This window comes from Acomys russatus, chromosome 5 (genome assembly GCF_903995435.1).
Source record: "Acomys russatus chromosome 5, mAcoRus1.1, whole genome shotgun sequence".
Lineage (NCBI taxonomy): Eukaryota > Metazoa > Chordata > Mammalia > Rodentia > Muridae > Acomys > Acomys russatus.
In genome coordinates, this window is record NC_067141.1 from 49,142,171 (window position 1) to 49,211,778 (window position 69,608).

Genomic DNA, 69,608 nt, shown 5'->3' on the forward strand with positions numbered 1-69,608 from the left:
TAGCTGTTTCAGTACTTGGAAATTTAATAAAAGTTGTAATTAAGGTGTACTAAATGTCTAATTAACATAAATGACTAAGATAATACAAGAGTCACAGATGAAATGCTTGTGAAGTCAGTAAATGGATGACGTCATAGGAAGAAGGGAAGCATTGAATAACCAGCAGTTCCAAGGCCAGTTGAACTAGGTTTTAATATAGCTGTGCGTAAAAGCAGTTGTTTAGACTGGCTTTGGTTTGGCCTCTCTATGCACGTGGGAGAGATTATTGTAGCAGTAAATGTGAGTTAGCAATGAACTCAGGGTACACATCAAGGCAGGGAGCCAGAAGGAAGGGTCTGATAATCAAAGAGGGCCAAGGGCCTGGCTAAAGTACATAGTAGCTAAACCTCCTGTAAGGTCTTTAGGTAGCACAGCCTTGAAGGGTCTTAAACTACACTCGGTGAACCCTGATGTCAGCAAAGCTCACATAACAAAATAATTCTAAACTTAGAACTCTTGATGAACTATTCTGGGCACCAATTACACCCCCGTGTTATGAGCTTGTGTGTGCATGCACACATGTAACAGACTGTTGTTATGTTACTTGGCCTGGCCTCAAACTTAACCTCCTTCCTCAGCCCCCTGTTTAGTTGATATTATGGTAATATTCCACCATGCCTGCATCCATCTCTTTCCTCTATAATTTCTTTTACTTATTTACTTATTTATTAGTTAGCTAGGTGTGTTTTTATTGTTTGAAAATGTCGTATGCCTATACAATAAAAATATGAACATATCAACCCATTCCCGTCCCAATTGACCCCCATATGTCTCTCTCAACTTCGTCATCTCTTCTTTCTCCTCCTCCAAACAATGAACACTGTTGTTCATTGTGCATTGCTGTTCTTTGTGTGGGACTGCACCCAATAACAGATGCCTATGAGACTTGAATATTGAGTAGGAAGTCTATATGACAGAACCTCAAGCAGTAGGACATTGGCGTGAAATTCAGAACAATATAATTTATTGACTTTGCACTTAGATAATTGTAAAACACACATACGCACAAGAAGTTTGAATGTTGTTCAGAACACTGCCATGATTTGGTTGAGTCCTAGGAATTTTATTTTAAAAGAGTTCATCGAATTCATTTTGAATTTTAATATTCTAAAATAAAAATGCATTGTATCAAAATCTTGATCATTTAGAAAACTGTAAACACTGCGATTCAAGTCAGCAATTCTGTGCTTTGAGACGCAACACGTGCTCCGAGGATAAATGTGACTTTATTTGTTTGCAAAGAATCTGCTCTGCTCTCTTCTTGCTTTTTCAAGGCTTTCAAAGGTGATCATTCCTTTTGGCAGCTCCAACTTAGTCTTTTCTGTTTCTAATATGTCTTCAGCTTCACCTTAAATAAAATGCAGAAATGTGTAAGGTGACAAAGGGGGCCCGTCAGCATTTCACAAGAGGACCTGATTGCTGTTCCGGGAACACACTGTGGGTAACACTATGTAGCACAGCCTTAAAACTCGGAGCTAAGCATTTCACTCAGAAGGAATGTATTACGCAGGGGAAACACAATGATGGATTCTGAAAACCCAGCTAGAGCTGGGTGTAGTGGTTCATGCTTATAATTTTAGCAGTCAGGACAAGACAGTCATGAGTTCAAAGCCAGCCTAGGCTGCACAGGGAGCCTGTGTCTCAGCAACAGTACATAAACAGAAATGATAAATGCATGAGGAGATAGATACAACTATCCTGATTTGACTGATAAATAATACATACATATAAGCAATTGCAAATTGACACTAAAAATAAGTAAGTTGTCTGTAAAACAAAGAATACTTTTAGAAATCATTAGGCTTCTTTCCCAAAGGCTTAAACTGTCAACATTTTCTAATCTCTGGTCTAGGAGATCAACAGAATAGAAGGTTGAGCCTTGATTTGGTGTTTGCCAGTTTCCACGATGCACATACTCCCACTTGAGCAATCTCAAGCCACCAATGGGTGCCACTGAGGGTAAAGCTGTGGCTGCTCTTTGCTGCATCTGTATGCTGCTTCTGCATTTACATAATACAGATACAACTGATACAAATAATCTATAATTATATAGAATAGAAAAATAATTAGAAACAGATGAGTTCTGAATATTTAATACCTTTGTTTTAAATGTAATTTATTATTTATCATAATTTAATTAGAAGTCTGCAGACTATTTAATTTAATTTTAATAAGCAACTGTGCCTCATATATACCATGCAAAATTTCTAAACACGTAGCAGCCAGTTCTTATGAGCTAGTAAGAGCTGACTCCATGCCACAGTATTGGAAGAAGTAGAGGTTCTGGTCCTCTGAATATTAGGAAAATGGTCCTAGCAGAATCTTTGTAAGTCAAAGATGTGTGTGTGCGTGTGTGCGTGTCTGCACATGCCACTGTATGTGTGTGTTCATGTGTGTAGACTTGCATGTAGAGGCCTGAGGTTGACCTCCAGTGTCTTCGGGCATCATCTACTCTGTTTTTATTTTTTTGTGTCTGAGACAGGATCTCAGACTGGCCCCGAGCTTGCCCAAGTAGGCTAGTCAGGTGACCCCCGAGAACTGCCTGTCTCTATTTCCCTGTCAATGAGATTACAAACTTGCACCACTATGCCCACCTTTTTCACACAGGTGATGGGGATTGAACTCAGGCCCTCAAACTTGCAGAGTGAGCACTTTACTGCCTGAACCATCTCCCAGCCCCAAGAGGAAATCTTGAGCCATAGATGGATTAGGACACAGAAACTCTGGCTTAGGAAGACTTACTTTTCATCCTCTGTAGGAGCGTTCCATAGCCCAGGTCGTACTGGTAGGTGAGGACGAAGCTTAGCGGAACTACAGGAATGAAAAGGGCTGGATTCTTCCGCTTTATTGCTCTGTTTCAGAAACAGAAAGGAGAATGTCAACAGTAGCCGGTAAATGCATATCTTATCCTTGAGAGAAAAAACAAAAACGAACAAACAAACAAACAAACAAAAAACCCCCACTGCTTGTTGGAAGAACGAATTCCATCTCATAGGTTATTTAATCCATCTGAGTCGTCTATAGAAATTGAATTTCCTTGTCCAGCACACCTTACCAGATTCTTTGGTTCTCAAGGGGAGGGTCTATGACTTGGTAATCTTACTTTGAGTTCAAGGCTTAGAGTCCTCCTTTTAAAGTGGGCAAGTGTTGAGAGCCTGCCATTCAGAACCTTGGGGAATAATAAGCACAGAGGCAGTCCATCTTTGGTCAAGTGAGCCCCCCTTAACTTCTACACTAGAAAAAAACGGCAAAAGGAATATAATGGCAGAATGAACTGTTCCTGCCCTTGTTCTACAGAGGGGTAAACTAGGGGAGGTTTCTTTACGTAAATACTCAAACCTCAAAGCTCTAAGTCCATCAGCCGACATAACTGTGCTATGATCCTGACAAAGACTGCGTTATTTCACCAAGTCTTTACACTGTACACATACCCAGCTGCCAGAGAGACGGTTGCAAGGCCAAAAAAGGTTCCAAAATATTTGAGGAATTCCCGCGACCAGGCGATCTGCATGGCCATCTGTCTCTCCCTCATCTCGTTCTGCATCGTCAGCTGCCTCTCCAGCTATGTGCAAAAGACAAAGGGCAGTTACTCACCTTTCATCTTGGAACAACGTTACAATCTGCTTCTCCTTCTCCATTTGCTCTCCTGCAGTTTTGCTTTGCTTAAGTCACAGTAGACTCTGGCTAAGTTGCTCTGAAAAGTTCTGTGCAACTGTGCCTTTGGGCAGTGACAATTCCTTCAAATAGATACAGGACATCACTCCTGCTCCCTGAGGTCTTGACTGTATTTTTGTGAATCCAAGCCATAGAGAGGTTTCCAGGCTTTTCTGTTTCGTATAAGGAAAGATTTATGGATCACTAAACACACACACACACACACACACACACACACACACACACACACACACTCCTTGCTGGCCCTCCACTTATGTTGTCTTCCAAATACACCCAACTACAAGCTGAAATGCTGGGTCAACCTTCAGGGATGAATGGGAGTTTCATCATATCTCTTTTTTGCTCTGTGCTACTTTAGTCAGTGTCTTTCTCAGCTCTGAACAGCTAAAACACAAGAAACAATATTTGTTTGGACTTAAAAAAAAACACAGAATCAGTAGCAAAATGAAAACTTTAGTTCATGATTTGAAAAGAGTTTGATTCTTCAGAGAGAAACCTGTTGTCTTCCTGACATTTCAGTTCTAAAACACATGATCGGCAAAGCTCAGAAACAGAATGAAAGAAAAGTAACATGACTTGGTTTCTGGTCATGAGAGACCAAAAAAGAATTAAAATCCATATCTCAGGGTCACTGAGGCAAGGTTTTAAGAAACAGGCTTAAAGGCATGGGAACAGCTGCAAAAAGGGCTGACCTTGCCACATTCCCTTCTTGCCCACCAGAGATATGGTCACTAGGAAACCAGACCAAAGGGCCCCCAGCTCGTGACTATAGTCACATAGCCCTGCTGTGCTATCGGCTCTTTCCCTTGGCAACAGCCAGTTGTTGTGGGACAGGACATGACTTCCCCCACTGACAAGAGAGAACTCAGAATTCTCTCTTGGTTTGTTTGTGATTTTGACCTCTCTCATAACCTATCTTTTTAAATACAAGACCCTCTTATGTATCTTAACCAATAGGTGATTGCCCAGCTTGGACCCCCTTGCTTTGGGGGCACCTGGGGAGGGAGGAAGGAGACCTATAAGTTACCCTGAGACCAGAGTGTGGGGTCACCTCTGGATACTACTGAGTTGGTGAAAGTCATGGCCCAACTCAAGCTGTAAATAAAGATCCTTGTGTCTTTGCATCAGTTTCGACTCCTGGTGATCTTTGGGATACCTGAGAGATGGGCACAACAGTCATGTTCTCTTTCTACTGCAGCAGGGACTGAGAGAGGAGGGTGGGTTTTGGTAAAAGAATAAAGCTTGGCTATTCAGCTCTCCTGGGAGTTGTATAGTACAGGAGAATGTCAAGTAAGTGCCAGGTGGGCCTGGGGAATCCTGTGAGCAGAGAGGACTATGGGAGGGGGAACCAAAGTAGAGAAACAATGGTTGCAGGGCAGATCTGGGTTCAGAGCAGGCCTGAGAGAGACAGTTGGGTTAATCTCAGCTACCCAGTAGTCTGCATGGTTCCCACGTCATGAAGAAAAGTTCCCAGGAGATACCTAAAAATTAAAAGCACAGGTAGCATACCAGAAGGCCACTAAATGCTAGGGCCAGAAGAACTCATATGAGATACTTTAGTAGAGAACCTAAGGCAGAGGTGGTTGGCGAGTGTAGCTGAGTCTCTCAAGGGTCCACAGCACTGAGAAGTGTAGAAGTCACAGCTAGACTCGCCTGGAGAAGGATCAATGACCTCAGGACCAATCACCTCACATTTCCTAAGTGGTTATAAACAATAGCAGAGAAGCTCCCCTCACCCAGAGATGCCACCTCTAATGCCTGTGCCACCTGAGGTCTCTTAGGCCAGACCAAGATTGTTCCAAGGAAAAATGAGCAGGGAAGGAGAAAGAGAAAGAAGGAAGGAAGCCACTTTGCCTTACTAAATTTTGCCTTTATCCGTAGAAGCAGAGGCTCATTTTGAGTTTTGTTAAATATAAACAATATGACTTTGTATACCTGAATATTGAGTGTGTAAAACCTAAATAAAAAGTCATCTAGATCAAAACAAGATGCAGAACAGCCTAACACCAGTGTCCAGAGATGTAAACAGCTGTAGAGTTCTTCAAAGTCCCAGTATCCACACCAACCCCCAAAACAGTCATTCCACATGTTAACTGGAGGTTAGGTCAATACAAGTTTAGCTTAAGTTTACTTTTTATTTTTATTTTTGCAGGGATCTAGGTAATTCTAGTGCGCAGCTAGAATTGAGAACTACTGCCTAAATGAGCTATCACAGGATAGATCTTTATTTTACCCCCCAAGTAAACATCAAGTGGATATAGTCTGAAACTGATGGCTGGGAGCTATCAAAGGTAGTAAGCAGAGAGTTTTATAAAGACGATTTGATATGCTGTTTTGAACACAGAAATACTCCGTTCTTGTCATATGAATAAACTTTACAGAAAAGAGTGAAGTCAATGTATCAACATCTTATGAATCAGCCAAGAACTCAGCGGGTGCCCAAGATGGGATGAGACTGTGATAAGATCCTATGAGTGCCTGACAAGCACATGGCATACGAGAGGGAAGCGCACCATCTCACTATGCAGAAATGGTCGTCAAAGTGAAGATCAAAAGGACTGTACTCAAACACTGGGCTCTAGCTGTAAAGCTCTGTCTCACAGGGTTCAGGTTGACAGCTCCGCTCCAGGCTTGGTAGTGCATGCCTATAGTTCTAGAACTCAAGAAGGGGCATGGGAAGAAGAATTGTAAATTGGAGGCCAACTTGGGCTACACTGTTGTCCTGTCTCAAGGGATAACAACAACAACAACAACACACGTGTTGATGTACAGCAGTGTGGGGCACATGGTAAGTAACACATAAGTATTAAGTATCTCCTGTGGTACTGTCAATGTTCTCTGGCTAAAGACATCAGGGATAGACCTATGGTTGAACATCTGGGCTTAGTGGCTTGTTGCAACAAAGGAGACAGTGCAGTGAGTGTCTTAGTAAGAAGGCATCAGAGAGGCCTCAGGTGGAAGGGAGGGAGGGAGGGAGGGAGGGAGGGAGGGAGGGAGATAATGACATAATCTTTCATTTTACTGAGACTTTGAAGTCTTCATGTTAAAAAAATTTTTAAGACAAATAAAACTTGAAGTTAATGTTTTTCTTTTGGGAAAATATAAGTGAAAATGATTATGTCTTAATAGTATTTGACATCTAAACAATGTATAATGATTGAACAACTAAAATACACCCAATAAAATAAAATTCAGGTCTCCAGTGGCATAACTATTATAATAAATAACCACCTTACCCAATAGCTAGATTCATTAAATATCCTAAACAAAACTTAACCCTGAACCTAAAACTAACATCAATTTTCCTACTGGATTCAAACGTGTGCTTATTAAGCATGATCCTAATATTTTTCCTCTATGAAAAGTCTGACATAAAATGTTTGAACCATGTCAGAACAGACAGAGAGAAAAGCTCTCAGCCTCGCCTTTTCACATGGGTCTGCACATGGGCCAGCACTAAGTAGGTACTGGCTAAAGGTGTGACCTTTAGAGAAGCTTCTGGCCTTCTGTCTTAACAGGCATGTTAATATATATCACTCTCAGTTCTTAATACAGCACTGAACGCATTGGCTGCCATTGTTACCCCATTCAAGAATGTGTGCTCCCTGGAGAGATGGCATCGCACTGACCACCAAGGTGTTTTAGCACCTAATGCATATGCACATGAAGGGCACACCACAGGAGTTTACACAGACCGTGGACTGTGGAAGTGTCTGAGAAAAGTCCCTCGCTGTGTCCGGAGGTTGCTTCTTTTTATTACCACATTTGGAACTGCTTTTGTTTGATTCTGTGACTGTGATAAAACACCGTGACCAAAATCAACACTGGAAGGACAGGGCTTATTTCATTTTCCAGGTCACAATCCTTCATTGAGGGAAGTCAGATCTGGAACTCAAGGCTGGAACTGGAAGTAGGAACCATGGAGGGACACTATTTTCTAGTCAGGGGCTTCTGTTCAGCTAGCCTTCTTACCTACCTACCTGCCCAGGACTGAGACTGCCCACAGTGGGCGGGGCCCTCCCATTAATGTCTCATGACATGGCTACTGGCAGATCTAGTTAAAGCAGTTCAACTGAAGAGTCCCTCTTTGTCAGGGGACTCCAGGATCACATCAACAATACAGATTAACCAGGGTAAAAACATCACATCTTCCATTGGCAAGATCCAATTTCACTAAAAAAACTAAGAAAAATCTACACTGTCCTATGTTTTCAGCACATAGACAGGTCAAGGTCTGGCTTTCATGTTTGGTTGGCTTTTGTTTTCTCTCATGTTGTTCCCTGAGCACAAATAAACATTTACTGCTCACAAGTCTTTGCATGATCACAGTGTGTCGCCTACAGCCCCTCTGCATAGCACAGGCCGGCAGCACAGTAGGTTCCTCATTTCTGTCCTACATAATAACATCAAGATGCTTCACAGACACTTGGGTGCTATAAGGTTGCTTATGTGTGCCATCTAGTGGCATGTTCATTTTTGACTGTAACAGAAGTGAGACTAGGCGGTAAAACTGAAGAGTGATGATGACATTCTCCCTCCCCCTCCCCCTCCCCCTCTCTCTCCCTCTCCCCTTCCCCCTCCCCCCTCCCCTTCCCCTGCTCCCCCCCCCCCCTTTCTGGTACAGCAGTACTGGGAACTGAGCCTAAGACCCTGTGCATGCTAGGCAAATGCTCTACCACTGAGCCATAGCCCCTAATGCATTGTCTGAAGTTCTCAAAAACTAATTTTTGAAAAGAAAAAACAGAAACAAAAACAACCCCAAAAACCCTTTCGTTTTTTTGTGGTTCCTGAGGAGGAAAACAAAGACCTGGTATATATTAGTCACTGGACATCTGCAAAACTTTATGATCTCTTGAAACTAGTGTAGGGACTCCACAGGACTTACTCTTTGAATAAGTACAGAGTAGGAGACTGAGATCAGATCATGCACGCAGTCAAGCTGATGCGGCTCCATCCAGACAGTCTGGCTCACCTCTCCCTTGGACTGCCCAAGACTAGCACTTCCTGCTTTTAGAGCCACAGTGGACCACAGGGACCTCATCAACATTCTCTAAAATCTTAACAAAATAATTTGGGTCAAACTTTTATAACATTCAGCTGTGCCTTATAATGTCTTAAAATGCTTTGACAACTTGTATTAGACAATTCAGAATCTCTTTGTTGTTGTTGGTTTTTTTTTTTTTTTTCCTAAACAACTACTGTATAATCCAAGGTCAAGTGTCACAGTCTATAACAGCTTCCTAATGTTGCTTTAAGAAATTATTATCTGAGGTTAAAGGGCCAACATGGGTTGGCATAGCTCTGTCTCTCTGGAGGCAGCAGGGGAAATGCTGTTTCTTTGGCTTTCCCAACTGGCTGTCTGCACTTTTTGGCCCACGGCTGTGACTCACTCCATCTTCAAAACCAGTAGAGCACTGCTCAGCTTGTGCTTAAAATTTCTATGTGTAGCGGGATAACATTTTAAATTTCTCTCTCTCTCATATATACACACACACACACCTTGTTGTACATATCAACAATAATGAATACAATGCTACTAATTACATAACAGGAATTTTATAGGAACTTATAAAGGCCCTGGGAAGTACAATGGCTCCACATGGATAACCCAGGAAAACACCTCCTTAGATGAACATACTGTAAAGTCCCTTTCCATGTAAGGTATCGTATTTCTAATACATTCACCGGTTCTAGGGGTCCAGGATACCTTGAGGGAGGGGCATATTCTGTTCATAGCTATAAGCAGCTACCTGGTAGCATGGAAATTTTGACTCAAGTATCTGGATTGGAGACACGGGCCATTGGCCAGCTAGTCGTCCATCCACTGAGTCTTGTCTTTGAGGATGGAGCCCATGAACATTTTAATAAGGGGTCAAGAGGAGTCCGAGAGAACCTACCTCTAGATGATTAGGAACATAACATCTTAACCAACACATACCTGAAGTTGAGCATGCATAACCATGAACTCCTGTTGGCTTTTCATGTTTTCACTCATAGATTTTGAGAACAGAAAGCCCATCTTGACCTAAAGGGTGAAAGTGCAAGACAACTTTAAATAACATGCTCTGGGCTTTTCTCAACAGTGACGATGTAAAAAGAGAGAGAACACATTTGACCTGGGGAGTAGTACAAATCGTAACTAGCTGTCTAACCTCAGGCATGCTTACCCAACCTGGGCACCGTCCAGACCAGCTGACTGAAATGACTTCCCATCTCTCCCTGCTCTGTAAGCTCACAGTGCCATGCCTCCTCATGTTTTCTCCCCACTACAAATCTAACGCTAGCCACCTTTTTCCCATCTGTTCAGGGAGACAGTAAGACCTTGCATCTGAGGATGTGTGTTCAGGAGGACTTTTGTTTATCCTTCACGAACTTGTGTCGTAAGATCTAGGAGCCTCGGGGTCACTATGCCAGTATTCTTCCTGAAGTCTCACGCTCCCAGGCCTCTGTGGCACACGCCTCACTTCCACCCCCTAGCCTCACTTCCATTCTCTCCGTGTTACCAAGGTTCTCAAAAGGAAGGGAGGATAACAATGTTGACAAGACTTTGCAAATACACTTTAAAAAAAAAAAAAAAACTCCACATGTGGTAAGTATGTGTGCGAGTATGTGTATCCATTCATGTGTGTGAGTGCAGGTGGGTATGTGTGCCACAGCACATGTGTCCAGCGCAGAGGATAACTCCAGGTTTTCACTTTCCACAGTGTTTGAGCCAGTCCCTTCCCGCATGCTGCTCTCAGCTGTGTACTCCAGGCTAGCTGGCCGGAAGGCTTCCAGACAGGACTGTCCTGTCTCTGCCTCTCATCTCACCACTGGGACTGCAGACATGTGCTACCACGCCCAGCTTCTCGTTGATAATTCAGAAATTCCTTTTATAAATGCCACTGAGAAAATGCATTTACTACACCTAATACACCAAACATTATGGTTTGCCTTAGCTTACTTTAAATGTACTCAGAACACTTACATTAGCCTACAGTAAAGTATAGACCTCTTTTTTTATAATAAGGTGTTCAATGTAACTTATTGAATATTACAGAAAAGTTAAAAACAGAATGGTTCTTTAATTCCAGTACTTGGGAGGCAAAGGCAGGTGGATCTCTGAGTTCAAAGCTCTGATCTACAGAGCTAGTTCCAGGACAGCCAAAACTACACAGAGAAACCCTCTGTCTTGAAAAACCAAACCAAACCAAACCACACACACACACACACACACACACACACACACACACACACACACACACACACACACACCAGAATGGTTATTTTCTTTACTAGCCTGAGAAGTGAATTGAAAATCTGAAGTTTGTTTTCTTAGGTATCATCGCTACCTTAAAAATTGTGACTTGAGCCACCCTCCACATGAGGCACCATCATTTTTTAATCTTATTATCTTAACTTCTCTAACAGCTACCTAAGAGTGCTATAAACTATAGGTGGCTTAGAACTCCTAATTTTTTTCTAAATTCAACAGAGTATGTGCTGAACACATTTTAGTTACTGGTTTTTCTTGCAGAAGACTATAAGGCCCAGGGTAACGTCACAACGTCTCTACTCTCGGCAATGTTGTTGTAGTAACAGGCTGCTGAATACCTTCACACCACAGTAGCCAGACTCAGTGCTTTGCTGCCAGGACCCCAGGCAGCAGCTATTTTCACATTAAGGAAATCCTGGGTTTAGAGTAATTCAAGAAATAAGCAGGGACGACAGAGGTATTTCACGTCAACTGAAACAGTGACCCTGTTAGTAGGGCTCCAAGTGAGTGTGACCCGACAGTCAGGCGTCAATGACTTACCTGTATTCCATCAAAAAGCACAGTCTGGGATCACACAGCACTCGAGCAAGCACTCGAGCAAAGTTGAGTGGAGGCTGAACTGCTCGCTAGGAAGAAATAGCAAAGGCCCTAGTCGGGCCTGGGAAGTCATGAGGAGCCCTCCCTGTCTGTCAAGGTTCCACTCAGCACCCAATGAGCAGAGTCAGGGGACACTTATGAGGAAAGGGGGGGGGGGCGGGGGCGTCCAGCAGTCTACTCTGTTAGCTAAGTATTGACAGACCCTGTGAGTCATTTCCAACTGAGCTTGCAGGAGAAGTGTTATCATCCATCTTGATAGTCTCCCTGGCTTCTACTTGTCGCAAACACTTGCGCAGAAGAAAAACTCCAGCTCTGGCTGCTCACCCTTCCTTATTTTTCTTCTGCGTGTAGGAGTGTGGGAGTAGAAGGCTGAAGTTTTCTTTCTGCTGCAAGCACCTTCAAAGAACTTGACTGTTTTCTAGTCTACACACACACACACACACACACACACACACACACACACACACACACGTGCCCCTGAGTTTCTTGGCGCACTTCTATTTATAAGGGGGTGAGCTCTCCCTTGAAGTGGTAAGACAATCCTCATGTCAATCATCGGGAGAGAGAGGGGGGGGGGAGGGAGGGACGGAGGGGGAGGGAGGGAGAGGGAGAGGGAGAAGGAGGGAGGGAGGGAGAAGAGAGACACTGTGGGAAGCTAGGATTTATGCTTACCTCTCTCTGGACCTTGCAGCCTTGGAGTTGGACTTTGGTTATGTCGGGGGGTGGGTGGGTGGGGGATCTCAGATGCGCAGGTAAAAGTAAAAGGCAAACAGGAAGCGTCCCTTTGGGAAATTACACCTGCAAATGGGTATACAGCACACACCTTGTAACTTGACCTTTGAACAGTGTTTTCAGCCTCTCCTCTCCTGTACCTAACAAAGCCATCTGCACCCTTTCCTGGGATGTTCCAAATACCTTCGATTTTCTCTCTCCCAGAGACAAAATACTATCAGCAAACAAGAGTGTCCTCAGATGGCCCTGGTTCCAGGTAACACAGGGAACCAGGGCGTCTTAGAGGGCTTAGAATATTAACGTGGGTCCAGGCTGCTCCTGGTTTTTGAGTTTTGGGGTGGGGAAGGCAGGGCGCGCTAATGCTTCCGCTCTGAACACCTAGCATTCAAATTGTTTTGGAAAGAGGTGTTTCTGGGTGAATGTTGATTGTGCAAATCCCAGACAGACTTTCTCTGGTCACCCTGGGAACCAAAATTTGATTTAGAAGGAGAAAGATTTCCGCGATTTCTGCTGTCCATATGTCTGCCTTGATGTAGTACCAGAGTCTGGGACTGGTCACATCGTCGCCATCAGTCTCAATACATCTTCCCAACTCGTATTCCCCTAGCAGGAAGCACATAACCTCTGGACGTGTTTTCTGTCATTGTTTCCACTCTCGCTCTGTGGAGCCAGTTTACTGTTATTTGGGTATTTCCCCTAAAGGCATCCCACTTCCCTATCCATTGCACTCTGCAGGCTCGTCCCAACTTGGGGACGATGCTACCGAGAGATCACGCTCACTGAACAGGGCTGGCAATACCTGCCAGCCTCGGGATATCAGCAGAACCCAGAGCCCAGGCCTCCCTTGCGTAGCCGTAGCCGGAGCTGCAGCTGCGTGGGGCCATGCAACCGAGCCGACCCTCTCTCCTGGCTGCCTGTAGCCCCGTGCACTCACGCGGCGCGGAGCGGGGGCGGGGGTACAGGTGACCACAGCAGAGACTTCTAGCCAGAGCTCCAGATCGAGCCCGGCACGGACAGTACCTTGCTCGGCAGAGCCTCAGGATTGGCTCTGACGGTGGATTACGCGCTTCAACCAATCAGCGTGGCCTTTGGCTCCTGTAAAGGCTCTCGTTCCTGCTGAGGTCTGAGATGTCCTTCCGGTGCAGGGAGGTGGGTGGGGCGGGTCAGAGCGGCAAGTTCCAATTTGCAGGGACTAGTATAGTGGATGGTTTTGAGGGAAGGCCGAGGAAGCAGCATGGAAACATCATTTCAAGCCCTCGGAATCCCTAGCCTGTAAAAGTGCCACTGTCAATGGCGTAAAGGGAAATAGGAAACAAAAGCAGTGGCCAGAATTTCCATATTACCGTATGTGCTTTCCATATTACCTACTCCTACCAGCAATGTCTGTCTACAGTAAGGCTCCCTAACCTCACTGAGGAAACACCCGAGGTAGCACATTTACACTTCCTACTCAAAGGGTGGGGAAATAGTATGTGTTTCACAAGCTCTAGCCTTTAGGAAGGGCCCTGCCTTAGCCTTGGCGGACATCACTCCGTAGAGAAAGCATCTAGCCTCCCAGGCTTGCTTAGATGGTCTCAGCTTCACTCCTCCGTATTCTGGCCTTTAGATTCCCCCATTTCCAAACATTATTTGTTCAGTAGCTCGATGGGAAAACGGCAGTGATATCTTTATTTCTGTTTTTGGGAGCAGGTGTTTTGCCAGGAGCAAACGCTTTTAAAGGGAGATGAGCGGCAGATCCCTGAGGTGAGATGTGGTGTCTATCCCTGTAGACCAAACATACCTCAATTCAGTTCCCAGCTTTGTCACCGACCCCTCTCACTTTGTCACTTTGGTCTCCTTATTATTAATAAAGCCGTCTAATTATTGTGCTGTGAGGGCTAAGTGAGATGATATACCTAGATGCGGACACTGTGAACTGCCCGCATATAGTTTCGATAGATCATAGCTGGTAACAGTGGCAGGCTGCTGCTACCTGTACACTGGGAGGGACCAGGGAGAGAAAGAGCTGTTACTAAAGCCAGGTGAATGCTGGCCTGGAGAAGAGGAATCATGTTCCTCAGAGGATGCTGCGCCCGCTTTTAGCAGAGAAGATGGGAAGGGCAACCTGTAGGGGGGACAGAGATCCTTGTGCCTGCAAATAAGCAGTAGGGGTACGAAGAATGCTAAACACGCAGGGTTGTAGCGAAGAGAGAGCTATATAACCCGTTTCCTGCCTGGAAGGTGGTGATGGGCGGAGCTGGATGACTTCTGCGTTGTCTGTGTGGGGGAGACCACATCAGATCCTCGCCCCCACTCCATACTCACCGTAAGCTTGTTTTCCTCAGCCAATCTCCAGAACCCATCTTTACGGAGAATGTCACATACAGTCAATCTGTAGACCCCATCCTGGTCTATTTTCGACTTTTTCAAAGACTTGCTTAATCTAGACAGTTTCATATAAACAAAATGGACTTTTATTGGCTTCTTTACTTTCACACGATATTCCGTGTTCATCTAAGTTATAGTACAGGGGGCTGGTGAGTTGGCTCATGGCTAAGTGAGACCCACTTCTACCCCTGGGATCCACATGGTTGAAGGAAAGATTATTTCAAGTCGTCCTCTGACATGGTTTACTATTACTGACACTTTTAATCCTTATTGTGACTTCATCGTATTAATTTGATGTTGTTTTTGGTTTTTCTTTTTTTTTTATTTTAATGATGCTGTAGCTTGCCAAGGTTTGTCCCTGAAATGCAGTGAGGCAAGAGGGTAGGAAAATCAAGGAGAGCTGCTCTGAGTAAGGGCAGTTATACTTCAGAGTGTAACCTGAATCAAAGGAGGCTTCACGTGGCTCAGCCGAAGCATTTCATAGCTTCCCAAGAATCATCAGCTTGACTGGGGAAGCACTGGGGGGAAATGTTGAGGGTGTGGACTTTAATCTTTCTCAGCTGTGTGTAAATGTGCTGCTCAGCAGATGAGCAGGAAAGCTGGGGCTGATTCTCTTTTTGATGCTTTTCAGCTGGGATGCCACAGCGCTTGACTGAGCCGCTGCGAACTTCCTTCTTCTGTAACCCATGCAACTCACATGACCCTATTCTCAACCTGTGAATCTCAGCCTTCTGTCCCAAGAACTTCAGCCTGCTCTCCTCCCCTGAGAGATCTCCTCCTCTTCTTCCTCCTCCTCCTCCTGAAAATGGCTTCCGAATTCTGAGAACTGTGGCTGGAGAGAGAGCGCTCATCCAGTTAAGGGCACCTGTAGTTCTTCCAAAGGACCAGGGTTTGATTCCTAGCTCCCACAGGGAAGCTTACCATTGTTTGTAACTACAGTCCCAGGAGGCCTGACACCCTCTTCTGGCACAGATATACAGGCACACAAAACACCCATACATATGCTGTATCGAATACCTTTAATCCCAGCCCTCAGGAAGCAGAGGCAGGTGGATCTGTGGGAGTTTGAGGCCAGCCTGGTCTACATAGTGAGTCCAGGACAGCCAGGGTTTATTACACAGAGAAACCCTGTCTCGAAAAACCAAATAGATAAATTATATATATACATATATATATATATTTATAGATAGATAAAATGTGCTTTATTACATGTGATATCCTGAGACATTATATATAATATATATATATTATATGCTTTTGGTTTCCCTCCCATTTTCTGGCATATAATTCCTAGAAACTGTTGTAATTATCTGATTAAGGGTGCTTGGTAATCTTTTGCTCTGAAATATGACCCACCTAGCTACTAATTCTTTGGAATTTCCTGAGAGATGGAAGAATCTTTTGTTCTAGGGAAGTGACTCAACTTCCTGGACTTAAGCTAGTCAGCTGAAAGGCCAAACTATGATCAGAACTGTGGCCATTTTCTCCCCAAACTCCTGTCCTCCACAAAGGGGAGAAGGGCTGAAAGCTGAACTGGTTGCCGATGAGATCTCTAGAAAGTTCCCTGAGCCAGAGGGCTCAAAGAGCTGGATTGCACAACATCGGGAGGTTCCTGGAGGGTAGTGAACCAAAGAAGAGCTTGGAAGCTGTCTCCTGCCCCCATCTGACCATGCTTTTGCCCAATGTCCATCTTCATCTGTATCTGTATCTTTACAATAAACTGGTACCCATAGGTGAATTGTTTCTCCCAGTATGTCAGTTACTCTAATTAAACAAACCAGAGGGAGTCATGGGAATCCCAGTTCATAGCTAGTCCATCAGAAGTTACTTAGGAGTTGGGTATGGTGGCGCACACCTTTATTCCCAGCACTTGGGAGGCAGAGGCAGGCGCATCTCTGTGAGTTCAAGGCCAACCTGGTCTACAAAAAGTAATTCCAGGACAGCCAGGGCTATACAGAGAACCCCTGTCTCCAAAGACAAAAACAAAAAAGAAGTTACTTAGGATTGGCATCTGGCATGGGTCCATCCTGTGATGCTTTACCCTTGACTTGTGGGATGTGACTTTACTTCCCCATAGGTAGGACTGGAATTGAATTGAGCTATAACTGCATCTCCTTAACGCTCTCAGCTTCTGTGGACAGAGTCTCCTCCACCTGCCCTCCTCTACCTTAAACTATCCAATGACTTTTCATTACAACCAGAAACCAACCTTTCTCCTTAACCCTCAAAGCTTTCAGTGGCATGATGAGCACCTACCTTTCAGTCTAGACTCCAGCCACAATAATACGCTCTGCAAGGACTTGCCACGCTTCCTCACCATCAGTCTTTGCACTAGTGCCTCTTGTGGTTGAACATGTCTGTTGTCCTGCAGATTGCTCCTGGTTAGCTCCAGAACTCACGTTGTATATTGCCTGATCCTTGCGATGGTTGGTCCTCATCATGAACTAAGCTGTGCATGAACAGTAAGGAGAGCTTCTCTGCCCAGAATGACTAGGGAAGGTGGGGTATGCACAGGAAACAGTGAGCTTAGCTTAGCAGTAACATTAGACATGTTCTGCTCTTCAGCCCTGGCCTCCACTGTTTTCCTCTTGTCTGACTCTTTCTCCATTCATTTTGTCCAAATCACAAAACTCAAGTCATTTTCAGGGCTCCTTCTCTCCTTACTTAGGCTATTTTGGCTTCCATGTCTTTTGTTTATTTGTTTGTTGTTTTTAATCTGTTTTGTTTTTGAGATGATAAACTATTTTTTTTTCTTTTTTTAAAAAGTCATGTCCCGCTTTTCTATTTCTGGAGGATACAAAAACTTCATTAAGGGGCATGATCAACTTGGTGGGAAGACAGAAGTGTGAGGAGTAGAAACAGGTGGAGAGGTGAGGGGGTTACTTTAAAGATCACTCATATGCAAATCAACGAAAGCAGGAGGCTAGGGCTGAGAGCTGGTTCCCATGGACTGATTCAGAGAGACCAGAGACCAGCCACCACTTGCCTTCTCTGTAGACGGTTCACATAGCCTCTAAGCAATGCTTTTGTAAAACAAACAAAAACAGAACACCTCACCCCTGCTAGCTTTAAGAATAAGTCATGTCATAGAAACTGCAAAGCAGGTACAATGTAATCCTCACCACTCAAATCATTATTTAACCAGGAGAACTCAGCTAATTAGTAAGCCTCTGAAGTGAATTTTTATAGACCTGAGTAGTCACAACCACACTAACATGTCATAAAGCTTAAGTCCTGGGTCTTGGCTATACTTTTAGAGAAAAGACCTACTAACTAGTAATATGTTTGTCTGTGCGTGTGTACATACACACATATATACTTAAATTGGATTCCCACATATAAAGTCTACATTTTATTTTGTGTCAGCCAACTAAAATTAAGGAAACTGCTTTATTCTACTAATTGGGGTTCAAAAGACATTTGGAAAGGGGGGTCTATCTCAGCTGAGGCTCTGAAGTCTATTCCAGTTTTACTGATGGACATTGAGAGCCCCACATTCCCTTTAGATCCTTAAGGCAGTGTCATTCCTCATTGTCTTCCAAGTTAAGAAAGGAGATGCTTTGAGAATCTTATTAGAACCAAGCCAGTGGCCACCCCAATACTTACTCAATGCACTACATTAGGATAGTAATTTTGGTGACTACGTGGGAAAAGCAACAGATGAAGGAGACCCCTGAAGCCCAACAGTGAGGTATCTATGCGATGACACAGCTCTGCGGAGTGCCCATGGTTTCATCTCGGAAAAAGCCCACATTTCCAGTTCCCAGAAAGGCTTTCTCAACTTCACCTAGAGTAGACTTCCCCACCTGGATCCCGAGCGCGAGCATGGCCGTACAGTAGATTGACAGCTTTCACAAAGGGCATGGCCAGAGATGGGAAGTTCTTGACTGGCAAGGCCACTCAAGTTTCATTATGTCGAGGAACTTTGAGGAAGTCACCAAATCCACGAGTTAAAAATATATTTCCTATTATACAGACACACCTACTTTCTAGAATTAAAGCCCGAGTCGTTTGTTTGTTGTTACACATGCTGTGTAACTCTGTAATGTAAAGAAAGAACGTCAAACTGGCATGCATCCAGAAAGGGCTTGACGGAAGTGGAGACTGGGATGGTAATACATTAAGGTGGTCGGATTCTGAAGATAAAATTGAAGACCGAGAGCTTATGACGTTAGATATTTTGTTTCCAAAGCGCTTACTGCTCAAGCACGAGGATTTCAACTTGGGTCCTCAGCACCCGCAATAAAAGCAGCGGTAGCTCATAACCTGAGAACCCAGTGCTGGCAACGGAGTGGGGGAGGGGAGGGACCCAGCCAGCCTAGGCAGCTGCTTCGGTTAAGAGAGACCCTCTCTCAAAAACCAAGGTAGCGGAGCTGTAGAGCAAGACAACCTATGTGGACCTCTGGCCTGCACAGTCACCCTTCCTCACCCCACCCACCAGACCCCACATCAAAAACAGCTCTGCGTTGTTTATTCTGGACTTTCTTTTAGGAGAACTGATTTACAAGAAAAGTAGCTCGGAGCTTCACTTTCACTTTTAGTTTTGCTTCTTAATAGTTTTTGTTTGTTTGTTTGTTTGTATTCTTTCTAACGACCTAGTCTCTAGTAGACCAGTTGTCCCTGAATTCGCACTGTAGACCTGGATGACGTCCATAGAACTGCACCCACCTAGCCTCCCGAGTACTAGAATTAATTAAAAGCCTGTCACACCGGACGCTATCCTTTTTTCTATAAACCGTGAATATCTATTCCAAAGCTGCTGACTCTAAAGTCATCTGCACGAAATCCCAGACTGGCTCCTCGGAGCTGCTGGCTTTCGGTTTCGGGTCAGAGGAGACCCAGAGTGGGCGGGACTTAGCTAGACATAAGAATCGCGAGTCGCGGGCTCAGCTACAAGCCTAGCAGCGCTCGCCGTCGCCGACAGTCTCTGGGTCTACAGGTAGGGAGCGTCTTCTCGCGGAGTCCGGGAACGAGGCTTGCAGGGGACTTTAAAGCCAGAATCCCTAGACCTTTTGAGGACGGTGTAGGGAAGAGACTACAGGGAAACACGATGGGTTAGCAGGCAAGAAAGTCTGGTTTCCTGGCACAGTTAAGACCCCGGAATCGGCAAGGTGTCTAGTGACAGGGCACTCACTGTTAGCTTTAATGTCAGTTTTGTATGTGACTGACTGTGTGTTTATCTATAGGATCTTGGGGTGAGTAGCTGGGGCAGAAGAGTGAATAATTGGTCCTAGCAGGACTTTGTTCACTAGCAGTGACTGAATAAGTCATCCCACTTGAAGCATCTCCTGAGGTCCTTTCTCTGTCGAGGTCCAGGATCCTGGAGTCTAAGATTTTTTACTCTATCAGCCCAGAGGACCTAAAGGAGTTCTAGAAGAAAATGCCAAAACATTTCTTAGACACACTGACCTTGGCTATGCCAAAGTTTGGGTTGGGATTGTCATAAGAAATAAAAGTACGGTGTTCTGTCTTATTTTTTTTTTTATCTGAATAAATTATTGCAAGTGTTTTCCTATGGATACAGAGACAGTTTTTTTTTATATTGCTATATTCTATTGTTCTGGATAATTAAAGGGTATCAGTCTCCATTGATAGATGCTCAGGTTACTTATAGTCCTCCACAGATCATCACTATATAAATAACTGCCTGAAACATGCCTGCACACTACACACACACACACACACACACACACACACACACACACACACACACATCACAGTATTTAAGGAGACCCTTATACTCTGACAATATTATCCTTTTCCAGCCGAGGAAGCCGGGGCAGCAGTTACAGTCTTTAAGGTGGAATGGAGAGGGAAGGAATTTGAGCACAGGGCTAAGCATCATTTGATAGGATTTGAAAAAAAGAAGCTTGCGTCTGCTTCCCTCCTGCCCTGGGAAGATAGAGAAGCGGTGTTCGCGATGTTCTAGTGGACTTCCCCCGGGGAGAAGCCGATTTCCCCATCTCGAATGAGCCATCTCTTTCTTCCCCAGTTCATACTTTGTCACTCTTCGGACGCCTCTGCTCTCGTGTGGGAATTTGTGAAAGGTTAGCTCTTGCCTGAGGAAGATGACCCTGTGCTCTTCCGCCAGCTGAGAGGTGCAGGTTTAGAGGTCAAGACCATGCTGATTTACATGGCTCTTGGACTTCCTCTTTTTTAATCTCCTCCTGCTCACAGCTGCGGTCTGCGAGGCAGGGAGGAGAGGGTGTGACATTGAATAAGGTGACTATCAGGCCTAACCCAGCACCCTTCAGTAGGCTTTTTATACTAAGCTTTTAAAGGAGACTCACAATAAATAAGTGTTCCAACCGAGTCTGCCATCAACACTGGCAAAACTAGGTGTAGGCCTGAAGTCCTCCCCAGCCTGTCAGGTACCTCGATGTGACTCTCCAGTGCTTGCCTTGCCCATTTCTCCCACAGCCTCATTGCAACACCACTGTGTCCTCACAGACCTGGATGTCATCCCGTCTTATATCCTTGGGCAGAGGAACTAGAGAGAAAAAAATTTTAATGTGTGCCTAATATTAGCAAGAGCGTAATGAGTCATTTTGTTTTGCTCTTTTCGTAAATGTCCTTGTTTTGTTTATTTTGTTTTTGTTTTTGTTGTTGTTGTTGGTGGTGGTGGCGGTGGCGGCGGTTTTGTGTTTTTTTGAGACCTAGTTTCACTATGTAACCCAGGCTGGCCTCTAACTCAAGATTCTCTTGCCTCGGTCTCTCAGATGCTGTTCCATCTGCCCTTTTCTAATATAAGGATTCAAAATAGTTAATAAGAAGCTTATGCCCTTAACAGACAAAATAAGTGATCGCATCCTTTACTAAAAAAAAAAAAAAAAAAAAAAAAATTCAAGTTGCAGTTTTAAAGAATTGAATTAGGGGGGAAAAGTTAAAAAAAAAAAGAAAATGTTAGCACCAGGGAGAAGATGCAATGATATCAGTTTTCAGAGTGTGCCACGGATTGGGAAAATAGTCTTTCTCCATTGATCAGCAATTCTCCTTAGGGAGAGTTATCATACAGACATAACCTTGGACACACTAGGCACTCACCAAACACTGGCTGAAGACACAAATACTTATGATATTGAAAAAAGGGGCAAGAAGACCCAACACCTAAGAATAAAGGAGCTAAATCTGAAGGGCCCACTAAAGAGAGAACTTACAGAAATTATGCCATAATCTTAAATCTTAAAAATTGCTATTAACTGTGTAGAACTGGGGCTGGGGAGATGGCTCAGAGGTTTAAAGCACTTACTTCTCTTCCAGGGGACCCACAACCATCTGTAACTCCCTCTCCAGGGAATTTGACGTACTCTTTTGGGCCTCTGTGGACACCGGGCACACATGTGGTAGGCACACAGACATACAATCAGGGAAAACTGTCTTAAACATAAAAGAAATAAATCTTAAGAATGTGAAGGAAAATCACATCTTCTTTGGGAAAAGACTGAAAAGAAATTACTGACAGATGTGCTCAGAGTGGCCACAGTTTCTCCATGTTCACACTAGTGGCCCTGTAGGCCACCTCTGTCTCTGTTTCCAGGTGCTGGCCTATGCCACGTCTTGGTAGCACCTTGGGCCTCTATTTCATCACACCAGTAGTTGCTCTCCTCCTTCCCAAACAAACTTTGGCAACCAAATATGAAGGAGAGTGTGTGTAAAGCGCTTACATATTTTTTTATAACAACAACAACAACAAACCATAACAATAAACAAATACAGTCATTCTACCTCAGCGAAGGTGCTCGAATTCCATTTCTGGGGTCCTTACCCAAAAATTTTGGAGGGGAAATGATTTTTTTTTCCTAATAGTAAAAGTAAAATGTTTATCCACTCATTTCTAAATTGGACACACACACAAGAAATGAAGAAACAGTTCTCTCTTTTCCTATCTTCCTTTTTTTCCTTTTAAAAACAGTGCAATTGGGATGAGACCTTACCTGTCCCCCTGTAAAAATCACATTTACTTCTGTAGACAATCACTGTCAGACAGGATCTTCAGATAGGGGCGGGGCTGTTGTCTTAAAGCGCCCGTGCGTTTCTGCTTCATATGCTGCCCTCCAAGTTCCTTCCTGCATCTTTGCAAACTCATTCCTTATGCATATGTTCAATTCTGTCCCTCACAGTACTTTGAGTATATAAATACTCATTAGGCTAAATGGGGCATTTCAAATCTGAGATTGTTATTAACTGTGTCATCCCGTGTGTGTGTGTGTGTGTGTGTGTGTGTGTGTGTGTGTGTGTGTGCATATATATATGTTTTTTTTCCCCTAGGGTGAATTTCTATGCTAAGGATAGAGAGATCATATGACATACACAGCTAAAGTTCTAACAGATTACCAAGTTGACCTTTTAAAAAAAACTATACAATTTCACATCCTTACCAACGAAGGTCAAGAAATCTGGTCTGCCTGTATCTTCACTAACACTAAATATGAGGCATCTATAGTTCTGGTAGAGCCGAAGGTCAAAAATGTTATCATAAATCTTCAATATGCTTCTTACAGAAAGAGCCTTTCCTATGTTCGCTATTTTTATTTATTATTCTCTGAATTATGTGAGACTCTTGTCAGTTTCCTGTTGACCTGTGGATAGTTTTCTTACTGTATTTTAGAGACTAGATTCCAGAAGCCTTCTGGTTTGTACACATGTTGGATAGATTGTGTATAGTCACAGAGTCCGAGGAAAACTAAGAAGGAAGTCTGACTTTCCTATGAAAGTTGTAAACATGTGAATAATACAGAAAAGAAAAGGGGGCTTATTTTGAATGTACATTATCAATCAGAGGGTGCTTATAACTCAATTTAAAGGTGCTCATCTCACCATGCTAATTTCTTTTCACTCGGTTCTATATGGTGTTGAGTTACAAAATGAAGGCGGTCAACTTTGCAGCTGTGTTTTCACATGCCTAACAAATCAATCATTGGCCAGCTATTAAAACTGCTGGCTCACCTGTGCTTTCCGTATTGGCCTTTAGGGTTTATTTATCTATTAGCAGGAGAGATCTATTGTGTCACATTGTTCAGCTATTGAGTTAAACAGTCCTCTTTCTGTGTTTCCTATCACTAGATAATTCCAGAAACATGAGGACATTTTTCATCACTATATTCACAGCCTGCTGTCACTTGCTAAGGGGTAAGTCATCAGATGTTTTCAGTGGGGTCTGTATTTTCAATGTTTTAACCGTGAGTTAAAAACTGAAGTAATCATGTGTGTGTGCATACAAAGTGTATGTGTGGGGTGGGGGTGGGGGTGGGAGAGGTATGTGTGTTCATGCATTTGCTAAGCACCTGTGTGGAGGTCAAAGGGTAGCCCTGAGCATTGGTCCTCGCCTTCAACCTTGTTTGAGACAAGGTCTCTTATTTGTTACTCATTGCTGAGTACTGCAGGCAGGCTGGCTCAAAACCTGGGCATTCTCCTGTCTCCACTTCCCACGCCACTCCAGGAGCACTGAGGGTGTAGGCATGTGCTATTGCACCTGCCTTTTACAGGGGCTCCGGGGATGTGAACTTGGGTCCTTATGTTGCACAGCAAGTAGTTCTGTTACTGAGCAACCATCCCAGGCCCTAAAATAATTTAAGGGAACATACTTTGCTCATAAAAAGCACATTCTAGTTAGTTTTCCTTCTTCCTAAATAAGTTACTTGTATCATTGTAAAGGATGAAGGAAAATATATGAGCTGTGGGTATAGTTTAGTACTACAGTGCTTGGCTGTCATTTATTTACAAAGCCCTGGATTCAATTCCAGCACTGGAAACAAATGAATGAACAAAAACAAACAAACAAACAAACAAACACCAAACAACAGCAACAACAAAAAACGGGGTTGGGATGAATATAATACAGGTTATACAAAACTAACAGATTATCAATTTCCTGTGAATAACTACTAAAAATTCCCGAGGAACTAGCCCACTGGTATGGTTTCTTCCAAACAAGCCTTGGACCATACTATCTAGGTTGCTCGTGTTTTCCCCAGGGAAGATATTTTAGAGAAGAATTTTAGCGTTCGCCTGCTTCACTAGCTAAAGCGGTTGTGACCTTTTACGCCTTTAATGGGATTAGAGACGTGTCCTGTCTTCTGAAGGCTGGTCCTCTTTCTTCTCAGCATTTACCATCACGGCTCCCAAGGACCTGTATGTGGTAGAGTATGGCGACAACGTCACGATTGAGTGCAGATTCCCAGTGGGACACGAACTGAACTTGCACGCATTAATTGTGTACTGGGAGAAGGAAGATAAGCAAGTCATTCAGTTTGTGGATGGAGAGGCAGACCTAAAGCCTCAGCACAGTAGCTTCGCGGGGAGAGCCTGGTTGCCAAAGGAGCAGCTCTTAAAGGGAAACGCTGCCCTTCAGATCACAGGTGTGAAACTGCAGGATGCAGGCGTGTACTGCTGCATGATCAGCTACGGTGGTGCTGACTACAAGCGAATCACACTGAAAGTCAACGGTAAGGGGCACTCTGGGCAAGGAAGGCTTCATCTTCACTTAGAACATCTTCCTAGTCTTGAGAGCTTTTCATCCTTGGAAGTTCACACCCACTTCTCACAGAACAACAGCAGCCTGTTCGTTTGTTCATTCATTCTTTCATTTGTTCATCCAATCGTTTGTTCATCCACTCCCCCCGTGAGTACTCCTAGCACCTTGTGTTTGACAGTAACTTGAGATCCAGTTCCAGATAATACATAGCCATGCTCTGCAGTACCACGAGCTTGCAAAGAAATGCCATGTGTTTGCGGCTTATTATAAGTGCAATACACACACACACACACACACATATTTACAAGTAATCAGATATCATGGAAAGGAATAGAATTATAAAAATGTCCCTCCTCCCTTCAGCACCATCTTCCATGGAATACATATACATTAACTACTATTTGTGTACCCTTCCAGAACCTTTTAATTTGATATATTTTTTATTCCATTAGTCTTAGCACATCTTCCTTTGAGTATTTCCATACAAAATCCTCTGTGTGTATGTGTGTGTGTGTGTGTGTGTGTGTGTGTGTACATATATCTCCTACTGTAAGGTTTACGTTCAAAAAGACTAACGGTTAATTTATAAAAGATGAAAACTGTTCATGTTAAGAAGCCATTCTTCCACAAAGATGGTGCAAGTTATACTCACTGGGTATCCATTCATTTCCAGGGTTTGTATCAGTGTTCTCTCGTGTTGAGGAGGAACCAGGAGTGTAAGTTCCTGGATAATTACCCACAAAAAATGTCATCAGGTCACTTGAGTTCAAGGTTTTGGGTTGGACCTAGCTAAGGAAAGGAAAATACCTTAATAACCACTCCTGCTTTCACTGTTGGGTTTCATAGAACTGAGAGCTGCACCCGTCCCAGGAGTGCACACAGCCAATCCCAATGCCCACCAGGACCAGAAATCCCCCGTCTCTTTTCTTCGTATACGTCCCACAGTGGTGTCCCTCCAGTGTGGAACCCCCATCTGTGGTCTGCTGAAACTTCTCCCTGACTGACAGTGAGCTGAACTGTCTTCTGCAGGCATACATTTGGCTTTTTGTTTTGTTTTGTTTTCATAATAACTCTTAAAATATTTGACTAAAGAAATTTAGATAATCTCCTTTGATCTTCTTATTCCTGAACTAGTGTAAAGGTCAATATTACAAATAGAGAATATTCATATTTCTCACAAGGAATCATGACAATTATTAACTCAAAAGTATGTAGACATTAGGAGCAATGTGTCCATTTGGTGGGATATGCATGGGTCTCTGAAGCTGGGTCGCTTAAAGCCACCATGGTTAGGAAAGTGTCACTTGCCCTATTTTATCACATGGCTTCACCTTCATTGTCTTATAATTCTTCATTTGTGACAATCATGAGAGAAGACTCAGGATGTGGTTGTCCACATCTTGAACACGTGTTAGTACACCAGCGAATAGGAGGCAGCATCTCTTTTATTCCAAGAAATTATGAAGTCTGAAGGCCACGAATAGACAAGATTGCTTAGCCTAGGGCTGAGCCATGCACACCGTCCTGGCAGACAGGAGGAAACAATCAGAGTCGAAATCTGTGTCCAGAGCTCTCTCGTGCCTTGTTGGGAGTAGCTGATTTTGTGACGAGGAGGAAGAATTTACTCCAGTTATCTTACTCCGCGATATCCTTGATGCCCGAGGCATCTTTCTGGAGCTGATGGCGTCCCCGTGGAGGGGACTTTGATGGGGCAAAGGTGATAAGCAAGCAGACTGGAAGCTCTGCTTGTTTTGACTATTTTCTTTTCTTTTAGAATTTATTACATTGGGGGTTTTACTCTGAGTTCATCTAGCCATTTGCATGCAGTCAAAAGTTTGGGGGCTCAGCTGATCTAGAGCAAGAATCTGAACGTTGGTTCTGGTGGGTGTTGTGGTTCAAATCTGTAATCCCAGCTATGTGGGAGGCGGAGGCAGGAGAATCGCACAATTAGACCTTGTCTGCACTGCATGTTATATGACATGCTCAAGTTCAAGAGCAGCCTGAGCAACTTGGAAAGAGCCTTTCTCAAAATTAAATTAAAAAAAAAAAATGGGAACAGGACTGAAGACATAACTCAGTGGCAGAACACTTGCCTAGCATGGGTAGGACCCTGGGTTCAATTCCTAGCACCTTAGTGCCTGGCATGTAAGAAAGCCAAGGAAGTAGAACTCCTGAGTCATGTCCTATGCAAATGATTTCACAGCAACACCGCCCCCCTTCTTCCCCCATGGTAATGAAGCTTCCCCATAGGGGGTTCACTCACCATGGAATTTTAAAGGTGAAGCATTTCAAAACTGAAACCTGAAAGAGTGTAGTTGAGGATTAACTCAATTTTTTATTGTCTCTTTGGGTGCTATCATACTTTGAGAAGGTTGCAAAAGTTAGCTTTTGAAAAGTTAGTTTTTGTCACTAAAATTAATATCAGAAAAACAAATGGAATGTCCATTTAATATTTCCTGGGCCTTAGATGGTACTAAGCAGCTGTAAGAAACACGTTAACCAGATCAATGATTAGAGGTTGCCATGGCTCACCAGATCCCCGGCCCTGTTTAAACCTTTTCTATATTCCTACTCTAGAGTCGGGGTGGCGGGGGGGGGGGGGCTTGGTCTGTTTTATTGGTGTGTCCCTTGGCCTTGGCCTTGGTCTTGGCGTATAATGAGGTTCCAGTATAGTGAGAGAAGAAAGTATTTGTTGACCGTGTGTCTCAAAAACAATTAGCTTAAAATGTTTGCTACCCCAATAGGCTTGAATATTGACATTTTTATTTCCAAGACTGTTCCTCGTGAGGTGTGGGAACTTTCTTAAGACCCACAGATGTAGTGATGATGAAAAAAAAACAGAGAAACAGCTGTGCTCATGGTTGTCCTAATCTGACTAGTAATGGTGGGAGTAGTTGCTACAATTAACGCTCATGCAACAGCTGGTAGGTCATGCACTGGGCTTCTCACTCATATGAATTCATTTAATCTTTAGTATGCTACTTGCTCATGGCCATGGTATTTTTCTTCCTGTTTACTATCTTTCAAATCTGAATGTGCCTTTCAATAGGTGGCATCTTAGATTCAATGATATGTAGCATTACTCTTCCCATTTCAAGGCTTGAGAGAGAGAGAGGGAGAGAGAGAGCCAAAGAAATAATGCAATTTACCTAAATTCTGCCCAGGTAAAATTATAAAGCCAGATTCTAACCCTAAGTAGCCCATCTCTAAAATGTGTGCCATCCATGTTTTGTTGCCTATCTCCGAACCTCTGAGCGTGTATCAAGGTATCAAGTTATACAATGGCTTTAAAAGTAACTTGAAGGTTTTGTGCTTTGGATTACTATAGTAGCGCAGTGTTCCAGAATTAAACCAGAGGTTTGAAAGCACAACAAACAAAACATGTCTACTCTGACTTTAGAGTGCTATAAACTTGTATGTGGTTATAATGAATGTATATTAGTACCAGTACATAGCTTGTATCATAGGAAATTGTCATTGTGAAGATCAATAGAAACTCACTGAGACGCTCTAGAAACGTCCAAAAACAAATATCCAAAAGAAGAAATAAATGGAACAAACAATGCTTGCGATGCCAGTGCTGACAAGTCAGCATCACTGTATGTTAGGGTGAGATTCGTCATTGACGAATGGAGACTGTCTCAGGAATCTTGAAGCTTATTTCAGCCAATGCTTTATCATAGCCAACTCCACATCTGCTTCTAACTTCAGAGCGTGGTCAGTAAAGTCACTTCTGACATCCTGTTTTGCTTTGTGTTGCGTTGTTAGCCTTATCTTCGATTCTCACTATCTTTAAGGAGACTTTTTGAGGAAAGTGAGTTCAGCTAAATAAGTAGACAAGAGGCCAGGCCCAGTGGTGCACACCTGTAATCCTGGCACCTGGGGCGGGGGGGGGGGGGGGCGGAGCAGAGGCAAGTGGATCTTTGTGAGTTCAAGGCCAGCCTGGTCTACAAGATGAGTACAAGACAGTCAAGGCTACAAAGAGAGACCCTGTCTTGAAAAAGCAGAGGTGGGAAAATGTAGACAAGAGGAAATAGCCCTGTAGAGCAGTTGGTAGAGTTCTAGCCTGTCATTCATGACGTTCTGGTTTGGTCCCCAGCACAGCATAGAACGACATGTGATGCCACACGGTTGCCTGTGATTTCCAACACTCAGGACGTAGAGGCATGTTACCTTTGGCTACATAGAAAGTTCGAGGCTAGCCTGGTCTACATGAGACTCTTCCTCGAAAATAAAACAAAACAACATAGACAGGAGTATTTGAAAAGTCCATAGTAATCCAAATAGGAATCAACACCCTCCTCCCTTATTCCTGTGCCAAGACCCAGTGACAGCCATCCGAGTGTATGAGACATAAATAACTTAACAAGTGCCATAGCAAACATGCAAGCAGAGATCCTAGCGTTTTCCTCCTGTGTCTTCATGCCTGTGCTCATCTCAGAGGCGAGTGCTGCCGAGGGTTGGTCCGCTGCGGACCAGTCCGCTCATCAACTGTTCACCATATTCTTCCAAATGAAGCACCGTTCCCCTTCAGTCAGCTCCCGTGAGAAATGTAACGGAAGGCAGAGATTTCACTCCAAATGTTTTATCATTGACAGTGGTTTTAAATTTAAACCTTTAACTTCCTAGGAAAAAAATTAAGTCATGTGCCATGTGGTAGGGTAGACCCTATTATGGTGACATTATTTCATGAAGTACCTGTTTAATAATGTGTAATCAGTGGCTTCATCTTTAGTTGTTCCGCAACGTGATAAATACAAGACCAGTACCTCAAGAGCTCATAAAAGCCATTCTTGTGTGTTTCGAAATCATAATTATACCTATTTTATCAGTGGTCATTTTCTTGATTCAAGGGCAACAAAACATTGTGCTAGTTCAGCTTTGCTTTGTCCTAGCTGTTCTGTGTTAAGTTTCTGTGAAAAAAAAAAAAAAACTTATTACAAAGCTCTTATTACGTCTTTGGCAATGGAGTAGGGAACTAAAACTCTATTCTGGGCTCTAAGTGGCTCACGAAAGCACAAATGGTTCCTAAATACGTAGATATATTTCATATTTAGGTAGAAAGAGCTGTGGTTTCCAGGTGACAGTTTATTTCCTTTAGTTGACACATTTAGTTTGAGCCCAGTAAACACCCCGGTGTGGTTTTTATGGTAGTGCGGTTGTTCCTGAAGCCCAAATTTAGGCCCGATTTGAACAGACGACCTGAGGCAGATTAGCACACATTCTTTGCTGCCAAAATAGCTGAGTTGGAAACACATCTTTCTAGTAGCTGAGTTTACACTCTTTGTAAGCAGACAACACCGAGCCGCATGTCTAGCCCTGTGACGGGTGAGAGCCCTGACCTCTTTCTGCTCATGACCCAGCCCCATACAGAAAAATCAACCAAAGAATTTCCATGGACACAGCCACGTCTGAGCATGAGCTAATGTGTCAAGCTGAGGGTTACCCAGAAGCTGAAGTCATTTGGACAAACAGTGACCATCAACCCTTGAGTGGCAAGAGTACCATCACTGCGTCCCAGACTGAGGAGAAGCTTCTCAATGTGACTAGCACTTTGCGGGTCAATGCATCAGCCAATGATGTTTTCTACTGTATTTTCCGGAGGTTACAGTCGGGCGAGAACCACACAGCTGAGTTGATCATCCCAGGTAAGGTGCCTACCTCTGTCCCCTGTCCCCTAGCATGAGGGCTGTCCATCATAGTCATTTAGTGGTAGTTGGCTGAGTGGATGAATATTTAACACTGACATTTGCTAAGTGTATGTTATTTCCTCACTTCCTGCCATGCGAGCCGTACTGCTGCTACTTCATAAACACCCAGCGAGCATTTATTGAATATTCACTCACGACAAACAGCATGTCCGTCACTGAGTACTCATAGGTGAGTCGGACATAAGTCACCGTGCTCCAGGAAACAGGTGGTAGCTGCACATAGGAATTGCTCTTGGAGCTGGGGCACCATGAGGAACATGAGAGCAAGAGGCAGCTTACGCTCCAGGAATCTGAAGCGGATCACGTCAGCGCTGCCCTCTTCTATGCGGGCCTTCTGAAGTCGGAAACAAATGCACCGCCTTTCTGTATCTTATTCTCGATAGGACAGAACCTTTCCCCCTGTGTCCCTCTTCAAGGCATTCTCTGATGTGTAGACTTCAGGAAGTCTCCCTTGTGCATAGGACATGAGGCTAATGTCTCTTGGTAACCTACGAGCTGGGTTATAACTCACCAGGCAGAGCCTTATAGGCATAGAATGAGGGGCAGGGTATGAAACCTGAGAGTTCAGCTGCTTCTTAAACTCATTACCTTACAGAAATAGGTGAGCTTGGAGACAGTCTGGTGAGAGGCTTCGAGCATTATGAGACTATAAATCCAGACGTACTCTGAGGAGAATGGGGTCTGCCTCCACCCATCCCCTAATGTACACTGACAGTAATGCTCTAGGAAGTTTAGGGAAGATAAATAAATAAAGCTATGTAGAAGTCAACCGATAGGAAAATACATGCCAGGATGTGCTTGAAACCAAAAGGAGCTCCCACAGTTAGAAAGCAAGAAAGGCCCTCTGACTGGAGGTAGAACTGCTTCATGAAAGCTGCACTGCTGTTTCCTGCTGTTAAATGCTGTTTTACCAGGCTGGAGCTTGTAGCTCAGGTGGGACAGTACTTGAATAGCATACACAAAGATCTGATCCCCAGCGCCGTATAAGTCTGGTGATGTAGAGTTCACCTGTGATCCAGACACTTGGGTGGTGAAGACTGGAGGATCAGAGGTTCAAGGTCATCTTCAGCTTCATAGCAAGTTCAAGGCCAGTATGGGCTACTGGAGACTCCGAGTCAAAGACGAGACAAATACACACCATCAAAATAAAACAACAAAGAGCTGTTGTCTGGTCATTTATTTGTGAGGTAACCAGACCTCTCTGAGTCTCTTCTCATCTGCAACTTGGGTTTTTTGGTTTTTGAAGAAATACTTGGAAGGTCAAACTTACAACGTCATTTTGAAATGCAAATCAAATACATGCGAACAAGATTTATAAACCATGCGTAGTTAAATGTCATGGGTCTCGGTTGATTCATAGCAGGGCCAAATAGGAGCTGACTTATCACAAGAGATGGGAGGTGACAATTACAGAGCGTCCTTGTGCCATGGGACCTGGTTTCCTTTTTCATGAAACTCCAGACCGAGAAACTGGAGAGAGAAGCCAATGACTAGGATGTCCAGAGAGTCCAAACACAGAAGAATAGCAAGCACTGGTCCCTGATCATGACCCCAGGCATGGGAGGCAGCAGTGCCCAGTGGGGCCCTTCCATGCCATGTTGGCTGACAGCGTCTGGATTAAAGAGTACACAAGGAAATTATTTCACTGATGTTAGCATTGAATATTGCAGCCACGTTTTGTCGCACTATGCCAACCGGGCCACAGGCCTGGAGTTCCACTTCTCAGTGCTGCTCCCAGTTTCCTAGGAGCCCTGGCTCCTCCTTCCAGCCCTCAACTGACTATTAACTTTTAGAAATTAAGATGACCCTAAAACCAAACTAGATTTCAAGAATGATCATCTCCCGACTATTTCCCCAGCAAAGCTTTATCTTTAGTTGGCTTATTTTTATCCTCTTTTCCAGAACCACCTGCAGTCTTTCAGCCATGTAAGAGGACTCACTGGCTACTTCTGGGCTCCATTCTACTGTTCTTTGTTGTAGCCTCCACAGTCCTCCTCTGCTTGAGAAAACAAGGTATTTTCTCCCTTGACTTGGTCTCCACACTGCCCTTGGGGAAGTGCATGAAGGTCCTCTTACTGTGGCATTGAGCAGGCAGGGCCAGAGATAGGGCCTACCCTGACCTGAGCAGAGCTGCCCCACCTCACAGGGAGCTGTCCGACCCAGCACCCTAACAGAATGTCACTGGGAAACAGACTGGCACTAGTTATACAAAGTTAAGTTTTAGCCATGAGACTCCGGTGTACCTCGTCTTCCTTAAGTCCTGCTCATGTGGCTATTTTGCAGCCCCTCCTACCTTGGAGTGTGGTGTTGAACCCCGTTGTAATTTGGAGGGTATGAGTCAGACAAGGGCATTGGGAAGCTGAAAGACTTAGCTAGCTAGCTTTCGAGGTGGCCCTGTGAGATCCACGGGTCAGTAGATCACAGTAAAGCTGGGCAGCGCTGCTGTGTGGCGTGTGGAGGTAAAGGGTAGGAGGTTGCGGAGCAGCTGAAATAGAAAGCCATTAGGTTTTTTTTTCACATGCAAATACCCACAGACTTTGACGAGAGAGCACCACACCCCGGGGAGGGGTGGGGGAACTTGTGGGGCTCAGCTGAATTCAAGTCTTTTGTTCCTTGCAACATCCTGTTGAGCTGGGTTCTGGGTACCCTAAGTAGGAAAACATTTCTGTCTAAGATAAGCTGTGGCTTCTTTACCACAAAGCATTGTTTCCCCAAGATTTCTGAAGACAGTATGACATAGTTTTTGAAAAAACAAACAAACAAACTTCCATATATTACTTCAGTGCTTGCCCGTTAGAGTGATTAAAATCTAGGAAAATGAATAAATTCAGATACGCCTTCTCAGTTGTAAAATGGCTTAGAGTAAACTTCCCCCCCAATACTTGGACATGTGTACCAAGTGATCCAATGACATATGGATTTGTCTGAAACCAAATGGGGAAATAAAATACGGGCGGTGATGCCAATCTTCAGAGAGGAATTCCCCCCACCCCTTCGGAGGGTGAGTGTATGGGGAAAATGATGCCAAGGAGGAGGTAGCCAGCAGCTGCTCCTGAAGAATAGGCCTTGGACAGAAAGGAGAGTGGTTCCAGGCTGTGGGGGATCAAGTGTCAGCGACTCAGCAGGATTGGGACTAGACCTGGACTTGCACAAAGAAGTAATTGTTGCCAGGTTGGGAGTGAGAATGGCAGAGAATTGGTAGGTGGGAAAGTAGCTCAGGACACGACAGCTCTGAGGGAAGGCAGGCAAACAAAGCAGACACTCCTTAAAGACCATCGGAGAATGAGAACATGTGCCCTAAGGTGTTGAATAATGAACTTTGGGGTCTGGAGCCTGGAATAAGGAAGTTCGTGGACTAAAAGCCTGATGATTAGGGAGTGATCAGTGTCTCTCATACAAACCTTCACTTGAAACTCGAGTCGCTGTGGGGTGTCGCATTGTGCTGTAAGGAATTAAGATTGCTTTCTTCTTATGTAGTGAGAACACTAGATGTGGAGAAATGTGGCATCGAAGATACGAACTCAAAGAAACAAAATGGTAAGCGAGAACAACAGAAGGAATGGGCAAATGGAAGGAAAACAAAGGACAAAGCAACCAAGCATGGTCCTCCAGGGCAGCAATTCCAGTAGGCCGAGGCAGGAGAGTAGTCAGTTGCAGGCCAGCTTGAACCACATAGCAAAAAAACAAAACAAAACAAAACAAAAAAACCCCAAATCAAAAACAAAAGAAAAAAAGCTATTGTGACTACAAGAGAAATCTGCTTGTCATGACCTCTGCTGCTTTCAAAGGAGGCTGTTTTTGTGGGCACTGCTGGCTCCTCTGCCTCAGAGCTCCCACATCTGAGGAACTTTTGGGATGGCCCTTTAGAGTAAAGAGTGGCCAGCAGCTTTATACAAAGAGCTAGGGAGTGAGAAGGGGGGGAGGGGCGCTACAGCTGCTGCTGCTGCTGCTCTGCATCCAGGTACAGCGCTGGCTTATATGAATGGGTAATTAAGCAAGTGATTCTACTGTGAAGTTAGCTGTTAGTGTGGGATATGACATTTCATTTCATCACCGTGCTCCCAAAAAAATCAGATAAACATGAGAGTCATCTCCATATTATAATAGAGAAAACAGGACTGAGAAGCTAACATGAAGTGCGTAAGATCGCAGCCTTCCTTCCCGTGGACTTTTGTTTTTAACATATGTGCTTCAACTTATTCTTCTACTAATGTCTATATTTATAAGATAAGAAAACTCTCAGCCAGCCAACTGAACTAAACTTGTAAATAAGTTGATTTTGTGAGCCCAGGCTTAAAGTGGTCTAATCACTTGGGCAGACCCAGGCAGGGTCCCTCATGGGCATTACGGTATATACTGTTGAATCACCCCAGGAGGCAGCCTTGCTTGCTCAGGACTAAGGGTTTCTCAGCCCTACAAACTTTCCATTTTAAAGCCAGGGCAGCCCCAGACAAACCAGGATGGTTAGTCATCCTTCATCATGCAAGTGGAGTCAGACAGAACCTGTCGCTCTCTGTCACATTAGTATATGGTCTAGCAAGCATCGACTGTATCAACATATCACGGTTTCCCCACACACAATCCCTGCCCTTATGAGATTGCTGTACTGTGATCACTCCCCAGATACACACTTCGAGGAGACGTAGGCAGCGCGGAGTCCTCTGATTGTCAAGGCGGGAATGGCAGCTTGTCGTCTGTGAGTGAAGGGGGCCATGGAATGTGTGTCCACGGACTCAAGATAGAACCCGGGAAGAGAAGAGAACAAAGAGAAAAGGTGTTGGAAAGGGAGCCTGAGACAAAGGACATTTCTCCAGCAAGTTTCCATCATCGGTCATCTTCGGAGAGCGGCTTGAGAATTCCCGATTTAACAGCTGGCCCTTGCAGAAGTCCCGTTTGCCTCCACTTAGGGCCTGGATGAGATGGAGAGTCACCAGTGTTGAAGTATGAGTGTCTTCTATTTATTTTGAGTCTGTGTGTTCTCGTGAGAGCGTGGTGGTGACATGAGAGATGTCAAAACGTAGTTACCAAACTCAGCCGCTGCTTAGCATCTTGTCTACAGGTGGAAAAGCGCACTAATCTAATGTCCTTTGTAACTACTGGCACAAACAGGATGCATGGAGGACACAGGATTGGGTTAATAGGCTCTTGCTGTTTGACTTGAATATTCTTTAATAGTAGTTGTTCCGTTTAAGTATCAACTTTACAAATGTCTAATACTATATTCATTTCAGCTCCATAGCAACCCCCTTGGTAATTTCTATTATACTCATTTCATAGCCCAAGAAGCTGAATGACTAAGTACCTTGCCCACAGAATAATGGTTATTAAATTTCTGTTCTTAAACCATTGTCCTTTCAGGATACAATTTGTAGCAAAAAAATTAATTTTAAAAACTGCTTATTAAGTAGCATTGCCCATCACTACATGCGCATGCACCATGTCGGTCTTTGAGCATGGAGATGTAAGCCGATTGGATATGCTTATGAATGTTCAATACTCAAAGGAGTCTATATTTAAAAGACTGGAAAGTAACTCTTGAGTTCCTTGTCTAGCATTACATTTATCCCTGATTTGTTCATACAACCTCAGAACTGTCTAGTATTGCTCAGTAGTTCTTTTTTTATTTTTCTATTGAAATGATATCAAGGGTTGGAGAAGTAGCTCAGTTGGTAAAATACTTTCCTCACAAGTATGAAACCCCGAGTTTTATCCGTAGAACCCACATTTAAAAAAAAAAAAAAGCAAAAAAACAAAACAAAACAAAACAAAAACAGTTGGGTTTGTCTGCACATGCTTTGGATCCCAGCACTGAGGAGGGAGAGACAGGCAGATTCCCTAGCTCTCATTGGCTAGAGAGCATGGTAAGCTCCAGGTCTACCAAAGCTGATATCTCCAAAATGATGTTGACAGTGCCTGAGAAATGATGCCTTCACACACACACACACACACACACACACACACACACACACACACACATACACACACACACGCATGCCTGCGTGCATGCGCATACACTTCACACTCACTCACCTAAGTGCACCCTCATGCACATGAATATACACACAGTCCAAATACATATCAACAGGGAACAGACTCAGATGGCACCAAAGACAAAAATTCAAACCAACCCAGCCGGACTCTACTCTATCACCTTAGCCATGCTATTCCCTTCCCAGAAGCAATGTGTTTTGCACATGTATTTCCCCAGAGACAGTTAGTATGTAGTGATATATTAAAGTATCTGTCTGTCTATCATCTGTCTATCTATCTACCTACCTACCTGCCCATCTAATCTTTTTTTTTATATTCCTAAATGGGAGCTCACTGTGTGTTTCTGTGCACTTTGCCTTTTATGTTTAATGTATTGATCCTTGTGCAGCTGCTGGAAACTGATTGGAAGATCCACAAAGAGAACTAACTGCCTCATTTCTAGGTTTTCTTTCCCATTCCTCTAGGTGCCTCTCACAGCGTCTAGGCCGGGCACCATGTCTGCTGTCTGTATCTGTAGATACCACGTATAAGGCACCACTTACTACCTGAGTTTGTGTTTGGCTTATTTCACGTCTGCTCAAAGGGAGACCCTGAGTCCCCAGGTAGACTGAGTTAACCTAGCCCCCAGGGGAAGCCTTGCTTGTGACTCTGTGACAGAAGCAGATCTGGAGCGGTGTCAGTGTTGTTTCTCCCTCTACCTCTTCTCAAACACAGATGCTCCACCTGCTTACCACAGGCTCTCTCTGGAAACCCCAGCGCTGTTGGACTGCTGCCTGCTCTGGACCTTCGCTTGTACCAGGAAAAGCCCGTTAGCTCTGTGTGAACCCTTGAAGGCCGTTTCGCCACCACCACCACCACCCGGGGCCTCTAAGATATTATTTCCCAGAGGCTTTGAGGATCCGTGCTCTCTTGGATGAGGCGGGGAGGAAGAGCCCAGAGGTTTCTTTCAGTCTTGTTTTGTCACATGTTAAGACTGCAGAGACAGGATGGGTATGGTGGTGGAGGTCTCTAACTCCAGACAGAGGCAGGTGGATCTCTGTGAGTTTGAGGCCAGCCTGGTCTACAGTCTCTGAAAGGAGAGACTGAGAAATCAGAACCCCCCAACCGAACCCCTGCCGTTACCTGTTCACACGTGTTTATTTGGGGGATGATTCTCATGGCACTGTGTTGTTTGCATGAAGTTTAAGAAAGAGCTGGTTGAGCAAGACACTCTATTTATTCATTTTTATTTCAAATCTTAATACTGCCTCATGGTGTTGGATCGATTAGGCACTTTATTCGTTCGTGTTGCGTGTCACCATAAATGGAATTTTTATTTCACATCTGATTGTCATTGTATTGCATTAATTTAATAAAATATTCTTATTTATTGAACATCTGCTTTTTTTTTTTTTACTTAATTAAATTATTCCCAGGTTGACTGCCAGTGAGAAAAGTCACTTCAAATATCTGCGTTCCTGGCTTTATTCTTTTTCCCCACACATAGCTTTTATGTTCACATAGCATGTTATTAAATCCTGAATGATGAATACTATGAAATTAATTTATTTAAAATAATTTATTAGGAGATGGAGAGAGTCCTGTGGTTAAGAGCACCTGCTGCTCTTGCAGGGACACACGTTCAGTTCATAGCTGGTTGCTCACAACCACGTTCCAGGAAGCCCAGCCAATGCAATGCCCTTCTCTGGCCTCTGTGGGCACACGTGTACACATTCATGCAGGGAAACCATTCAAACCCATAACATAAAAATAAACCTTAAAAATCAATTCAGCAATCTCAGTCTCTTTCTGAAGTTTGTATAGGTTTAGGAAAATATGAAGAAAGCAGTGAAAAGTCTTCCATGCAAATTGAAGATCTGGCATGGGGTGGGAGGAGAAAAAGTGGGACCCAGAGAAGTAGGGAAGTGAAATGCTTTGCTCTAAGAGTACTCTCAGATCAGCGAACTTGGAGGTGCACTAGCATTACACCATGAAAAGGGCACGAGGTTCTAAAGGGGAAGTGAGAAACCTGAACTAAGTAAAGTTCAGGACTTGGACCCAAGACTTGCCTGGAGCCCTAAGGAAATCTGCAGGTTTTAAACAAACATCACTCACCACCAAGGAACGTGTGGACCTTCGAATGTGTTGCTGCTCTCTTTGATTACTTCCTCAGCATTTCAACTTAAAGAAGCTTTTGGTCTTCGGATAACTTCTTAACATCAGATGCTCTCGGAGCACGGGGACAGACTACAGCTGTTTTTAAAAAGAAGATCTGTATCTTTGTAGTAATAATGACACAATACTTGAGTGCCCTCACAGTCAGAGAGTTTACCAGCAGGAGGCTCCATGGCAGGATGGTATCAGGTGCCAACATGTTGATGGATATTTTCTCTGAATGGTTCTTTGTACCTCCACTCCTCATCTTTGCAGTCTAAGGGTTAACCTTCCTCTCCTGGCTCCCACCAAAGCTGAGATATACAAAGTAGCATTTAGCTCCAGAAATTAATCTTCCATTTCCACTACAAACATCTCAGTGAGTCCCCACTACATTGAAATACTCCACGCCTTTGTGGAGCTTGCAGTCTTGCTGAAGAGACCATGTAAAAATTCATTTAGACTGCTATTTACATTCATTTAATTAAATCAATTAAATTCGCTAAACATTTATTTAAAACCATTCATTCATGTGTTAGGATATGAGAGTTTAGGGTGATGCCTCAGGACAGTGAGAAGAGACGATGGTGAATTCTGAGCAGATGAAGTTAGATTTGGCTATGGTTTGTCCCCTCAAGCAGTCAGGAACTGGAAGCTCGGTCTCCAAAGTGGTGGTATGGAAGGAATGGAACCTTTAAGAGGTGGTGACTGGTCCTGAAAGGGAATTGATGGTTTTTTGTGGGAAGTGAGTCAGGTCATATGGTTACTGTGGAAAGCCAGTCTCAACTCTCCTTGGATGGGATTCATTCATATCGTGCTTGTTTTAGCAAGTTCTGTTTCCTTCACTAGCGCTCTCTCTCTCTCTCTCTCTCTCTCTCTTTCTCCCTCCCTCCCTCCCTCCCTCTCTCTCCCTCCCTCTCTCTCTCTCCCTCCCTCTCTCTCTCTCTTTCCTTCCATCTCTCTCTCTCTTTATCCCTTCTTCTGTGATTGTTTCTGTACATGGCTCACTGCTCCCATGTGATGCTACTCACTGTGAACCCTTCACAGAGAGATTCACAGAATCTTGTAGACTCTGCAGGGTGGAGAAGATGCCAACCTTTGATGGCACGGAAAGTGACTTCTTCTAGACAGTATAAATGTGTCGAAGAACACCTGTTGTGGACAGTGGGACATTAGGTAGCACTGCCCCTGTGCTGGATAATCTGGCAATTTCTATCAGATTGCAAATGGTTTAGCATTTCCATGCATGCCAATTGTCACACATATAAGCTTATCCATTGTACCTTTATCCAGAATGACCAACCATCTAAAACAGCCCAAATATCTTTTAACATAAATGTGGGGACATCTAAGCAATAGAACACATTAGTGGACAACTACAAAGCAAATAAGGAATCCTTCTTGGAGAAATATGGGAACAATCTCCAAAATGTATCTACTGCTAAGAAAAATATAAAGGAAGGAGTAAATTACATTACATCTAGGGCATTATATTAATTGTTTATGGAATATACATCCTACAAATATTCATTTGCTTGCTGAGTGCTAAGTATGAATATCTGTATACTTAATTTATACATTATAGGCTCTCTGGGTCTCTTCAGCAAATAGAAATTTTGTACTATGGGAAAAGAAAAATGTTCATTTTGTTTGTATTGGCAAAAATACATATTTAGAAGGATGAGTGAGAGATTGATTAAAAAGAACAGCAACATCTGCACGACTTATATGGCAAATTGGGACCCTAGTAGATAAATTTCACCAAATTACTCTTTAGTGAAAAAACAACAAAAAATAAAACTATTTTTGTTTTTGAATATTGTTTCCATTTTTCTCTTCTTCTTTCTTTTTTATTTATTTTTAAAGACAGGGTTTCTTTGTGTATCTCTGGCTGTCCTGGAACTCACTCTGTAGACCAGGCTGGCCTCAAACTCAGAGATCCACCCACCTCTGCTGGTATTAAAGGTGTGCACCACCGTTGTCCAGCTGTTAACCTTGTAGACATATCCATTTCAAATAAGTAAGTTATAACTAAAAGTCTGAGCTCAATTATTTGCCTTCCAGGTCTGTCTTTCATTCACTTTTAAGAAAATGTTAACTCTTGCTAATATATAAGGAAAATATAAACACTGGCAGTTAGAGGCTTTAAAAGCTTAACTCACTGTCCCTTGAATTTCAGTGTGGACCTGAACTCAAACTCAACTGAGTCAATTCTTCTCCTTCTTCTTCTTCTTCTTCTTCTTCTTCTTCTTCTTCTTCTTCTTCTTCTTCTTCTTCTTCTTTTTCTTCTTTTTCTTTTTCTTCTTCTTCTTCTTCTTCTTCTTCTTCTTCTTCTTCTTCTTCTTCTTCTTCTTCTTCTTCTTCTTCTTCTTCTTTCATAATTTTTTCTCTACTTTTGACAGGTCTGTTTCCCTGAATAGGCTTTGACCTATAGACAGATAAACAGACTGTTTATTTATGGGATCTCATTACATTGTTACAGTGTTGGATCTGCATAATGGTCAGTGACACTGGGGCATTATGGAAGAATAAATGTACCATACCAGCCCATTCTTTATTTGTCCACAGATGAAAGAATTGAGAGGTTTGGATCCTAGCCAGGTTATAGGAATGATGCTTGCTTATTTTTGCACAGTCTTTGGAAGGACCTAGTAGCTCCTCTTCTAAAGTTTTCCACGTGTGTAAATTGTCACATGTATAAGCTTATCTATTGCACCTTTATTCAGAATGACCAAACATTAAAAACTTCACTTGCAAGTGAATTTTGGCATAGCAGAGGTGGGGCTTTTTTGGTCAGTAATTTGGGCCTTTCTTGAGTCTTGAAATCCCCTAAACCTAGGCTTTCTCTCTCACTTAGTATCTTGGCTTCTTCCTCGGAAATTTGGCTGTCTGCTTTGAGATTAGGTATCCAACCTTCAGAAACACAAAAACATCTTATCACCTCAAAGCTTGAAGTGGAGACAATGAACTGAAAAAAGACTGTGAGATGCTATCCTTTCAGTGAAAAAATTTCTACTACAAATACAGTGGCTTTTGGGTTTTAACAAATCATTATCTACTCTTTCCCTAGAACTGCTAGGTCCTTGAGATCTGGGAGGAGGTGAATTTTATTTCAATATGGCAATCACTGTAAGGCAGTATGTCATTTTGAATGTCATGTAAACACTATAGGTGTGTTCATAACTGTACCTTCCTAGGACATTTGAGCTCAGTCTTGGTGCTGCAGGCAACTGTACTCACATTAGAGTCCTGTGCAAACACCCAAGGTGTAGTTCTTGTTCTCTTGGCCTCACACTGGCTTTCTGACTGGGCTATAACTTGCTGAGGGCACAATGTAGGAGATCCCGTCATCCCTTCATTTCTGTTCATGGCCAAAACTAAGGGAATGGCATGAATGAGTCTCCCCTCTCCCTTTCCCGCCCCCCCCCCCCAAAGAACTTGGCCACTCTGAACCTAGCTGCTGCTTTGACTTGTATGTATGTATGGATCACCAGATGAATGAAATAAATAGATAAAAGGAGAACATGGCTGCTACTAAGGGGTTCAGTTTTTATTAGAGCTATAAGGGAGGGCACAGGCAGAGGTTGGAGGTATTTGGGACACTCCAGAATGAACATGACCAGCAAAATAAACCAGGCCATGTGATCATGTGATGAGATGGGGGAAGGGAGAGGGGCACACCAGAAACCAAGAGGCCAGGAGTTGGGGAACCAAGAGACCAAAAAAAAAAAAAAAAAAAAAAAAAAGGACATATCCAAAATGGTTGAGTTACCTAGGGAAGATCAGCTGGTGGGAGGACAGCCCAGCCCAGATCCTGGGCTGTGGATGTTTTAGGGGTGGGATGTATCAGCCATGAGGACCCTGTGTCTGGTAGGCCTGAAGGATCATGGGAGACCCTAACAGCCAGCTTCAGCTTTGATAGGTACCTCCACCATTTGTCCTGGGTTTGAGACCCAACAGCTCTAAGTAAGTAGTTAGGATGAGATCCATCTTCCACTGAGCTACATGGAAAAGGACATCTGAACAAAGTCATGGTTTTGTCACATGGTGACAAAGGAGGTTTGGGCAAGGGGGTTGGTGAAATGTTGTATACAACAATGGCGTCATCCTAGCAGCCTCTAATTGTAGCCAGCCCCTAACCAGTTTCTGCTTCCCGGTTTCAGTTCCATTTCTAATTTTTCTGTACTTGTAAGAAGGTCAGCAACGTCCTCAAACACATTTCTGTCATCACACCATCTTTCGTGGTCTGGGAGCCTGGGTGGTTTCATTGATTGAAAGACAAAGCCTAAGCCTGGCGGTGGTGGCACACGCCTTTAATCCCAGCACTCGGGAGGCAGAGTCAGGTGGATTGCTGTGAGTTCGAGGCCAGCCTGGTCTACAAAGTTAGTCCAGGATAGCCAAGGCTACCCAGAGAAACCCTGTCTCAAAAAAGAAAAAAAGAAAAAAGAAAAGAAGAAAGACAAAACCTAAATACCACTACCTCTCTATTCAAGATCTCCACAATTCTTCCCTTCCTTCTTCCTTCTTTCTTATTATAGGGGTGGGCAAACATTTGCTGTCGGAGGGGGTGGGGTGGGACACACAGGGGAAATTCAGGTTTGAGGGCCATATGGACTCTGTCATAATTGTTCATTTCTGTGCTGGTAGTGCAAGCAGACATATATTGTGTCAGTCAGCTTTGGGTCACTGTAACAAAAATACTGAGAGAGATTAAAAAAAAAATCAATATAAAGAAGGGAAAGCTTACTTTGTTTCACAGTTTCAGAGACTTTGGTCCACAAGTAATTGGCTCCTTGTTTCTGGGTCTGTGGTGAGAAACAACCCTGTGGCAGAAGGTATGGTGTTGGCAAGCTGCTCACTTTGTGTTGGCCAGAAGGGAAAGAAAAAAAAAGAAAAAGGATAAAATATACCCTTTAAAAGAATAAGTCCAGTGACATGCTTCCTCTAAATGGGCCCCCACTTTCTATGTTTCGATTAGTAGCCCAGCGAGTATAGACAAAGCTTTCAATGTACGAACCTTTGGGGGACTAGACAGGTTTTCCCTCTTGTTGGTACTTGTTGTGGTGCCATAAGGCAGGTTGTTCTTTGTAAGGTATCGATTAGGTCAACCAACTGACTTATACATGAGAGGTGTCTCTAGGGCTGTTTCTTAACATTTCAGCTATATTACCTGAATCTATTTTGCTCCCCAGACAAAAGGCTTATTGCCTCACCACCTTAATCATGCAAATCATTAATTTTTTACCCTTGCATCCAGGTGGCTACCCTAATCATGAAATCTTATCTCTGATCCCTCTTAGTTCTAAAAGAATAAGTGACACCAAGTGAATAAACTTACAGGTAGCAATTAAGATTATAGGTAGGCTTTCTATACCAAATGCTGTCTGAGGAGTAATATGTTGAACGTCATAAGCCCTCCAAGCCAAAAGTCAAAGTATTGCCCAAGGTCCTTGAAAACACAAACCGGTTAGAAAGACTAAAGTGTAATTATTTATTTAGCTCATATGAAAAAACCTGTATCATCAAACAATGTGACAAAACACAAAATAGCGGGGCGACCATGAACTAGAGTTAGATCTGACTTGAATTACATCTATCCTACTCATTATTTATCTAAACTCAGATTTGTTATCTAACCTGTGCCTTGATTTCCCCATATATGTATTGGAGCCAGTGACAGTTTCTGGGTAGAGGAGTTGTTAGGGTAATTCCATGAATTAGTACATGTAAAAACACTGTTTAGAGTAAATATAAATTGGCAAAATAATATATAAGTTCTGTCTTAGACATGAAATAAAATTCACACTAGCAAACAGAGTCAATACACACACCTAGGGAAGCGATGTGCTCTATGAAGTCATTCAAGGATACTGGTGAACAACAACTTGGGTCCCTTTAACACAGGATTTCGAGTTCTTCTAGGAGTGCTCCATACAACCGTTCAGACTAAAAGCATAGACAATCTCGGGCAAAGATTGTACAAGGTTTGGAAATGGCACACAGAATTTCGCCACACCGCACTGGTTGACTGTCACATGATATCACAGGACCATTCTGTGTCCCAAACTACCATCATCCTCTTGAATCCAGCTATGCCTACCTGCACAAGATGTCCCCAGCTGGGCTTGTTGCCAGTTGACATTCCCTCACAGAAGGAGGGGTGGAGAGGGAGGGTCATGGGACTCTCTCTCCTGAGTCTCAGCTTCACTTCTTGCTCATGGAATCAGGGGAGGAATAGAGTACAGAGGCTGGGTAGGGAGGGGACTCCATCATGGGGGAGTCATCCACGCTGGGTTCAGAAGATCCAGTGTGGCTGTTCTAAGGCATTGTCAGGCCCTGACCTCCTCCCTCACTCATTGCTCTGTAAGTAAGCATAATGCACATACTGGTTCCTCCAGAGTGAACGCTAGCAGCACTGTGTCTCTGTTGCTGGGAACTTAGACAGATGTTTATGTCTTCTTGAAAAGGACTTTTAGTAACACCTGGCAGAGCCTCATTACAAGGGAAGATGAAAAAGAGTCTAGTTGCCCAGGAGAAAGTGGTAAATGGACGGAAAGTGAGGGCAAAGTGGAATATCAGAACTGACAATTACTCAGTGTCTATGTAAAGTCTACAGCAAATCATAATATTTATAGAATTTAGGCTCTATTGAGTCTTTTTGTGATTGTTTAATAATAATTTTTAAACATTTTAAACATTTTACTTATTATCTTATGTGCATAAGTATTTCTAGAATGTAGTTCTGTGCAGTTTGTGTGTGCAGTGCCTATTGGAGCCTCTGGGACTAGAGTTACAGAAGCTTATGAGGCACATGGTGGGTGCTGGGAATTGAACCCGGGTCCTCTGGAAGAGCAGTCAGTGCTCTTAACTGCTGAGTCATCTCTCCAGCCTTAAAACATTTTTTAAAAACTGTGTTACTCCCTATAGTCTAGGACTACTAATGAGAAATCCTTCATTTTATTACTTTATTATTTTTAAGATTTAATAGGAAAATTTTCTTTTTGGTCTTAAAACCAGAACACTGGTGATTCCTCAAGTGACTGGAAATATTGTCAGGATTGGCTTAGAAAGACCAGAAGTAATTTCATTTTTTCATCCAAATAACATTTATGGAACATTTACTAGATGCCAAGCTTCCACAAGATACTGAGAACGAGGAGGGAAGATCCCAAAGGATCCAAGCATAAGGCCCCCCCGCTCTCCTGGAATTCGCGTTCTAGGTGAGAGATGACTGTGCAGACAAATAACAGGGAAAAATGAGCAAACATGTCAGTGCAAAATGCTACCAAGTGAGGGGCCTCCCTGATGGGTGGCAGAGTTGGGATCCTACTTTAAGTAGGATGGGAGGAAGAGGGGCACTCTATAAAAAACCCAATGAAGCCCTAGCCAGAAGTACAGTACCCATCCAAACACTAATAAAGTGGAATTGGGTTTATCAAGTTTGAGGAAAGGAGCTGTTAGGCTGTGGAGAGGGATGAACACGGATGTGGAAGACACAAGATGAGTGTCTAAAGCTCCTCATGCAGGTCCCCAGGGCAGATAGTACAATTCGATTCTGTTCTCAATGCAACAGGAAGGATTTGAAGGCTTTTGTGTAGGTGCGTTACCAACAGCGCTGTGAGACTAGTCCTGTTAGGGAGCAGACGTTTTGAGGGCCAAGGAAGCAATGAGTAGCTGGGGCCGAGGTTCCTAGCTTGGGAAAAGCTAGCAATAGGTAGGCATCCTTGGTAAGCCCATGGATCCTGACAGTGAGCTTGTCCTCCTGGCGTGTCCCCAGAGAGAGAGAAGGGGATTTGCCTCAGACTCACTGTTTTTGTTTCTCTCTCCTCTCTAGCCCTCCTTCTGGTCTAGCACGCCTTCTTAGATGATAAAGACACTTGTAAATGGTTTAAGCCCTTTCTGACTACTAGAATAATATCTGTTATTTGTTCAAAATAAAACAATGTCATGATACAGCCTGGAAAGACACAGTCAGGTTTCCTGGCGGGTGGATTTAAGATTTAAGCTGTAAAGACAATTGGAATGGGATGAAAACGGTTCCATAAATCCCACATTGCTACAAAGTAGGAATAAATGTAGATCATAAGCCAAGAAAAATGTTCTTATTTGACACTTCCCTCAATTGTGGGAAAGAGAGCCATCGGGAAAGTCTGTGGGAGGCTTGAGAAGGCTTAGGCTTGCTGATTATGAAACCAGGAGCTGAGGGTGAGTGTGGGGAGGTGAGGTAAGACAGGAGGCTACTTCCTCAAATGTGGAGAGGATTCTGAGAATGCCCTGCCTTGAACTTCAGGTTACTGAAAATGGAAATTACACGCACATGCGTGTGTATGCTGCATGCACACCTATCAGAAAGAAGAGGTACCAAACTTTTTTTGTTGTTAAAAGACCATGTCTAGCCAATGCAAATATCTTGATAAGAGAAAGGGGCTGTTGGCTAGTGTGTGGGCACCGTCAGGGACTGAATACCTGGCCATCGTGTCTGTAAGAGAAGAGTACTATGGCCCTGCTCTAGAACACCCATCCCTTAGGGTATGCCAGTCTACTCCTTGCCCATTGCATGACAGCTTTCTGACCTTATCCTTTGGTCACCTACCTGTCTCTTCATTTTATTTAAAAATAATATTTTTATTTACCTTTTGAAATTTTCATACATTTATATGTTGTATTTTGATGATATCCCTCTACCATTACATCTCTCCAACTCCCATATGCACCCTACTCTGTCTCCTCTCCAACTTTGTTGTTGTTATTAATCCTGAGTCTGATTAGCACTGCCCATATAGAAGTGGCATAAAGCCACATTTTGGTGTGACACTCTATCATCAGCCATGTGACTAAAGGAGAGTGACCATCTCTTAGCAGCCATTAATTTTGCCAGTAGCTTATTCGTCAAGGGTGGCATTTTGACAGGCTTGGTCTTGCATAGGTCTTGTTCAGGGAACCACAGCTACTGTGAGATATGTTGTTTTGGGGTTTTGTTTTGTTTTTTGTTTTTTTGAGAGAGGGTTTCTCTGTGTAGCCTTGGCTGTCCTGGACTCACTTTGTAGACCAGGATGACCTCAAACTCACAGTGATCCGCCTGCCTCTGCCTCCCGAGTGCTGGGATTAAAGGCATGCGCCACCATCACTACCAAGAGTCCTCTGGTCTTAGCCCCCTAAGTGCTAGGTTACAAACATGAGTCACCAAAACTAGCTTCTCTTCTTTCTTAGCACATCACATCAAGGGACATCTTAGAAGGGCCCCTGACCCTTATGTACCTCATTTGACCCAGTTGTTTTCCTGAGTAATAAGGTCATAATATGAACTGGACATGTGTTCTAAAATGCTTATTAAATCAGATTACTTGCTCACACCGCTAGAAAATTAAATCTGTGTAGACAAATTGTGTGTGTGAGTGTGATACAGAGACCGTGCAGCTGCAGGAGAAATTAGCAGTGCGTGTCTACCGCTTATGAGGTGGTTCACCTGTGAAGAGAGGGAGGCAGAAAGGAAAGGAACTGGAGTTGACAAGGAACGAAAGCCAAGATGTCCTTTCTACAATCCTACACTTGATGCAAAGCGTCTGAAGGTCAGGCAACACTACAAATCCACTTGCTTCTCTCCCAGGCCAGGTGGACTGTGCTCAGTATTCTTGTTTGAACAACTTTTGAGAATCACTATTGCTTTTGTTGTTTGTCCTTCTTATTCTTGTTCGTTTTTGCGGACCCTCACCTGTCGAGGGCTGGGGTAACCATACACTACTATGCCGGGAAGGTTTTGTTGTTCTTTGTCACTTTTGAGGTTTCACTTGAGGCAGCGTGCTGAAGACTAGCTCTTCTGGAGTCTCCAGGACTGCTGTGTTCTTACTGGGGGAGGACCTAGATGAAGAGAGTGTCATAGATGCCTTTATGACCAGCACTGTCCTAACAATGAAGAGCAGCACTGGTGAGTAAAAGATACCCAGAGCCCGATGCTGTTCTTTTATTCATTGTGCAATTTTCAACGGTCTACCCACTGAGCACCAGTGCCTGTGCTTATACGATGCGAACAATGAGGGTGCCTGTCTCTCTGGGTTGTGGGGGTGAAATGGGGGATATGTTCAAAGCAGTTGGGACTGTCTGGCAGCATTTACATCTCTGCAGAGCTTAGCCTGTGTTTCTGGCTTTCTCCTTAGGAATGACAGCAAGTGGCAACTGGTGACACGACAGCTCTGGGATGGGATGCCACTGCTAGATCTCTATGGTTGTGGTGCTTGAGAAGGGAGGTGGAAGGCAAGAGGAAGAGGGGGCAGACATACTGACCTTTAGTTTGAAAGTCCCGGCATTGAATCAGCTTCCCCACCTGTGAGAAGCGACAGGCTAAACTGACCAGGCCTTGCTACAGTCGTTGCACAGCCCTGTCCTCCCTTGATGACCTCCTCTTTTTCTACTCTCTGGCCCATAGGAGCCAATGCATCTTCCAGCCACCCCTCCTGTTTGTGACCTAACATCCTGGCATCATTTGCCAAAGATGCTCAGAGTCATCACCAGGAAACAAGGAGAACTTGGAAATTCATCATCCCAAGCTTGGTTGGGGTAAAATACCCTAGACATTGGACACTTAAAAGGTTCCTCAAAAATTACATGACATTTTTTTTAACCAATTAAATTTCCCTAACCTCTTCCTAGAAAAAGCAGAAATTCAGAGAAAACAAAACTGTAGGGCACAGGAGGCTGACAAGATCAATTGATTCCTCCCCCCTCGGCCTTTAGAGCCATCTGCCTTGTTAAGGTCGTGTTTAGAACACTTGAGCAGGTACAGCCTCCAGACATTTGCCTGCTTACGAACTGGCCACCAGTCTGCAGGCTTTCGCACAGCTGCACCCTGAGCTGCTGCAACAGCAACAGCCTTGCCAGTCTCACACCAGCTGCCAAGTCAGTCTGTTTCCCACTCGTGTCTGTAGACACACAGCCTGTCCGGATGGAGTACATCAGGGTTCAGAGTCAGTTGTGCAGTGTTTTTGAACTGCCATTGTTTTGTTAGGCATCATGTCAGAAGCAAACCAAATGGTCAGGACTTGTAATGGCTTAAATAAACTATGGTGTCAGTCTCTACAAATACTTGTAGGACCTGTATTAACTGACAGGATAGATGGCCAGAATGTATTTGCTGTTGGTTCACTTAAGTGCTTTTTAACATAATGGCACTTATTTAGAGGTACGTTTCTATGTATGTGTCCAGCTAGGCACAGAGTGCCTGCCAACCATGCCTGCCAAAAGCCAGAGAGAAATTATCTGAAGGTTTACTCTTTACTATCTTCTTTATAATTTACTTTTTTTGTATCTTAAAATAGTTTTACAGTGATACATTGTATCATTTTGTGCCCAGGGAGGGAAAAAAATTCCAAACCTTAACATTTAAATATTGAATTCAGTAAATGAACTAAATCATTCATATTTGAGAGATAAGATCTAGGTCGGTTTCTCCATAAGGCTAAAACAACATAGAGCATAGAGTACATCTACCCTGCCCTGAGGACCTTCCAGCATCAGCTCACGTGCTTTATGATCCTCATTTCACAGATGATGAAACTGGCACTTAGAGAAGGAGTCATTTGTCTAACATCTCTGGCTGATAATGGGTGAAACAGAGCTCCATCTGGCCAGAGGCCTGCGTCCAAAGCAACGGCCACAACTCTGTGTCTTTGGTTTGCAGCACCAATTCACCTGTTCTTCTGCATAGAGCATGAAAGGGCCTGAGGGCTGAGCAGGACGGGGTCATGGAGTGGGGAGAAGGCAGAAGTAGAGGCTATGAATTCAAACTGCTGTTCCCGGGGGGGGGGGTCCTGGGGTCTTGCAGGCCACCTGTTTCCTCAGCTCCTTCCAGTTGTGTTTCCTCTTTTGTTAACCATGGGCCATCTTCTTAGGTACCCCCTTTAGAGATAGTTACTTGCAATAGGTACCTGCCTCCTAGCTACTCATGTTGGGCCACTTCGCCGCTCCCACTATCTCCACTAAACACCTTGTCTCAAGCCAAAGAGTAGGGAGCCGAGGAAGCCCGATGTGAGTGAAGTCTTGAACGAATGTGTACTAGAACATAAGCATAGGCTGCCAAGGCCCCCAAGACCAGTTGGCCCATAAGAAACTGGAAGAACGTTCCTCAGGAGTCCAGATATGAGTATTTGTGGACAGTTGATAAGTGTGTGCAATGACTAGCCACTGTGGCTTCCTCCTCCTGGATGTCTGCAGCCTGAGACTACTCACCTGCAGAGACCGCCCACCTGACTAGCTAGCCCCTCCCCCTGTGCCATACCTCATAAACATGCAGAGGTTCAGGGTAACGGCCATGGTGGTGGATTCGAGAGCCCCACCTGATCCCAGGCTCACTGTACGTGTTTCTATACTTTCTTCAGTCCCTTGCTGCCCCTAGCTAGAGCTCTGGGCCCCGGAGCTGAGTACGCCTCTACACTGAGACACAGATTCCCAGGTAGACAAGTTGTCCGAACAAGCTGCAAGCTAAGCATTCCCTCTCCTGTGGTAATTTTGCTCATTTGTCATTCTTTTATTGGGCATAAACCCCTGCGGCTGACGCAGTGCCTCATAAACACCTCTATCCCCATTCTTTGGAAAACACATTCAGTAAATGAGCATCCTATGTTGAATAAATAATTGAAAGTTACTCACAAGAAGCCTTGCAATTATGGGATAGCAGGTGAAGCGGCATTTGTTAATTAGCTGTTTTTTTTTTTTTTTTTTTAACTCTCTATTTTCTACTTACTTGGCTCAGAGTTCTGACGCCAAGAAGTTGCTGATTTTTAATATGTCACTTAAGCCAGAGGGACCAACTAGTAGGTCCTACTTTCTACTAGACACTGAAGTGAGGAAATCCAAGGTATTCTATGTACATTATAAGCTATCCTTCGCAAAGCTCTGGGCTGTGGTCAGAAGTTTGAGCAGTCAGGACACACAACTAGAGCGGGCTGGAGACTAACTGGCTTCTGCCAGGAGCTATCCCCTCTAATTTTCCCATTGCTCCCTCCTCTAGAGTTGCTGTAGTTTTGAAGAACAGGCCACTATTAACCCTGCTGCCTACACTGACCTACACCCACTAGAAAACAACTTGCACTTAAATACCATCATCCCCTTCCCCCATTGCTTAGCCAGAGCTTCCCACATGAGCTTGGAGAGAGAAGGTAGACAGAAGCTGCCTTCAGAAACAGGCAAAACTTATCTTGTGGCCTCACCGCTCTTTCTTCCCTCTGACTCGCCTAGTGATTTCTGTCAGTGGACATCAGTTGTGTGGATACCCTGACGCCGATACACTCAATTGGAGCAACCACCTGAGAGCTTTTAAGAAACGCAGAGATTCCAGAGTCCCAGGCAAGGTGTCCGGGTAGTACCCAGGCACCTCTGTGCATTCCAACTTCCCCCGGGGATTCTGGTAAGCAGCAAAAGCCACATGCATGACTCAGCTGCCCCCTCTTCTACTCTTGAGTGCATTTGAAGAGGTAAATCATCACTTCACTTTTTTTCCCCCAAACTGAAACCTGAGATTCACTGTAAAAATCAGATTCCATTCACTTGAGTGTTAGTCTACACGCCTTATCTGCTTGGGCCAAGCCCTTTGTCCACTTCCAGGTCTCAGGGCTAAGGGACATGGGCCCAAGCATCAGGAACTATATTCCCTTTTCAGTTTGGTCTCCGGGACATGTCCTAGCCCTAGCTAGCTCTGGTGGAGGAAGCCCTGGGGAGACTGGCTGGTTCTGAGGGTCCTTCAGTCCCCATTTGTTGGGAGCTTCACATATTGTCTCATTCCTCAAGTCCTTCTCTTCCTCTTGCTAAGTCCTACAAGCAAAGTCAGGCCTGGCTCAGCATGGGGTGCAGGAGGCCAGGGGAGGGGGGCTTTTCTCTGTCAGATCTAACCCAGACCTGCTTGAATCAAAACTCACAAATACACATAAGCATCTGCACAAAGCTGAGGCTGCTACCACAACCCCAACTGTGGAAGGGATCAGGACCAGGGCTCCAGTCAGGTCAGTCTTCCTTTCTTATCTGCTGCTTAGATGGGTGAAGGAGGAGACGCGCCCACTATGAGAGGCGCTGAGTAGCACAGTGAGCCTGGGGGCTGCTTCCTGGTCCTTCTCATCCTATAAATCACCGACTTGAGGTGATTCAATTCATTGAACTGTCCTATTTTTAAAGTTGCCACTAGCAGTCTATCAGACTCTCCTTATCTATCGGGTAGAGACCAACCATATTCCACCCTGAGCGTTTTATTTCCAGGCCACTTGTTATGACTCAATCTGGTCTTGTGTTTTCTATAAGCTCTTGGGATATGATTAACCTACAACACGGTTTACCCAGGAAAATGGTTTTATTGTTATGTGCCAAATAGTGTGACCTGTGCTACAATCAGATTGCAGACATTTTTGATCCAAACATGAAGCCACGCACCCTTTAGCAGTCTCCCCTAATGATTTCCAGCACTAACCAGCCGCTCATTATTCTCAGGCTCTATGTGAGTGTGTCTACTCTGGATGTTTCATAAATATGGAATTATATAACACATGGTATTTAGCGCCTGGCTTCTTTGTCACAGAATGCTTTCAAGGCACATCCATAACATACTGTATAATTATCATCACATCATATGTCCGTGTGTCATTTATGTTTTAGTACTATTTCTGGGTATTTAGGTTGTTTCCACTTTGGGACTATAATGAATGATGCTGCTATGAACACTGACGTAGATTGTGTGTGGATGTATATTTTCAATTCCCTCGTCGCGCATACATTGGAACAGTAGAATACTAGGTCATACTGGAACTCCGGGCTATGATTTGAGGAACTGACAGTCAACCCCATTTAAAACTCCTATGTCTTCTCAACTCATGGCTTCTCCAAAGCAAGCTAAGCTTATAGCTTTCCTGCCTTGGAGTGAAAGAGAGGCACGGCCATCTTAGGCTGGTTCCAAGCACAGTCAGTGGCCTTAGAGCCCTATGCCATGGGTGTCCCTCCATATTCACTGTTGCAATAGGTGTTGAGGTTTTGTAGTTCTTGTGGTCCAGGCCTGGGAACAAAAGTTCCTGTTTCCTTCATCCCTGTGAATGACTCCATTTCCCTTTACAAGCGTAGGCAGGACAGTGAACCTCCAACCTTCAGAATCTTCAGGTAGCAAGCTTTGCAATGCCCTGTCAAACTTCAGGGCACCACATCCAGAATGCCTTTCCTCTGTCTAGGAATGAGGCTCCAAGAAAGGTTCATCAAATGAGTCCCCGCCTCTATTTTTTATTGTAGAAGTCCAGGAGACAAGTTCCATTACTTTTCCCTTACTCCCTGCTTGACCTCTGACCCCTGCTCCTGAGGCACATTTTAGGAGAAGCAGGTCTGACTATGACAATTATGGGTTAGTAGCTTGTGTTTTTACCCAGGAGTCATCACCTTAGTTACTTTCTGTTCACCATGCAGAGGGAGTGGGTGACTTTGGAGCAGGAAAGCACTTTATTAGTGCCTTGCACCAATTCGGTCACTTATAATACACTTCACTGTACTTTTTGAGCCCTCCTCAGTGAATGAGCCAGACCTAGGCTTTGGTCCTGAAATGAGTATCTCTCTCCTTCATTTCAAGATCAGGCCTCCCTCAGTAGAGATCTGATGGAATTCCAAGGCAGTGTACATCCAGAAACTTACCGGCCTCCAGTCCCTGGGCTGCACTACAAGAGGCCAATTTTCAGGCAGGTTTCCAGATGTGAGCCTCTGTCTTTTCCTTGTCCCTAGTTGTTTTAAAGGAACCAGCCCTGCCTCCTTAAGGACCCCCATTAAGGCCAAAGTCTGAGAAAAGTTGGCCTACCCAGTCCTTCCTTAAGGACCCCCATGAAAGCCAAATCATGTAAATTTCTAGAGGGTCCATCTTAACTCAAGGACAGCAGCTTGTGTAGGGTCCAGCTTGAACCAAAGACAGACAGTAATATCAGATCATTGTGTGTGTGTGTGTGTGTGTGTGTGTGTGTCAGGGACAGGAAAAAACCTTGAAGAGTCCAGCTTGACTCAAGGACATCCAGTCTGTGTTACAGCTTGTGTTTAAAATTTTCCACTATCCCTCCCCAACTAAGAAACTCCCAATGCCAGTCTATTAACCAATCAATTTTCTCTGCTAAGTTCTGCTTCTGTAAAAGAGTATAGAAAGCCCATGCTTCTGCTCCTTGGGGTCTGCAGCTTAAACCTGACACATCAGCTCAATAAATTCCTGTGTGTTTTGCATCAACATTGGACTCCATCTCTCACTGGGGACTCTGGGAATAGACTAGAGATCTCTCTGGAGGTCTCAGTCTTACAGTTTATGACCTCCCTTCTACCCACAAGTCTCTATTTTCCAGAGGAGGGTAGCCTCTGTTCCCTTTTATCAGGTTCTAGATAAACCAACATCTGAATCTTGGTTATGGACTTTAGGAAAGGTGAGAAGACCAGTTCTAGACTAACTGCTGGCTCCTCACAGGTATCACGGCTTCCCCAGCTCTTGCAGAACAATTCATGCAAAAAAAAAAAAAAAAAAATGGGTGCAAAAGATGGACAAAATCTTGGCAAAAAAAATCTGGCATAAAGCTGGGCAGAAATTTCTAATAAAGTTCCTGGATGAAAATGTCAGTCCCAAATTTCAGGCGACAAATGTAGTCCAAAATTACAGGCACAAAGCCCAAGAGCAAGGAAAGACTAGGCAAAATGTTGGGTTACTGAAGGCAGGTGAAAATGATGGTTGAAAATATTTGGCAAAAAGGGTGGCCAAAAATCTGGGAGAAAAGTTCAGACAAAACACATGGGCAAAAAAGAATGGGAGCACAATCAAGGCAAAAAGACCAGCACAAAGTCCGGGAAAATCCTGGGCCAAAATACAAGTGAAAAGACAAAGAAGTAGACCCAAAAATCCAAGTGAAAAATATTCCTAGAGAAATGCAAAGAAAAAACAGGGCACATAAAGGTCAGGACAAAAATCCAGGAGAAAAATTCAAATGAAAAATATGAGCAGAAAGTCAGGAGAAAGGCTAGGTGAAAATTTAGGGCTGAGTGGGAATGAAAAATCCTGGTGAAAATGATCAGAAAATGGTGGAAAGGGTGTGCCAAAAAATCCTGACAAAAGGACAAAATAAAATACAGGGACAAAACCTGGGAGCAGAATCTAAATACACCAGCACAAAGCTGAGTGGGGGAAAAAAAAACTGTCAAATTTTGAAAGAAAAGGCTGGATAAAGAGGTCCAGATCAAACTACAGGTGAAAAATTCAGGGAAAAAAAAGTATGCAGAAAAGCCAGGAACAAGGCTAGGCAAAAAGTCCAGGCTCCAAAGCTTGGTGAAAAATCCTGCTAAAAATGCTGGGTATAAATGGTAGGCAAAGAATCTTAGACAAAAATCTAGGATATAAATTCAGGCCAAAATTAAGGCAGAATAGCTAGGCAAAAAAAAAAAAAAAAAAAGGCAGAGTTAAAAATACAGAGTATATAAAAATATAGATGATAAAAGTTCAAGCAGAGAAAAGTAGGAAAGTCTGAACAAAAAGGTGAGTGAAAATATAATGGGAAAATTGCAGGATCAAAATGCTGAGTGAAAAGGTTGGGTCAAAATTTTACTTTTTTGCTCCCAGGCCCCAGGCTCCTGAGATAATGACTCATGAGACTCAAAAAGTATATTTTAAAATACCTAGGCCATATAACTAGACTCTCCTCTGACCATCTCATGACTTAAAGTAACTAATTTTTATATACATTCTGCCATGTGGTTGGTTACCTCTGCTCAGGTACCAAGTGTCTGCCCTCCTCACACCTTTCTGGGTGAATCTTCCATGCCTGGCTCTATCCCAGAATCCTTTCTGCCTGACAGGTATTCCCCCTTCCTATAGGTCATAGTATTTTTAATTGACAGGCAATGCATTCATACAATACACAAGATATTCTCTCTACAAACATTTCCCCCCCCTTATTCTCGCATTGCCATGGATCACCCCAGCCGGGTGTGGGGGTTCCTGGGACGAGAGTCCTGACGTTTAGGTGGGTAAAGAAAGCAAACAGAAAGCAAACACAGAGGCACTTTGAATTCTGAGTGTGCATTTTGCAGCTCTCAAACAGGGATTTTTTAGACAGAACGAAACAAGTATCACGACTCTTAGAGGATGTATTTAACGAAGCAATCATGACTAGATCATAAAGGATGTGTATAGCGAAGCAATCGTAGGCGGGACAAGAAACATCATTATTATTTGGCACAGGAAAATACAAAATTATCCAAGGCGAGCAGGTTAAAAATTCTTATGGTCAGTAATATCTAACCTATATGACGGTGAATCTTCAAAGTGTGGTTTTAAACTATTTTGAATCGTTTTAAGGTCCCTTTAACCCTATACCAAAGCCCACTTTCGGTTGCACACGTATGTGGCCATATGAAGTTTTATTGCTGGGAAAACTTTCAATCATAACTCTATTTTGTAAATGATTTAGAAAGTAAAGCTCTGGTTCTCACGGAAATAAGGTCGTGGCTAACGCCTCCATCTCAAAGGATGGTCTCTTCATCAATTCCTCAGCCTAGGCTATCAGGACCATCTTGTAAATAGGAAGAGGAGCAGAATTAATGAATTGTCATGAGAATTACAGCTCAATATTTTTTTTTTCCAGCTGAGAGTTCCACAGCCGGTTCCAGGAGACCTCCTTCCTCTGAGGCTAACGCCTCCGTCTGTGGAGCTTGTCACACAGAATCTACTGGAGGTAGTGTGACATCACACTATGTGCTTCCCCCCTTAGGCCAATCAGAGTAGGCAGGGCTGAACAAACTATTTCAGATTGGTGCAAGCCGTGACAGTGCTTACTTAGCACCTGCTATGTGACAAACACCATTCTGGGTGGCTGACATACACATTTCACTCTGTGTCATGTTTGTTAGGTGACATCAAGTTCCATACATTAAGCAGCATTTTTATGACAGTGCATTTAGAATAAAATGTTTTAGAGAAAATTCAGAAATGGCTGTGACTTATCTTTTCTGTTCTGCACTAACCCAATAAATTGCTCTATACATTGGAAGCCAATTGTAAATTTTGGACAACAATGAGATCATTATTATGCATATTATAAGGGCATGTTTTCTGACCTAATTTGTCGTTTCCCATTACCAAGTATCCATACAATATTGGAAGGAGTGTGATCTGATATCTCTCTCTCTCTCTGTCTCTCTCTCTCTCTGTCTCTCTCTCTGTCTCTCTCTCTGTCTCTCTCTCTGTCTCTCTCTGTCTCTCTCTCTCTCTCTCTCTCTCTCTCTCTCTCTCTCTCTCTCTCTCTCTCTCTCTCTCCTCTCTCTCTCTCACTGCAGTGAGTTATACCAGGTCATACCCACCCAGATGCTGTAGAGAATTATTGCTTACTCCCCACCCTCACACATCCAACCCTAGTCATATCCTAGACCTAGAACTTCAGAATTTACTTGGAAATTGAGGATTTATAGATAAAATTACAATAGAACAGGGTGGACACTAATCCAATAGCCAATGCCTTAGTAAAGAGAGGAAAGGCACAGAGATAGACACACAAGAGACAAGGGCTTCATGAGCACAGGGGACAATGCTCTAAACACGGCAAAGGTTGTCCAGGATTGCCAAGTGGCTCCCTGGTAGGAAGCGATGGAGACACCAGGAAGTGTTCTTGCTTTATTTATTTTTCTATTTCTGATGTGTGTGTGTGCATGCATGTATGTGTGTACATGTATGTGTGTGCATGCATGAGTGTGCATGTGCATGTGTGTACATGTATGTGTCTGCATGCATGAGTGTGCATGTGCATGTGTGTGTGTGTGTGTGTGAATGTGTGTGCCTGTGTGTGGGCATACCTTTGTCTGTGTGCACTTGTGATTGTGGAGGTCGGAGGTTGATGTTGAGAGTCATCCTCAGTGGTCCTTCCACCTGATCCAATAAGGCAAGGCATCTCAGTCAAACGTGGAGCTTGTGATATGTCAGTCTCGGCATCAAGCTTGCTGTGGGCATCTCCATGTTACATGTGGACCAGGGGTACAGCTAAAGGATAATGGGAAAAGGGCTGTAGCTTCAGAGTGACTGACAGGCATGTGGCCTGAGAGTACCTATAGTCAGAGCAGCAGTGTTGAAAGCAAAACCAAAACTTGCTTCCAGGAAGCACCCTCCAGTTTCTCAGAAATCATCCCGGTTTGAATGACAGCCCCACACCCTCCTTTTTATTTTTTTAATAGGAAAACCGAGCTTCAAGGATCATGAGCACCTCTTTTGCCCCTTGTTGAATATATCTTAGTCGCAAATGTGAGTGTTTTGTTGTACCCTCCAACCAGAGAGAATGCACTCGCTGTTCCTGCTGTGGGCAGCTGCGGTTGTCGGCCATCTGTGTGCTGCTTTTTCTCTGTGTCTGCCTGGGGAGCTGTGCTGAGCCCTCCTGGGAGGCAGGGAACTTCTCTCTCTCTCGCTCTTCCTGGCAGGAGAATGGTGGGCACATTTTTTTCTTCTTTAAATAATATTCTGTCTGAGAAATGGAGCTTACAGTGCAATTTCTTTCTATCTTCCAAACATCAGTGTTCCTTTTCCTTTTTCCAGTGTTTCTTATTTGTGTCGAGCTTCTTTGTGAGGTAAAGAACTTTCTGTATTAAGAAAAAAATGTTCTACTCTATAGAAAACTATTCTTGTTTGGGGTTTAATTTTTTTTTTTTTTAATATTGTACAGTGGCTGGCAGTGTGTACCATAGCGCACGTGTTGAGACCAAAGGACAACTTTGTGGAGTCAGTTCTGTCTTTCTACTTATATGTTGTAAGGAGTGGAACTCAGTCTTGAAAGGCAAGAGCCTTTGTCACCATGCCGTCTCAGCAGCCTAGGGGTGGGTGGGGGTTGTGTTCGTTTGTTTGTTTCTGTTTTTGTTCTGTTTTGTTTTTGTTTTTTGAGACTGCCTCCCTCAGGGTTTTCTCAGTGTTAGCAACTTAAAAACTTCGAAAACCTAATTTTCTAAATGTGACATCTGTGTGTGGTTTTCCTTTTGGACAGCAGCCAATATTCCCAGTGGGCCTATGTTTATAAATACACTATTAGGGAGAGAATTTTTTTTTTTTTAGTGATTACATTCCACAAGTATAAACATTTTTCTCAACTATTTTTTAATTTCAAAATTACAATATAATTACATCATTCCCTCTTCTTACTCCTTTCTCGAAATCCTTCGTACATTCCACCTTGCTCTCTTTCAGATTCGAGGCCTTCTTTTTCTCATTAGTTATTATATGTATTTCTACACACAACCTGCCGAGTCTGTATAGTGGTCCTCAGATGCATGCTTTCAGAGCTGACCATTTGGTACTGGATAACCAATTGGTGTGCTCTTCCCTGGCGAAGACTATTTCTCCTGGTCTCAGGATGTCTTAGTTGCCTATAGTTCGTTGTATAGCACTGAAGCTTTGTGGGTTTTCTCCTTTCTCCTTTGGCATGCCTGCGGTTGCCCTCGGTCAGCTCACGTTTTGGCAGTCATGTTGCTGAGACTTTACGGGTGTAGATGCTGACATTACTAGGAAATCCAATTTCACAGCAGATTCCCTGATCCTCTGCCTCTTACAATCTTTCCAGCCCCTCTTCCTCAATGTTCCCTGTACAGGGAATGTACAGGATGTTTTGTAGATGTATCCTTGGGAATCGTCTCTACAACGCTGCATTAACCATTATTTCATTTAAAAAGTGTGATGGCAGCCTACTAATTAGCTTATTTTTTTTAATATCAAATAACCAGAAGAGAGCTAGCAAAATTAGAGCTGCAATGATTGCTGTTTATTGGCCTCGCTACCTAGCAGGAGTGCTGAGGCAGCAGGTATGTGCATGGTGAGCAAGGATTGAACTGGAGAGAGAAGTGCTACCAGTCAGGACTTCTAACCTGGAAAGTTTAGGACTCCATAGAAGGGAATGATAGAGACTGACAGGAATTGCCAAACTGCGGAGTAGAAGTATTTAGTGGGAACAGTGACCAGTTGTCAAATAGCAGCCAACCAGCATGCTCTTCAAGCCGACTTCCAAGCCTGAGGTCCCAGGAGTGACGAGCATTGTCCTGCAATGGAGAAGCTGCTCTCTTTGCCTTCGTTACCTGAGCTCCTGCCGTCAACAGCCTCTTTCTTGTCTGAAGCTTCTGAGTGTCTTATCTCCAGGCACCATCTGCCAGCCTTTCTGCTGACTTGGAACACCTTGAGGGTCTCTGAGTGCTGAGTGCCTTGCACAGCGGCTGGCTGTGATAGCTATCTGTGTTTGTCAACTTCACTACATCCGGAGTTAACTAAGAACCTCCAAATGGAGGGATTTCTCCTTAACCTGAGGTGGGAAGAGCTACTTCTAACCTGGATCTTTGAGGTGGGAAGACACGCATCTAATCCAGATCTTTAATTTAGGTGGAACCTGGGCCATGCCTTCTGCTAGAAGCCTATATAAGGGCACGGAAGAAGGAAGCGTTTGCTCTTTGCCTGTTTGTTCTCACTTCCCTAGCAAAGTCTATTTCTCCAGTGGCATTAGAGCCGACTTCTTCAGAATTCCGTATAGACTGAGACGTCCCGCCTTGTGGACTGAGCCACTCTGGATTCTTGGACATTTTGTTCATAGCCATCCATTGTTGTATTATCTGGACCACAGCCTATAAGTGATTCTAACAAATGCCATATATATCACTGTATAAGCTCTGTTACTCTGGGGAAGCCTGATTAATACAATGGCTGTAAACATAGGAACTCACTGAATGCTGTTGTATTACTGTCTTAATTTATTCAGTAAAACGGCAGGCAGACCACCAGAAATAAAATGGAATATACAAAAGGAACTTTGATGGTGATTTGAAGACAAGACACTGGAAATGTCCCCGGATGGTGCTGAGGTACCACCACGCACTGAGGAGCCATGCTTCAGAGTTGATTGGCCTTTCAGGACAGTTTGTAGTGTGTTCGTTTACTAGGACAGTTTCTTCAGCCCCCACTACTAGCTACCATCTCCATGTTGAAAGTGACTTCTTTCTGTGGCCCTAACATCTTCTGGCCTTAATACCCCAGGCGTCCTTCCTGCTTCTCTTTTTCTCACCTGTAAGGTTGATCAGTTGCCAATTGTTTTGTCAACTCTCCTGTGAATGGTCTTAGAGTTTCTCCTTTTTCTTTCTTGCTTCCCTTTTCTGACTCTAAACAAGGACTTTATGATCAAGCATTTAGAAGACAATGTCCCTCCATTATACCCCTCACCCAGTTCTACACACACACACACACACACACACACACACACACACACACACACACACCTGATCTAATCTTGTTCACAATCCTTTGGCATTTTAACTGTTTTGGGGTGACAAGCATTTACAACCTCATTGTCACCTCTGCCCTAGCACTAAGCACATAATTGTTTCAACTTGAATTTCAGGAACCACTTTCCTCTGCTGTGTCCCCTCAGCTTTCCCATGCCTTTGCACTGCTGAGGCTTCTTTGTACCTGCACTTCCCAGGTGCCAACCCAAAGAAACCTTCAGGCCAAATTTCCCAGAGCTTTAAAAGCCACTTCAAGTCCTCCTTCCTTAGAAAATCTCCATATCTGTAGTCAGTTTACAGGGAGCTGGCTCTGTCACCACTCACTCTATCCCAGCTCCTACTTGAGTGTGACCTTTGACCTTCTAACTATGTTATAATGCCCTTGGCTTGCAAAGGGTCTTTTCTTAAGGTGATTCCTCCTACAAATTCCCCACAGTCTGACATAAAGACTCACTTACAAAAGTCAGTGTGTATATTGAGGGATCTCAGTGTTTACTGAATGGAAAATTGAGATGCAATGCGAACCTAAGTATCCCATTAATTGAGATGAATAAAATTTTAAGATAATATATTATTAATCATATTAATTATATAATAGATTATATTATTATATAAATATAATATAAATATTTTATTAGTTAATACAATATGAAATAATATAATTTAATTTAATTAACTTATTTTCATTTAATTTAAAATAATATAGGTTGTCCATGCCACAGGTGATTTAAATATGGCATAATTATTCATATACCCATAGCAACAGGGCACTGGCTCCTCCACCATTGTAACTGGCTATTAACAAAAATACTCAGTCCAGGTAGATATGATACAATGAAGAATGACAGATTCTCTCAGGGCCAGTTCTCCATTCTTTTGCTGAAAGGCACCAAATTCAAATTATTTTCAGACATTACTAACTACAATTTCAGTCTTAGGTACTTGATCTCAGAATAAGTAACTGACCCAGACACTTTGAGTTTACATGTCTAGTTAATCTAGGTTTTCACGCACACTCAAGGCCATGCCAAACACTTGGGGGAGGGGTGGAAGTAAGCCAGGTAAGACTGGCAATGCTTGGTAAAATTGAGGCAGTACACACAACATGATCTGATCGTCTCCTGGCTAAGACCAAGACTCCCAGGATCTGTTATCCTGGTCCTTATTACACAAAGAAACAATCTAGAATTCTTGAGATATTTCCAGAGTGTCTGTGCCTGGGTTGTTCAAGGATTGAGGAGAATTTCTCAAACTTGTTAACTGTATCTTGCATTCCATAGTGAGAATTTGGCACTTAGTAAATGTTTTGAATAAAAATAAAGAATGAAAGCTTTTCTGCACTGCTATAATAACACAAACTTAATTTGTTTCTTTGCTAATTTGTCAGATAATAGAAATAGCAAGATACTAAACCTACAACAACCAAGAAGTGAAACTGCCAGGCCCGCTATGACTTTTGATTCTCTTACATATTTTTTCTTAGAAAAGTCTTTCTCGACATACAGAAGTTCTCTTGATTTCTCTGGAAATAGGCAGCTTCCTAACACAATTGAAGAAACTTATCTAAAAGAGCTAAAGCTCTAGTAGAGATCCTGGTGTGTTGGCTAATACCTAAAATCCCAGCCCTCTGCTAATAAAGAAGGAAGATTAGAAGTTCAAGGCCACCCTGAGCTACATAAGACCCTGATCTTAAGAAAACCATGCAGTGATGCCGTCATTACTAATGACTATACTAGGGAGAAAGCTGAATACAAACTACTGAAAATAAGAGAGACAAGGAATACACCGGAGGCGTAACTGCCCTGCAAGCATATGCTTCGAAAGCCCAGGGGAGGCTCCTCAAAGGAGGTAGCTCTGTAAGTCACAGACATCAGAGACTATTACTACATGAACCTTTAGTAGGTTGGCAAAACTGAATGGGCAGATAAAAGTCATGCAATTTCTAAACCTAAGATCACTTGTCACCTCGGAAGTAATATTGGCAGCAAACGCAGGGAATAACTGATTGTTTGCAATGTATCATCCAGGGACCCGCAAGCATCTCTGCTCACCTCCTGAGGTTTGACCAAGAGATCCAGGTGTTAACAAACCTGAGGATTTCTAGTATCCGCCCCACGACAGAATAACTAAGGTTAAAAACAGACACCCAACAAGAACAGATGGTAGGGTTGTGGCTTGTACAACACAAGTGAGTTTCAGAAAGGAGTCTAGAAAGATAGACTGGTCGCCTAAATATTTCATTTGTCTGTGTCATTGCAGTGTTCATGAAGAAGTGGGTGCTCTGTAAATGGTGAATTTATTAATTTTGGCTGTTTAGTCATCATCCCACACATCTTCCAGATGGTCCATGCATCCCACACATCCTCCAAACTCTCTTCATTCTAAAAACCCTCTAAACTCCTCATTCACTCCATATATTCTCTAAGCTGTCCAGACCCAGCCAGCCTAGCTATACAGTTCCATGCTTCCCTCACATTACTGTACTTGATTTTTGCTTCCCTAACTACAAAGGCTCTAAGGACCCATTCGTCCAGATAACATGGGTCTCACAAAGAACTCAGAAGACAAAGGTCAGAGTAGAGTTAGAAAACAAGTTGATAATGGAGGGGCTTCTGATACCTGTGCTGACTACCCTGCAGACACTGAAAGGGGATCACTTCCCTTCTACGGAAACCCTTGCTTCAAAGTGGGCCTTTGTCCTAAGTGAGTCTTAGGCTAATGTTTGTCTACTTTGCGACTAGCTTGTTCCATTGTGGCCTTAACTTATAGGAAGTTCTTGCTAACATTTCTGTTTATCTAAAAGAACAGGGATCCAAGTGGGAGCCAGACTCCTGGGTGAATGGGCATGCATATGAGCAGCCATTTATTGGCCAGTTAACAAAAGTCTGAGACCCTAAATAAATGGCAAAAGTTTTGGTTCTAGTCGGGGAAGTCAAGGTATAAACCATTTTACGCACCAGTAATGAGCTCCATGCTAGCATTAGAGGTGGGTAGGATCCACTCAAGAAACAGGGAGCCACATAATGCACTTAGGAAAGGTTTGTGTTGAGTGTAGAATTTAAGGCCGTGAAACATGACATAAATAATTCCATACCAATCTTTTAAAATGTATAGATAAACTGAGGTTAAGCTAAAAAAAAAAAAAAAAAAAAAAAAAAAAAAAAAAAAAAACTTTACAAAACAAACTGAGATTAGAATTTTTATAACTACCATGAGGTCCTGTTCATAGAAAGGACATGGGTTATTATGTGACTGAGCGGGCAAGAGAGTCCAGGGCAGGAGAGGCTGTCCTAAGGAAAACAGTGGCACTTAACGTTTTAAAGGTATTACTCTGGCAGCTGTACTGGGCATCAGATGTCAGACAATGAGATTAGGTGGGGTCCTGGAATCTTATTACCAGAAAGCTGCAGAGGTCATCACATGAGATGATACTGGCTCCAAATAGTATGGAATCTCTGGAGTGGTGGGAAGTGATTAGGTTTTGAGAGAGAGAGAGAGAGAGAGAGAGAGAGAGAGAGAGAGAGAGAGAGAGAGAGAGACTGTTTATAGCATTAGTTGATGAATCAGAAGTAGGGTGGGATAAGAAAAGCGTGAAGACTGGTTGATTCCAGGGTTAATGCTCTCTGCCTCAACAAGGCTGGTGTTGAGGGAGCCAGGACACAGAGGGGGAACAGGTAGTGAGGACGAAATGCTAGGACAGAAGGAGAAGCAATGAGTGCCAGAATTTATGCCTCCAAAGATTCTGGTATAAGGTTGTTGTTGTCGTTGTCGTCGTCGTCATCATCATCATCATCGTCATGATAGGAAATAAGCACAAAGCTTTTCTAAGTCACCTACAGTGTTAGAGACTAATAATTTGTGACCTCAGATTTTGATTGCTTATGTGTGTGATTTTAGAGTCTGTGTTCTTACCCATTGCACATTTTTCCCTAGAAGAAAGACTAATGGGACTGATGTCTGCAGGCTGGAAAGTACCTTTAGAACAGAGTCTGTCCCTCAGCTTTCCAAGGAGGCAGTGTGCCAGGAAAGCCCCCTTGGATGGCTAAAGAAGAAAGGGAAGCAGCTCCATGTCATTAAAATTGTGGTTTCTTTTTTCTTTTTTAATTAATCAGGAGCGGTGAGGTTGACAGATCAGAGATGGCTGCCATGCACACCAAGCAAGGGCTTGCTGCCAACCCACAAAGAAGCCACTATTTAGTGAGGGTCAGGAGCCGTGATAAACTCAAAGCTGCCTTCTCAATGGTGTCCTGGGGGGATTTATTTGAAGCGAGCAGGAGACACTGCTTATTGATGGTGAGAGGGGATTTTAGGGTTCCTTTGCAGATAGATGCTTACTGTGACTCTTTAGATACCTGTATGAGCCCTGCTTTTTTAACCTATTTTATTGGGTTTCCTTATACCTCTGCCTCCCTTCATCTTAATCCCTTCCAACACCCCAACACCAGATAGGAGAGAAAAAGGTTAGTGGGGAGAGGGGACAGAGTTCTCTTTTGACTAGTTCCTGCTATTTGGGGTTGTCAGGTTTCTTGGGCCAAGTCCACTCGTCATTTCAGGATATATCCAGCTTCTTCTCACCAAACCACAACAGCAGCAACCAAAAACAGCAGCCACCTTGTTTATTTTTTTTCTGAGCGCCCCTGTCTCTCTCTGGGCTTTGCATTTATTTATTCCCTCTCAAAGTCCCCTAGAATGAAACTATCTGCATCTGGCAAAGAACACACCCCTCTCAGAGCCCTCATGAGGCAAATAGTCTGTTGCTGTGGACAGTCTAAAGCAGTCCTGTATCCCACACCTGGGATTAAAACAAAAACATGTTTACATAATATAACTGAGTTGTTAGGGACACCTAAACTCCCCTTACAGGTACTTCTTTCTTACCCAGAAGAGTTAGGTTTTGCAAGGAGCATTTTTTGAGCCTTTGTTGACAAAATGTCTTGACCACATGATCTGTCTTCTTCCATGATTGTCCATGACAGCACCAGTTTCAAACTCACCTCAAGTGGTTTCTGAAGACATCTCCTGAAAACGACCTAAGTGCTTTGTTATTTAAAAAATTAATGCCTGGTGTGTCAGGCGTTACTTCATTCTGCCATTGAGAAGATAGTATAATTATAAATCCCACGTGCCACAGGATCTCACATGGGGAAGGAACACCAGTGTTACCCAAGAAGCAGGGAGAAGTTACCCAAGAGAAAGGAAATATGTGGGCAGGTGTCTGCATTGCTCTTTCACCAGAAGAAGAAAAAGTGAGACAGGAAAAACAGATTTAGGGTGAGCTAATATAATTTCTGCTGGCTTTCAGCAAGGATCAGTCACTAGTTTTATAGTGTCTGGCTATGAAGAGTAAGGCAGACAGAGTATGTCAAGCTTCCCATTAAAGCAGGCCATAGAGCACACAGACTCTCAGTTGCCTGGTTTGCATTTAAACAAGGTGACATCACCTCTTAGAACTGGCTAATTTGGGAAAGGTGGTCCGTTCTGGGTCAGCAAGCTTTCAATACACCAAAGATGAGAACACCCAAAGCAAAATCTATAGCTCACAGGTGAGGTACTGACATGTGGGTTTTTGTCCTTCGCCGACCTCTTCTTTGCTTGTACCCTCTCCTCACAGTGGTCCAGACACCTTGCAATACCTCAGGTCTGCTGCCTTATACTTAATCTTTCCCATCTCTCATAGCTGACGGCATGCTGACGGCAGCTGTGGCCTGGGTTACCGCTATACAAGGTCTTCTGTCTACCCCACAACTTAGTACCATCTGCCTTACACCTCCTGAGCAGCTCCTCTCGGAACTCCAGCAGGCACCTTAGATCCGATGGACATTCCTAGTCTTCTAGTACGTAATGACTCCACCCAAGCCCAAGAGTTTTTCTCTTGTTGTTCTAAACTATCTATACTGTTAGCTATTTCCTATAGGGCTTCTTTTAAATATAGCTCTAAAAAAATTGGGCTGCTCAGTAACCACACAGATCAGCTTTATTGCTCATATACTTTACTCCGTTCTTTCCCCAACCTTGTCTGAAATACCCGATGTGGCTGACATCCTGAAATTCAACAAGTAGAGGCTGAAGAACCCAGAATTGCAAGAAAGAATCTCTTCCTTCAAAAGAAACAAGCAACAGACTCGAGAGGGCAGATGATGAGGCGAGCACCCTTGACATGCACCCTACAAGCCCGGCCTTCTGACCTCACTTCTTCATACTGTTTAACTTTGTATGATCTGAAGAGATTGGACAACATTAAGTAACCCCCCCTTTCACATCACAGAATCTGTAATGACTGAGGACAAAGTCCTCTGCTCCCCTCTCCCATCATCCTCTGCTCCCCTCTCCCATCATCCTCTGCTCACTTCTCTCATCCATAGGTCTGGCTGGCAGGAAAGGGAAAAAAAACCTTACTGCTAGTGAGAGAAGAAGATGGATGGAAAGCAATGAGTTCTAGAGTAAAATCCAAGGTGGTCCATGGTCTCCTGCAGGCTGCAATACATAGTTTAATCAGTGTGCCATTTTTGTTCAAATTATTCTAATTATTAGAATACACAACTATTAGAAAGCATAACTTTTAAATTTGTAAATAAAAAGTTTTAAAAGCTTGGGATGGTGAGATAGTTCAGTTGAGCAAGGCTGGTGACCTAACTTCCATTTCCAAACCTCACATAAAGGAGGAAGGAGAGAACCAACTTCACAAAGCTGCCTTCCAGATGCACACCATGGCACATGAACCCACACATCATGTCCATATCAATAATAATAATAATAATAATAATAATAATAATAATAATAATAATAATAATAATAATAATAAAGTTTCAATAATCTTCAAAACAAGAAATGAATGGAAAGACAGACTGTATTCAGGATTTGGAAGACTTAATGTTGTTGAGCCAATTATATTCCTCTTGAATGGAGCTGTGGAGTTGATTCCACTTCTACCAAAGCACACCAGTTCCTTTCATACAGAATGGACAAGTGGACAAGTCTATCCTAAAATTCATACAGAAATTCAAAAGAGAGAAGGAAAGAAGGGGGAAGGGCCAGAGCGAGGACTTGAGAAGAAACAAAGCAGACGATCTCACTTCCTGATTTCAAACTGACTGCAAAGCTACAGTAACTAGCACTGTGTGACAGGGGCACAGAATAGACATAGAGTGGAGCAAAATGGATGAGAAGTCCAGGAATACATCTCCACACTCATCATCAAGGATGCTGAGACAATTCTACAGGGGATAGCTTAGTTTCTTATTATAAATTTCACTGGAATATGTGCAAAAGAACCTTATTCATACACAAAATCAACTCAAAACAGATTAGAGACCCAGATATGGACAGAACATATTTAGTTCTTGTGAGAAAATGTCAGCAAGTGATCAAC

The 69,608-nt window shown here is 43.5% G+C and overlaps 2 protein-coding genes across 3 annotated transcripts; one reads left to right on the plus strand and one right to left on the minus strand.

Moving 5' to 3' along the window:
• Nucleotides 1-1,021: 1,021 nt before the first annotated feature.
• Plgrkt (plasminogen receptor with a C-terminal lysine) lies at nt 1,022-12,292 on the minus strand. Of its 2 annotated transcripts, none has more exons than XM_051146315.1 (5): nt 12,239-12,292; nt 9,653-9,739; nt 3,471-3,601; nt 2,782-2,891; nt 1,022-1,387 (listed from the first exon to the last, which is right to left on the minus strand). In XM_051146315.1, the coding sequence occupies exons 2-5, from the start codon at nt 9,731-9,733 to the stop codon at nt 1,266-1,268; spliced, it is 444 nt and encodes a 147-aa protein (XP_051002272.1). In that variant the 5' UTR covers nt 9,734-9,739; nt 12,239-12,292; the 3' UTR covers nt 1,022-1,265. The 2 variants fall into 2 exon arrangements, with proteins under 2 accessions (XP_051002272.1, XP_051002273.1); XM_051146316.1 differs by lacking the exon at nt 12,239-12,292 and adding an exon at nt 11,216-11,264.
• Nucleotides 12,293-19,563: 7,271 nt separating this feature from the next.
• Nucleotides 19,564-32,937, plus strand: Cd274 (CD274 molecule). Its single transcript, XM_051146940.1, has 6 exons — nt 19,564-19,604; nt 21,926-22,008; nt 23,729-23,794; nt 24,769-25,110; nt 30,503-30,787; nt 32,753-32,937. Exons 3-6 carry the CDS (start codon nt 23,743-23,745, stop codon nt 32,935-32,937), a joined length of 864 nt encoding a protein of 287 aa, XP_051002897.1. The 5' UTR covers nt 19,564-19,604; nt 21,926-22,008; nt 23,729-23,742.
• Nucleotides 32,938-69,608: the final 36,671 nt, after the last annotated feature.

Excerpts from the sequence above, each read along its gene's own strand:
- Plgrkt (XM_051146315.1), bottom strand. The coding sequence starts at position 9,733 with ATGGGCTTTCTGTTCTCAAAATCTATGAGTGAAAACATGAAAAGCCAA. Across the intron at positions 3,602-9,652 it reads TTATGCATGCTCAACTTCAG|CTGGAGAGGCAGCTGACGAT; the intron begins GTATGTGTTGGT and ends TTTTGCACATAG. Across the intron at positions 1,388-2,781 it reads GCTCCTACAGAGGATGAAAA|GTGAAGCTGAAGACATATTA; the intron begins GTAAGTCTTCCT and ends ATTTTATTTAAG.
- Cd274 (XM_051146940.1), top strand. The coding sequence starts at position 23,743 with ATGAGGACATTTTTCATCACTATATTCACAGCCTGCTGTCACTTGCTA. Across the intron at positions 25,111-30,502 it reads AATCACACTGAAAGTCAACG|CCCCATACAGAAAAATCAAC; the intron begins GTAAGGGGCACT and ends CTCATGACCCAG. Across the intron at positions 30,788-32,752 it reads AGCTGAGTTGATCATCCCAG|AACCACCTGCAGTCTTTCAG; the intron begins GTAAGGTGCCTA and ends CCTCTTTTCCAG.